The following is a 72,089-nucleotide window of genomic DNA, read 5'->3' as shown; positions in this document are numbered from 1 at the left end:
TACACCTTACATTTTCTTAAGTGATGCAAGATGTGAAAAGTATTCCAATGGTGCGAAGATATTTCGGCAATGTACAAGATTGCCGAATCCTTTCCGTACCTATCATGAATTTTTAACGATTACCTACAATATATTGACTCTAATCCAAAGTTTGGGCAGGCAAAGCCACAAGTTATCTATATGAAAACTTTCAATCACATTTGGTATTTGTAGCATAAAGATTTTTCATCTCTATAGTGGGGGAATTAAGAGAAACTTTAAAATTAGTAATGGTATTTTAGCTGAACGACGGTAAAAAACGGCGATATAAACTCCGACGATATTTTTGTAGCAGTCCAGGTAATTTATAGTTGGTTTTATTATTACGGTTGCACAAAATAAAGTAGTTCCTGATTGAACTCCATTCGAACCCACTGGCAATGCCGTTCAGTAGCAATTAAAACTTTCGCACTGATCAAACTTTAATAGTCACATCTTCAACGAACAATTTTGCCGATGTTTTGAGAACACGCGAAATTGTCACTAAAACTTTTTTTTTTTTTTTTTTTTTTTTTTTTCCCATGTTATCTGCCATCAGTCGCTAGACTATTATCAGATTTGTTCTGTTATTTTCACTGTTTTGAACTATACAGCCAGCACTGCATTGTCCATTAGTCTGTAAGTACATTCGCACGTTTCAGTCTTTTTATGTCCCAAGAGGATAGGAGGGAGTTGGCTAAAGGATTAGGATGGTGGACCAAGTGTTCCTTGTGTACTGCTTTACGCTGCTGTGCTTCTTCAGCGACAGTAGGCATTTCTAGGTAGCTGTGCAATTCATCCATTCTGGTGAACCAGGGTGAATTGCAAATTGTTTTAAATATGTTATTTTGTACACGTTGGATGCGTTGAATGTTGCTTTTGCTAGCAGTTGACCAAATTTCTATACCGTACAACCAGATAGGTTTTAGGATAGCACAGTAAATCATGACTTTGTTGCGAAGCGACAAGGTTGACTGTCTGCCAAGCAGCCAAAGCAAGTTCCGGAAACGGTTGTTAATGGTGTTTCTTTTATGAGTGATATGTTCACTCCAGGTCAGCCGTCGGTCGAGGTGGAATCCCAAGTATTTTACGCAGTTTGTCCGAGGGAGTGGTTCGTGACCTAACTTCACTAGTGGACAGTCACCTCTGCGGAGAGCGAATGTTATGTGGTGTGACTTAGAAGCACTAGCTTTAATTTTCCATTTTTTCAACCAAGCGGCGGTGGCATCCAGTTGGTTTTGGAGGTAATAGGAAGCTGTGCTTTTGTCTGGGTCGGTGCAGAGAAATGCCGCGTCGTCGGCGAATGTTGCAATGGTTACCCGAGGAGACTGCGGTAAGTCACATGTGAAAATGTTGTAGAGTAGAGGCCCTAGGACTGATCCTTGGGGCACCCCTGCGAGGCATTTATGGAGTCGTGATGTTGCATCTCCCTGTCTCACATAAAATATGCGGTTCATCAAATATGATTTCAGTATGGGAAACACTGAATGAGGTAAAAGAGTCCTTATCTTGTACAACAGACCCTTGTGCCAAACACGATCGAAAGCCTGTTGTACATCCAGGAATGCAGCTGAGCAGTACTCTTTCTTCTCAAAGCATTGTCGAATTTTCTGATAGACACGGTGAACCTGTTCTATAGTAGAATGCCGCTGCCTAAATCCAAACTGGTGGTTTGGGATGATCGGAGAGTCTTCCATGAGTACTTTCAGTCTCGACACGAACACTTTTTCCCACAGCTTTGATAGTACAGGTGTAAGACTAATAGGCCGATATGAAGCAGTTTCGTGAACTGGTTTTCCATCTTTATGGATCATGATAATCTCCGATACTTTCCAGAGCGCTGGGTAGTATCCCACTCTAAGCGTGGCATTGAGGAGAGTAGCAATAAAAACAAGACATTTCCTGGAGAGTTCTTTTAGTACCGTGGGAGTTATAAGGTCGAACCCTGGCGCCTTATTGGTTTTCATTTCAGATATTATCCCAGCTAGCTCTTTTGGTGAGACTGGTTTAAGGGGCAGACATAGCTGAAGATCTTGAGCAAGCACATCGTCTATTTCAACGTCCGAGTTATCGCCCTCAGTTGCATTTGGCTTGAAGACCGATGCCAGGTGGGTGGCAAAGGCCTCTGATTTTTCAGAGTCAGTTCTAGCATAGGTTGAACCAACTTTAAGCGGAGGGAATGATTGCTGTGGACATTTTTCGGATTTTGTGGCCTTCCACAGTGAATATTTGCCATTTCCGTTCAGTGACAACTGATTAATATGGGCTTTTGCTGTTTCATTTGCGGTTTCTTGAAGCAATTCCTTCAATTCCTTTATGGCGCGGTTAAGAGCTGTTTTGTCGTCAGGGTGGTGACTTTGCTGCCAGTTTCTTCTTAGCCTTCTTTTTTCTGATATTTTTCTTCTAACTTCTGAGGGTACATTGGATTTGGATGGGTTAGATGCGTTATATATTGGAGTATTAGTCCACAATGCGATTTGAATAAGATTAGTTAGGCAAACGCAGGCGTCATCTATTTCAGGCTCAGATTTTAGAGAAATGTTTAGGTTGAGATGTTTGTCGAGATAGTCACGAAAGGATGGCCAGTCTGTTCTTTTGTTGTATAAGCTCTCGCGAATGGGAGAACGATAAATGATTGATGATGAAATGCACAAGATGACGGGTGTGTGGTCTGATGAGCCATCTAGGCTTGGCTCGATGGACGTGTACATGTGGCAGATATGTTTTGTTACAAAAAAGTCGACTAAATCTGGTTTTCTTTCTGGATCTGTTGGCCAGTAGGTGGGACTGCCAGATGATATAGGTAGTAAACGATTTTTTTCCATACAAGATTTCAGAGCTCGGCCTCTTGTTGTAGTGATACGTGATCCCCAGTATGTATTCTTCGCGTTCCAGTCGCCTCCTGCTACGAAGCGGTTGCCGAGTGTATCAAAGAAATCCGAGAAAGCAGACTCAGTTATTTTGTGCTTTGGCGGGCAGTAAACAGCTGAGACATTAAAAGCAGCGGCTCGTTCCTCCACTCTAACTGTTGTAGCTTGGATGTGATCAGTTATGTATGATTCCAAGAGATGATGTTTAATGTTTTTCTTGATTATTATTGCAGAGCCAGCATGCGCTGTTCCATCTGGGTGAGGAGTGAGATAGACACAGAATCCAGTGATACGGACGCAGTTCGCCTTGGTAACATGTGATTCTGATATAAGTACAATGTCCAAATTGTTGTTAATTATAACTGATTCAAGTTCCAGTATATTGGGGGTAAGTCCGTTGATGTTCCACGCGGCTATACGTAGAGTAGTCATTTTACTAGTTTACTGACGAGAGTTGTTATAAGTCCCAAAAGGGTACCTATTTGTTGGATTAAGAGGTCTATTTTTTGACTTTGTTGTATGAGGACATCTTGCAAGTTGGTAATATTTAATTTCTGTTGGGATTGGTTTTGGTTGTCGTCACTAAAACTACCAAACGAATATTATCACGAAAAATAACAATATTTTTTCAGTCCCTACGTTTATATACGTAACGAGGTGATCAGGAAACTTCGAGTACTTTCTGTCTGCTTTTATTGAAGGCTTTACTCGAGTTTATACTTATTCGTTTACGGAAATTATGCCCTTGAATATGAAATACTTCACGTTAGCGATATACTAAGTTACTTAGTAGCGGAATTGTCGGTATAAAATAAAGGATCCGTTCCATGCATGGCTCGGGACATCATAATAATCTAAAGAATACAGTGTAGGTCAGTAAAAATAAAACTTAAATGGTTTCATGATGTAGCATGTCGTAGAAGTGCTGTACGTCAAAATAAAAAGAGATTTCATGTTTAATTATCTTAGACTAAGTACTTAATTTCAATTTCCAGATTTACATTTTTTTAATTTATCTTTGACCCAGTCGTCTATTATATTAAAATTCCTGGTAATATTTTACATACGATTACCATAAAAACACACATGTTTTTTCTACCTCAGTAAACATTTCGGGTGTGAGTTTATGTAGGAATGTTATGTAGTTGTCGGTATAAAATACACATAAGAAGTGTATTTGTTAAGACCCATTTTTGGTTGAGAAGCGTTTCTTTAATTAAAACTAGTTTTTGCTAAGTGCCAGAATTTTCCTAATTAAAACTATATAAAAGGTGAGGTATGCTATGTTAACAAATCGGTTGGGTTGGGGGGTTGGTTGGTTGGGTTGTGTCTTATAGGGAAGTCTACGAATTGGCCTTTGATAGACCGGAATGGAAAATGCTGCACCGACAAGAGCGTGGCTCTTAAATTGATGATGATGGGCTAGTATGGTGATAACAACAGCGCATCAACCGAGCGAGCGAAGCGAGAGTGCAACGGCAACGCAACGGCCGGGAGCCAGACCTATATTCTAATTTTAACAAAAGCATATATTATGGTAAAATCTAGTTTTGCTAAGAAAAACGCCTTTTTTTCTAATATCGGTTTATGTCTGTAGCATATTCATTGAATCTCAAACGCGGCGTATCATCTCCTACATGTTCGGTTTTATTGTTGCCGCTATTCTTCGAATGTCGTAACATTTGATGGCATTTTGCAAGAGAATTTCCTACATTGTATGTACAATTCCTGTAGTTTTACCAATATTTTTGGTTTGATGAATCTGTAATGAAATCTGTTACATAATATAGGTGATCAGTGATCATATTCACATTTAAATGTCTAGACATGACACGGAAATTCCAGCTTAGTGGAATATGTGTCACACTTGAGTTGATTGTTGGGTGTTGTAGGTTTGGAGCCCCTTGGTTGTTGACGCTAAACGAATTTTGTTAGCACGATGCATAACTTTTGTTATTAATTTGCTATAATTTGTGAAAAATGTATGGTGTACACATAGACTTGGATTTTTTTGGCGGACGCGCTGAAGATTCTCAAATACTTTAGAATTATTATGTATGTCGTTTCCATATGTCGGGACTATGGACTTCCGGACTTTTGGAAGGCGTGCATGGGGCCGAAGCCAACACCCCCTTAAGACAACTTAATCTAAATATGGTGTGACATTATTATTATTATCATTTTAAGATAGGTTAATAAATAAAATAGGTAGGTACTACATACATACCTTACCCTATGTATTTAGTTCTGGCAACATTGCCATTTGCCCGCTAAAATAACAGGCGGTCGTCTACCAACTGGAAGCAAATAACACGGTGAGTTAGGCCGTAGAATATTGAATTTACAGAGACAGCCATCTCTGATGCTTCTAAATATTGACCTACAAACCACATGTAATAGCATCATACGTGTATACGTGTTTATTTATTTTATTTTATTTCATTTTATTTTATATATATATATATATTAGGATATTAGGATAGGATTGTTTTTCCAACATACGTACCCAATTATGTCAAGTACTTATCAACGATTCTGAACAATATTTCTCAAGACTCTACAGATTAATTATATTATATTTTCTATAAAGAAATCACTACGTTGTTTTCAAGAAACTAGGACTGTAATTGAGTGATTTATTATTATTTAGTACGGAAATAGCCTGATATTTTATGGGGATGGAAGACACACTGAGTCACTTACCTTATAATAATATAACCTAAAAATATATCCTTTGAAATCAGTTTGGTTAGACAGGCTGGTCATCTAATTGTCCGAAAGTAAGATGATCCGTGCTTCGGAAGGCACGTTTTCTACTGCTAAAAGTAAGTAGTCGTTACATGAGTCATGTCAGGGGCCTTTGGCGGCTCAATAGTAACTCTGACACCAGGGTTGATGTATGTCCATCGAAGGCATCTTATTCTGTAAGTACTTACCATACCTTCCTTATTCCAGGTGACTGAAGTATAAATAGATATGAACTTTACCACAACTTTTACCTTTACAAATGTTTTATGCTCCGGCATGGCAAATAAATGGCACACGAGTAAGCCTTTTCCTTCTTTTACCTATGTTATTTATAGTTGTGACATTTTTGTCTCCTGTCTTAATATCCTTTTATTTTTTTCGAGATTTATGACACTTACGTATCGATGTAGATACATTCGCTGGACTAGGTAAGGCTTTTTGAGAGCTAATAGTCAATAGTTATTCGATTTATGAGTAAAAACACGACATTATTTTATTAAAATAGCAGAAATTGTGTGCTCATGTGACGATTACATACTTACTTACATAAGTAGTTACATTAGTACCTTCGGAAGCACGAATCATCTCACTTTCGGACAATCAGTTGATCAGTCTGTAATATCCAAACCAAACTAGAGATCATAAAGTGTTTTTTTTTTGTGATGTGTCCCCACTCGGGGCCTCCGGATCGTGAGCCCATCGCACGGCCAATGGACCACAGAGGCCGATATTCTGTGTATTGTATACCTGTGAGTGTATGTATGTATGTATGTATGTGTGTAGTAAGTTAAGGTGCAGAGACATGTGATCCGTCACTGGCTCCCGACGAGACTTACACGGATTTGATGAGACACCGCGTCCCCGACGGTGACTGATTATGTCGCCCGGCTTCCTCGCATCCCCATCATAAGCTCTCTCTTGCACGTTTATTATTTTCTAACTAATGGACCGTTATGCTCACTGTGATTTATTTAGTACTGACTGTAAAATACAACATCTTTAAATTATTAAGAAATTAATATAATTATTTATATTAATATAAACATAAAACTAGCTGGTCTTACAAAGCTCTGTGAGGTGTGGGTACTTAGTTCATCTTGCGATGGATATACCTGTGCCTACTCCAATTGGCATATAATAACTTGTTTTTCTGAGAATTTCAATCACGACGGAACAAGAAACCGAAAAACGAAATACCGGGCGAAACCAGAACCATGTCAACCCACTTGGTATTCAACTCGTAAATGTTTATAATACCACTAGCAGACTCAAAAGATAGAACGTTCTATTGACATAGAGGACGGAAATGAGGACAATATATTCACAGAATTAAGGTTTCCTAGGTCAAAGATAAATTATGTAACTCTGATTACTAAATAAAGACAGGCCAAAAGGTGACAAAAAAGATTTATTTTAGCTATTTCACTTTATAATTGTTTATGATGAAAAGTGTAATATTAAGTGCGACATTTTGTCACGTTTTTCTATGATGTTACAGGTTGCTTTTTTATACAAATTTCATAATAATTTCATGGTTTGACGTTAAGTAAAAAGTAACTAATTTGACTAGTTGGAAACTACCCTATTATGAACGCCCACATACATACATACATACTTACAATGTAAAAAAACAGTACGAAATTGAAAAAACAAATACCTAGTAAAATTATAATTTTGGTTTTCTTATATTAATAATTGTAGACCCACTTTAACTTTTTTGTCTCTGATAGTGGAATTCTAAAGCCGAGAGATTTTGTTTATGGTTTCATACAAAATCCCGCCCACACAAAGGCATTCTTCAGCTGCAAGTTACCGTTGTAATAATTATCAAGCGGCAAATTCCTCTCTCCTGACTCACTATTCTAAGGAGTATTCAGTTCATGGTGTAAGTTATCGGCAGTATCTCGAATATTGGTCTTAGATAAACTTAGTGTCCGACCGACGATGCATCTTGCCGCTCAAGAGATGCCACTGGTATCATCCATCACCCCGTCCGTGACCCAAATCATACGCGACATCCTGACAAAAAAATCTCTGCATATTGCTTGTAAGTACCAGAAAATGGAAGTTCATATGCGAGGATAAAAGTCATTTGTTACAATCAAGAGTACATAGAAGAAAGACAGCTGTCTTGCGTATTTATATTTGGAACGTAATACTAACTATGGATGTAAGTGGTCTTCAGACGATACTTGATATCATTTCTCTTTACGAAACGTCAAAACGAAAGTTCAGAGTTTGTATGGAAATACTGTCCTCTGAGGTCATCAATAAAAGCGGTCAAACTTCGTACTCATCGTTACTTAATCTATACTTATAATAAATCTGTAGAGAGGTCAATTCTGTACATTAAATATTTTTTCAAAATAACTATCAGGGGGTGATAAGTGGTCGATACTGATGCCAAAAATGCAATCAGTAAAATTTTTGTCTGTCTGTCTGTCTGTCTGTCTGTCTGTCTGTCTGTCTGTCTGTCTGTCTGTCTGTATGTTCCTTATAGAAACAAAAACTACTGGACGGATTTTAATGAAACTTGGTACAATTATTCTTCACACTCCTGGACAGGTTATAGTATACTTTTCATCACGCTACAATCAATAGGAGCAGAGTAGTGAAGGGAAATCCTTTTGTATGAAAAATCTAAACCGCTCAAGTTAGACGTTTGAAATTTGGCATGCAGGTACCTTAGATACCGTAGAGGTGCACTAAGAAAGGAATTCCCGAAATTCCTACGGGAACGGGAATTAGCGGGAAAATCCTTTTGTATGAAAAATCTAAACCACTCAAGTTAGACGTTTGAAATTTGGCATGCAGGTACCTTAGATACCGTAGAGGTACACTAAGAAAGGAATTCCCGAAATTCCCACGGGAACGGGAATTAGCGGGAAAATCCTTTTGTATGAAAAATCTAAACCATTCAAGTTAGACGTTTGAAATTTGGCATGCAGATACCTTAGATACCGTAGAGGTGCACTAAGAAAGGAATTCCCGAAATTCCCACGAGAACGGGAATTAGCGGGAAAATCCTTTTGTATGAAAAATCTAAACCACTCAAGTTAGACGTTTGAAATTTGTCATGCAGGTACCTTAGATACCGTAGAGGTGTACTAAGAAAGGAATTCCCGAAATTCCCACGTGAACGGCAATTAGCGGGAAAATCCTTTTGTATGAAAAATCTAAACCACTCAAGTTAGACGTTTGAAATTTGGCATGCAGGTACCATAGGTACCGTAGAGGTGCATTAAGAAAGGAATTCCCAAAATTCTCACGGGAACGGGAATTAACGGGAAAATCCTTTTGTATGAAAAATCTAAACCATTCAAGTTAGAAGTTTGAAATTTGGCTCGCAGGTACCTTAGATACCGTAGAGGTGCACTAAGAAAGGAATTCCCGAAATTCCCACGGGAACGGGAATTAGCGGGAAAATCCTTTTGTATGAAAAATCTAAACCATTCAAGTTAGACGTTTGAAATTTGTCATGCAGGTACCTTAAATACCGTAGAGGTACACTAAGAAAGGAATTCCCGAAATTCCCACGGGAACGGGAATTAGCGGGAAAATCCTTTTGTATGAAAAATCTAAACCACTCAAGTTAGACGTTTGAAATTTGGCATGCAGGTACCATAGGTACCGTACAGGTGCACTAAGAAAGGAATTCCCGAAATTCCCACGAGAACGGGAATTAGCGGGAAAATCCTTTTGTATGAAAAATCTAAACCACTCAAGTTAGACGTTTGAAATTTGTCATGCAGGTACCTTAGATGCCGTAGAGGTGTACTAAGAAAGGAATTCCCGAAATTCCCACGGAAACGGGAATTAGCGGGAAAATCCTTTTGTATGAAAAATCTAAACCACTCAAGTTAGACGTTTGAAATTTGGCATGCAGGTACCATAGGTACCGTAGAGGTGCACTAAGAAAGGAATTCCCGAAATTCCCACGGGAACGGGAATTAGCGGGAAAATCCTTTTGTATGAAAAATCTAAACCACTCAAGTTAGACGTTTGAAATTTGGCATGCAGGTACTTTAGTAAACTTAAAGCTTAGTTGCAACAGGATATTACAAAATTCCCACGGGAACGGTAGTTAGCGGGAAAAACATTTGTATGAAAAAATCAAATCTAAATAAAAGGAGAAACTGACTGACTCAGTGACTGACATATCAACGCATAGCCTGAACGGCTAAACGTAGGCATTTGAAATTTGGAAGGGACATAGCTTAGGTACCGTAGAGGTGCACTAAGAAAGGAATTCCCGGAATTCCCACGGAAACGGAAATTTGCGGGAAAATCCTTTTGTATGAAAAATCTAAACCGCTTAAGTTAGACGCTTGAAATTTGGCATGCAGGTACCTTAGTTAACTTAAAGCTTAGTTGCAACAGGATATTGCAAAATTCCCACGGAAACGGGAGTAAGCGGGAAAAAAACATTTGTATGAAAAAATCGAAACCGCGTAAGATAGATGTTTTCAATTCAATTCAATTAAATTATTTATTGCATTCCATGTAGTACAATGGGGTGTTACATAGGCATAGGAACTAAAACATGGACCCTGTAGGGCACAGCAACGTTGAAGGGAAGAGAGGAAGTGTGTATTAAAATTAAAACTCAATGAACAATCAATTAAAAAAAAAATCAATTCAATCAATTGATTCAATCTAGCATGCATGCATACCTTAGTAAATATAAAGTTTATTTTTGGCTGTATTTTGAAAAATGGGAGTTATTGGGAAAAAAAAATTATGAAAAAATCTAAACTGCATAAGTATGCACTCCCACACACACAAAGATCTCTCTCTTATATAACACGCCACGCGGACGAAGTCGCGGGCAAAAGCTAGTTCATAAATAAAATTCAAAGATACTTAAGTCGGAAAGTAAAAAAAGATTGATTTCTGATCATCTTACACTGGCTTCTATTTCTAGATTAGGTAGCATTTTATAATTTATCTTTGACCCAGTCCAATATCCTATTGTCATGTTTTGTAACGGATTTAACACTATGGCTAAAATTGACAGTCATATAATCATAATACTACTCATATGATAATAATTTATACATTCTAAGATGTTTGAAACGTTTCTGCGTATTTTTTTTGTAAACTAGCTGCAATGAACGCTTGAATATCTTTAATAAAAAATAATGGAAAATAACAAGAAATGCAATAACATCTTAAATGTTGAAAAATAAACATTTATACTTACTTGTTTTTGCTTGTACAATCACGTTTTTCTTGAGATTCAGGGTTTATTTCATTTTATTAGTGAGAAATAAATATTAAGACTTTTTATGTTGTTAATTACAATGACGCCAATTCTGCATCTTGGTAACCGTTTATCATAATCATTATACTCCTGGCCTTTTCTTTACGGCCTAATCTCGTTCACAATCTGCTATCTCGGCGATCTGACAGTCAGTAGCGTTCATTAATCCATTGCATGATCTCTCGTAAATCAATTCATCAAGAGTTGGAGCAATGTTTTGATCTTACGTCTCAGTTAGCGCTGCATCTAGCTAGTTAGATCCTAATAAGGCGGGCTGCATGCAATTTGCATCTCCCAGGATTGCAGTCACGAACTTCGGATTATTTGAATAAGATTTCGCGCAGCAATAAGGAAATTATTCGTGCTGCGAAGTGAAGTCTGATGAGTGAAGATGGAAGAAGTTACACTACTGTTGATGGAAGAGGTATCGTTATTCCGAGTGATGTACGCGTTATGTGTGCTGCGACACATTGTTTACATGCCGTGGGCAATATTTGTAGACACTTACTTTTTTTTACACGTAGTGAGGCATATACCTACGCCAGGCCGCTGCTACGACCTTTCATTACAGATGTAGACGTGTGTTGCGTACGCAAACACAACCATCTTAAGGTCAAGGACTTTTCACTACCTACTTGTAATTTTCTCCAAGAGTTGAATTACGTGTTTGCAATATTACTCATCCTTTCTTATTCGAGAATTAAATGGAGCATAATAAGGAATTACGAGTTTACGAGTGCGGTACGTTGTCGTAAATACGTCGTACACAACAATAATCGAGAAACGCTGGGAATTCCTTTCAAGGCGTGCGAGTTTCGCGTTGTTTTTCCTGAAAATCATGTTTTTTGTGAACTTTCCAAACTCTCGCAAGTTTGAGAGTTTGGGACTGAACTTTTGTTTACAAGATGAGGGTTGCTAATAGGAATGTACTTATACTTAAATGCAACCGCTCCTAAGATTGTACGCACGATCGTAAGAGAAAAATAAATGTATTATCATAAATGAAGAGGATTCCATAAAATAATATTGGCCTTTTTTATTATTTTATTTATATATTAGAGAACTATAAGAAAGGTAAGGACGTATGTAATAAATATAATCTTCGGGTGACATTGTGTGTTCTTTTTTCACTTAATATTTTTCCTGGTAAAGGTCCCCGGAGGCGATTACATAAACAGGATTCAACCACGACCTTAATGCGCCTAATAAAGTTTTACGAGGGACCCTTGGTAAAAACGTGAACGTTCCAAGGCGACAATGCTTTTATCTTGTCTGTTTTACTGATTGTTTTGGTCTTTGGGAATTAGGCTTAGAAGTTTATACCCGTATTCTAAGATTTTAACTCGACTCTTCCTCCACTCGACTCGGCCTGAGCTGAGCATATTGGTATTTAAGTTGACTTTGTCGTCCTCGACTTGAGGACGTTACTCACTGGAGTCGAGCAGATTACTATCACTATTACGAAATTAATGACGTCATGCCTTACTAGAGCAAACTTGAGTTAAGGTTGAGGCGCCGCGCCGTCTAAGAATACCTATTTTGAGGAGAGTTCGAGGACAACCTTGTCGCCTCAATTGAGGACGAAATTGGGGAAGATTGGAGTTAACATCTTAGAATACGAGTGTTAGTGTAATACGGCCCGCGGTGTAGAGCGTGTTCTGATTGCCGGCGGAGCATGCATCGTGCGCTCTCACGCCTACTTGTAGGTATGCGAGTATACATACAGCTCGCACTTGCACCTAACAACGCCATTACTCAATATTCGTCCGTCGAAATCCGCCATTATAATATTATAGAGGTACAGATAATTAAAAAAATAGTTTCCATTTCATTAACCAATCATGCTTTTTTACGAGTTTTACAGTACTTTTTATTTTACTCCACCGGTGCTTAATTTCATAACATTTAACGTATTTGCGCGTGTTATATACAACACAATTTCCGTATCAATTAGTCTGTATGAATTGATGGGTATGCCGGCAGTGACATGAAGCCGGTCAATCAGTGGGTTACAATTGCATTGACCGATCGATCGGCTCCCGGCGGCAGAGTTTACACCCCATTAAATTTAAATTACTCCCTAGTATCTGAAGCGTCATTGCTCGACATAAAAGCTTTACGTGAATCGTTCTTAAAATCGCTTAACATTCCTAAGCGTCCAGGTTCCTTTGGAAATCACTTCTCAGCTTCGGTACGGCCTGACGTTGATGTATGGTATTTCTTTCTCGACGGTTAATGTAATCGATTTTGTTTCGTGGAATTTGATATTTTGCCTTAGAGGTAAGCAATTTACCTTTTTTATAATCAAGCCACTTTTGCCTACGTTCTAATTACTTTTTCGACGACTGCTCTTCCTTTGAGATTTTATTTATTTATGTTAGACAACGGAAACGTTCCTTTTTCAGTTACAGCTTGGATCTTTTAAGTAAATTATTTTTGTTCATTTTCTGTTCTTAAAAGATAAGTGAATTATTATCCATTCTATTTACTGTAAATGGCGCCGCAACAAACACAACGTAAACAAATCATAGAAGCAACACTTGTTTCCAAATGATTATGGGCTGGGATCGTGGAATTAATGCTATAAATCAATGTCAGGACATGTTTACGAGCTAACAGAGTTAATTCCTCCCTGACATGACGTTTATATTCGTGAATAATTGTTGATTGCGCAAGCCGCGGTAATAAAGCCATTACACACAGAGGAGGTGCAATTTTCTTAATTGTTATAATTACTGTGGAAGCACTTACGGGTGTGAGGCGGTGGCAAAACTTGGACAGGTGGGGATTAGATTTTTTAAGGAATTTTTCAGCCTAAAATATACTGACAAATAAGAGTCATAATGAAATCGCGGTCCTGACTCTTGTAAGTAATTTATTTTTCTGTAGATAAATATAAGTCAAGAGGAAAACCTATTTTCCCCTAAATAGTAGCATGGAGAACGCTACACCAACAAGAGCGTGGCTCTTAAATTAGTGATAAAATCATCATCATCATCAATTCAAGAGCCACGCTCTTGTCGGTAAAAAAAAAAAAAAAAAAAAGAAAAAAAAAATAAAAGTAGTAGTAGTAGTAGTGATAAAATATGAAGTGAATTTTCACTAATAATATCCGAAGTCTCCGTACTAGCACAATTTTTGTCCAACTTCCGGCGGGCTTAATTAAAAAAGACTGTTTATTCTGAGATTGTAATTTCTCTTGCCCGAGACGTCTTTCCCGGAACAATTAACGGCGTCTATACATCTCTCTGCGTCTAAGGATACCATTTCCTTTTCCGCAATCAATAAGACCAAATGCTTAAGTTCGAGTTGGGTAATTAGACGTGTAAAAACTACGTAGTAATAAATACCAATTAGGTATAAAGTAAATCCAAAGACGGGGAACCTATTACGCAGAGTGAGGCAAGTTTGCAGATAATCCTGTTTCTAGGCGCTTCGTCTAATTCGTTTGTGGAAGTTTACGGAGCAGGCTTTGTTGAGATCAGGTGCTCAGGTAGAGCCTCTGAAGACAGCTTGCGTCACGATTGAGACTAAACTTTACCTTTAAAATTTAAATAAATATAGCTAGTATGTAAACATACCGAGCTATTCTTAAAAATAAGTTGCGGCGGTGATTAAGATTTAATCATAATTTATATAAGTCTACCTTGACGAAAGTTAATGTTTAGTGTAAAAACTTAACCCTTAGGTTAGGTAAGCGGACCCTGCGAAATACGGGTTTACGCTAGGAGGTAGAGAGTGTAAAAACTTAAATACTTTTGCTACTGCTGTCGCGCAGGTTGATCCTGGAAAATCGTAGTGTATAAATAAATAAATTTGTGTAATTTGCATTCGTCATGAGTTTGTAACAACTCAAAGTTGGTATGGAAACGAAAAACATGCTCGACCTCTATTACATAGGACTTAAACATAACTGGCGAGAAGGAGTATATTATATGCAGATAGATAGATACCTTTGCATCAGGTACGACCGGAGTGAGCATCACAACCGCTGAATGTATTTTGGTTATAAACATAAATGTAATCATTACAATTGTAAAGTCTACAGATAAAACGCAACATCCATCCGTAATTCACAATTTTATGACTTGCATACTTGTAGTTGAAACAAATCCATAATTGTAGCTACAATTTTAGACTTGTATCAGTTACGAGTGTACAATTGCCGATACTGTAATATTGAGGGTGGATACTAATTTATTAAATTGCGTTTAAAAAATGTCTTTTGGCTGTTATGCTAGTCTCATATGAAATTTTACTTCGAAAATTGGATCTACAAGAGAAAATGAAATTTGTAGTTAAATTTATGCGGTAATCAAAGACTCTCTCACCACCCCACCCCACCCCATCCCCACCCCACCCCATTGTGGCTCTGCCCACCCCATTAGGGATTACGGGCGTGAGTTTATGTATGTATGTATGTATTTATGCGGTCAAGTTCCTCTTCGTCACTACTATCACTAGTGCTAAAAATTATTTTAAATGATAACAACGGCCATTTACTTACGACGAAGACCCAGTGAGGTAAATCTAGCTATGAAATGGTACGGGCGGAGAGTTATCATTCTTTACTATTATTCTTTATTTTATCCAGTTGGCACAATTGCTCTGAATATGTTTAAAATGTTATCTATTTAGTTTTGAATAGTACCCTAATCAACCATAATTTACCCTGGAAATATACGAAAACATTCAGTCATAAATCCGTCTTACTAGACGGTATACTACTTGGTGTAGATTTAAATGTGACTCTAACGTGAGCACCAGAATGACAACGTAATCACGGTTTACATACATACACAAACATAAACTCACGCCTATTTCCCACTAAGATAAGCAGAGACTATGGAATTCAATTTGCTACGATCCTGACACTCTTCACTTGCTTCCTTCACATTTGCCAATGATTTCATACACGCATGCCGGTTCGGAGTAAATCGTAATAAAACTTTTCTAATGACATCTTCAATTTGGTCAATGTACGTACTTCTAGGTCTAAAATAGTTTACAATAACGGGAAAGTATTTTATAGCACGTTATTCGCTGTTTTGATCGAAGTTTGACAACAAATCTTGATTTACGATATTATGAACCGATTTCCAAACTCAGGTGTGCCATTAAAACAGATCAATGATTTTATTTCAGTAATAAAAAAGTTTATGTCGAAAATAATACCTATTTCGAACCATCGTTAATTTGCTGAATCTTCTCTGAAATTGGGACAGTAGGTAATTAAGAAATAAGCTTGTAAAAATAAGTCTCGCTAATTCCGAAAAGGAGGCGGTGTTACGGGCTTTTTCCCTAAAAATTTTTAATCGAATTTGTGTGAAGGCTTCTATAGTACTTAAGTAAGATTTAAGTTTTGGCTGGAGCACTATCAATTGTTGAAGATCGCAATTTCCAAAACCCAGCAATATTACAACTCAACCCGAAGAAGTTTCACTCAAAAAAGTATTTCTCTTCTCACGCTAGTCTCAAACTTCGGTGGCGCTGTACACGAGCATTTTCTCAATTTCAGTTTGCAACAAAATCAGTTTATTTTCCAACTGACAAATTGCATTGAAGAAACAAAGTACAATTTTCCTTTGAGAATAACCTGACAAAGTTTGGCGCTACACAATAAATAATAGAGGGTATGATAAGCAGATAGTCGTGTGCAGTAGGGCGAGTGGATTGGCCGAAAATTGTTTTTGAGAGTATTTAACCAGATTTCCGCAGTTCGCAATCGTTTTCCGCGCAGTGATTTAGTTGGGCGGCCGGTATGTTTCAATTAGAGAGGGGTGGCCGCCGGATGTCATTATTTCCTGCATGTGCGCCGTGCCTCGGCACCGGCACTCGGCTGCACATGCATACCTCTTTACAACTTTCCCGTCCGTTTAGTCATTCTTCAGACTTCAACTGCAAAATACCTCAAATATAAACTAGTTCCAATTTAACAATTTCGAGTTACTATGTCGCCCCGCGCGCGAATAAGAACCTGTTTGAGAGTTTTCGATAACGAACTAAAGTAAACTTTAACAGGTTTATGTTCTGTCGGGTTCGAGTGTATGTTGAAGGAAGTAGATATTTTTATTGCAATAAATCATTTGACATAGGTAGTACTTAAAAGTTCGCATTTCGAAAATACTGAGCAAATCTGATCAAAGCTTAACTTTTTACGTCGCTTTAGCTAAATTGCTGCTATTTACCGCGCCGGTGGGATATAAACTTGGCATTACTAGGTTTTCTTTTAAAATTGGTTCTAAAAAGGAAATTTAACAGGTTGACGTGAGGGCAGCGCCCGTGTGCGCCGGCCCGTTCCAATTACAGAGCGGCAGTCATTATTTCCGCTGCCATGCGATGCCTCCTACGCCGGCACTCGTCGTTGCTTCGCTGACCTCCCGAAATTCACCTACCACAGCCAGTATTACCTGAACCCTCCGACTATTCCTTTTGCCTTATAACCCAGCCTTACTCAGACCAATTCACTGACATCCGGCGGCTCAGTATACACTAGACGCTTTACATCTTACTAGCGAATATTGTGAGTTATTCGTTGGGAGTACCCTTTATCAATTTTACGGTGAGTTCTGTTATTCAATTCTAATTGTAATATTGAACTACTGATAAAATTTATGATCGCATTATATTTTTATAACTGGAAACGTATTTACTATTCTTAAACACGTTGAATAAGTTAAGCTCATAAATGGTAGCAATATCATTAGAGCGTTGCACAATAGGATCGTGAGATTGACCAATTCAGAATGATTAAGTGTACAGGCATACATAGCGCACTCATTAGAGAATGTTGCGGTGAAAAATTTATAATGACGGCGCTCGGCACACAACAAAAGAGCCACAATATGCGCCCACACACGGCATTGTTTCAGCTTTTATTGAAATCTGATGCTCATTAAAAACTTTAGTTCCTAAAATGACACTTTTATTTGGTACTTTATAAATAGTATAAATATGAATGTGGACTAATTGTAATAGGTCTCTTTGTTTCATTTAACGAAGCGTAAATTGTGCTTTGTTCAGTTTATAATCCGTTAGATCATGCTGTGCATATTTGAACTCATTTTATGAGAGAACTTTCAAAAATAAAACTTGCGATTAAAAAAATAGAGGTCAATTGCTCCACTCTTATACAGAGATGAGTACGGCACAAACGAGCATTTGTTCGCCAACACTTTTCTACTTCTTTGCGGTCGCTCATTAGACAAGAGCATTTGAACCGAGATCTAAGAAATTAGAAAATGCCTCGGCTCAGGCTTTTACAATAAACGTGACACGTTTGCGGTTTCAAAACATTTGCAATTAGACGGTTTATCACTGTATTAATGCCCATGAAGCGCGCCATTGAATGTAAAGCGCGGTCGTGTCGGGCGAGCGTCGTTCGTGCTCTGTGGCGCCGGCGAGGTGGCAAGTTTCGTGACGCGTCATCCACGCTTCTTTCGTAAGCTTGGTTGGTTGAAGAGTCCGTGTGCAGGGTAATTAGGGCGCTTGCTAACGCTTTACAATGTCACCTCGTGATGCGTCGCTCGCTCTTTCAAATTCTACAGCGGCGTGACATCACGTAATTAGCCTCCCCATCATTCAAACGGTTGCCAACATGTTGTTCTTATGCATATTCTAGTAAATTTATAATTAAATTCATTTGAAAGCACCAGCTCAGTCGTTTCGTGAAATATTTCAAAGTGACTTGCGAAAGGAAAATTAACGGTTCTTGGATTTACTGCAAAGCGTATTGATATAGAGTATGAATATTGCAGTAATGGGACACCGAATAGCCTAGATGAATTTCGAAGAACATCGAGCGATATTCGCTTTGAGTGCGAGAGGAGGGGCTTGTCATCGATATGAGCAATTAAACGAAGCGGAGCGTTATAGCTCCTTGGTCCGTTTCTATCGCTTGTATGGCTAACGAAGTAGAGGCGTATAAAGGGGCAGAATTTAATGACGGAGCCTTTTGGTACGGTAGACATGTGAGCTAAACACAGAGCGAGCTTTGTTCTTTGCGCTACGCTCGTTAAATATTTTAACTTTTGAACGCGAGCACTTGTTCCTCATGGACCTATTGCTCCGACCTGCCGGAAAAAGAAATGTGCAGTACAAAGCAAGTCATTCACGAGGGAAAGTTTACTGCTTTCCAAACAAACCCCTCTGAGTAAATATGTTTTACTTAATCGCAGTTCGAGACAGCGCTTTACAACAGACTGTTTGACTTTAAAAGATAAATAAGAAAACAAATCAACGCTAATCTTTGCAGGCGGAAAAGTGCATGTTGCATTCGGCTCTGCTGTAGAGAGCAGAGAAACATTAACTTGTCGAAACGGTACAGACATTGCATAATTTAATTAATATTAACATTTTCATTACAGTTTTTGTTTCTTATATAAAATTATGTTTGATTTATGTTTTCTGATAAATATATTATGTTTTGGACAATATACTGGCTTTAATCAGTTTCACAGCCGCTAGAGTCAATTATTTAAACATAAACTGTATTTTGTATTCTGAAACAACAAACCTTATAATATAACACAGTAAATTGGAGCACCTTAATTATAATAATATTTCAACCTTTCCAGCGTCATAAGCAATTTTCAGAAGATAATAGTGGTGGTGGTAGTAAGGTTATACTAAAATGTAAAATTATCTAGAAACGTAAATTAAAATATTAATTTACCACAATGTAAGACTAATTTGCGCTCGCTGCGCTTATCCAAGAGCGGGTTTGAGAAATTACTTGATCTTGTTGAAACGTCTGCAGATTCCAAGCATTCGACGATATTGCACTCTCCACCAGGAGATATTAAAATTTTCAAGAAATAATTACATTTTAGAAGGCGCATCATTATGAACCAATTTCAATGAAAATTCCATGAGCGACTTTGATAAAATCAGTGTGTTTAATTACTAATGAAAGACTTGAGAATTATGCAAACTGGGTCCTGAGCCTAAGACTGTTCTTGTCGGGGCGTGGGAAATTATACGAATATCTTGAAAATGTCATGAGTGAAGGATAAAAATTAAGAGGGGAATAATTAGGGAAGTGCTTAATGTTAATTTAGAACGGCGAGCAGCTGTAGTGAGCGCGGTGGCCGAAGTGGCAGGTCTGCCGGCGCGACGGCGGCCGCCCAAGCGTTTCCAGATTATCTTTTTCATCTCCGTGGCATTTCGTTACCCTTAATGAAATCCAGTCAAAGGAAAGAAAGAATTTAATTTAAGACGAATCAGAAAATATTCAGCTGCCGCTCGCTAGTTATAAATCATTTGAATGCTAATAAATTCGACTGGCCCTGGAGCCCCAGGTGGGAACAGAATTTCTTTCCGCTCCATCTTTGTTTTCAGGAAAAATTGAATAATATTCTGCTCTTTATTATTAAATTCTTTCATAAAGCCACCGGCGGCTTTGGGGATTTTCTTTAATATCGTAATGGAATTTCATTTGTCTCGCGGTTCATCGTAGATGAAGAAGAACATTACTAATTCCTCCATTTGTTCCGTGCTACAACCTACACGTTCCGTCCTAATTGCCTATTAACTGGTCGCTTGTTTCGAATGCAAAGTCTGTTCGAAATCAATTTCGGCTTAAACGAATGCGTTAAATCCTTTTCAATCTCTTGTATCTGATTGAAAAAGTTTTTGTCGTATAGAAGATAAAAGTTTTGAAATTGTTGAATTGAAATAACTGTTTTTGTAGGTGGAATTTTTACAAATCAGCAAAACGCGTAACGATGAGGCGTGTCCCGAGTTGGTATTGAGCAGAGTATTATGGATGTAATAAAAGATGCATAAGCAATGAAGGTTTGACGAAGAAGAACGACGGAGATGGTGGGAGATGCGATGCACCGCGCGGCGGGTGCAGCGTCCGCCGCCGGCAGTTGTTCTCGGGAGCTCGAGCCGTGTAGCAGACCCGTAGCACCGTAGCGCTCTCTACGCCGTAGCGTGTCTACGCACCCAAACCGCGAACTGTTCAAACTTCAAAATCGTGATTGACTTTGTTTTTTTTTTTCACAAAAACAAAATAATAGTACAGAGTGAATAAAAACTTTTTGGTTTTATTGTTGACTAAATTAATGTGCCGTTGGATCGTACTCGCATAGGGTAAGTTAATAAATAATTATATTGTTTCATAACCAATAATTTGAATACGTTGAATATTCCTTTAAATCCTTCAAAAAGAAAATTATGATTGTATATAATTCCTGCGTATTTCTATTTTAAAATTATTGATTATAAAATAATAAAATATAAAGTGAAAATAATTTCGTAATAAATAATGTATTATTTACATTTATCAGAGCACTCAGTAACAATTTGATAAAGAGCTTTATGAAATTCAATGGAAGCGTAGCGTACGGTACAAAATGTACATCGATAAGTGTATACCTACATTCATCGCTTCGTTATATTGTACTTTTAGGGTAATTTCGTTTACGAAGGACTCAATTCGGACTATTGTATAAAAATATTCATACGTAAGTATGAGACAATAGATAGTAAGTAAGGGAAGAAATTATACAATAACATAGTTATTATGCCATCTGCGGAAAATGTACAAAAAGCAATTCCATTTAGCATGGGAGAGAGGTGCCTAAATCCACTTAGACAAGATGCAATCGCTTTAACGCTATCGCTTAGCCGAACAAAAATGAATCGCCATATAGCTTATGAAATGTCACGTGATTCGCTTATGTCAATCTCACACATCCTCATTCGTTTAACTACTATTTTGTTCGGCTAAAGCTAAATTAAAGTCTTAGCATTCAAATCTTGGCTAGGCCCGTACATCCTCGAGGACGCTGCGCTTACCTGGTCTATGGTTAGTAACTGGACTGTTCCCAAATCTTCGCCCAAGTCGCGTGTCTGAACATTAGTCAATACATTAGTCAATCCCATACATTCTCCGTGTGATTCGGCTAAGCGTTGTGTCATATAAGCTTTAGTACTTATTAAAATCTTGACTAGGCACTCTGTACATTCTCGAGGGCGCTGCTTGCTTGGTCCATCGCCAGTAACAACTATAAATATTATTTAAAAGTGGGTTATATTATTTTAGAAGTGGGTTCATTTCATTTAAAATAGTTTTGCGGTTGACTACAGTCATCATCTCTCTAGCATTATCCCTTTTCTTACAGGGTCCGCTTACCTAAGCCAAAGATTTTAACAGGTCTGGATTTTTACAGAAGCGACTGCCTGAACTTCCAAGCCACGAAAGGAAAACCAGCCCAATACATTTTAGGTCACATACCTCCGAAAATATCTCGGGAATGTGGGTTTCCTGACGATGTTTTCCTTCATCGCTGAGCACGTGATAATCATTTATGGTCCGAACATGAATTCGAAAAAAAAAATTCGACAAATCATTGGTTTAAGCCTGTGCTGGATTCGAACCTTCGACTTCAAAGTGAGAGGCAAGCGTTTTACCAACTGGGCTACCACGGGTCACGGCGTTGTGGTTGACTAAAGTATTACATGATAATAAGGGAAGATGCGGCTTAAGGTGGCACATGCTTGTCTACTAACAACTTATTCACTCTAGTTTTGAAGAGTGAGCAGGGAGAAAGTAGTGCGGCGAGGTACTATCCAGTCCGCTCAGCAGTGTCGTGACTTATTGGGTTGTAGAGAATGAATACACTTATTCCTGATTTCTTCGGTCCTGATATCACCATGCGGGGTTTGCACGAAGAGATCTCTTTTAGAGATAAGTCCACCTTTTGTAAATCTTTTTGTTTTTTGTCATTAATCATGTACCTATTAATGTGTACAATAAAGAGTAACTGATTTATTAATATTTTAGACGGCCCTTTTTAACCGACTTCAAAAAAGGTGGACGTTCTCAATTCTTCGGGATCTTTTTTATGTATGTTCCCCGATTACTCGAAGACGCCTGGATTTGGGATATTCTTTTTATGCAGTACGATACTTTCTTCTACTGCACTGTTCGTATATGGTACAACTTCTATGGTACAAGATTCTTATTATTACAACTAATTAGGTTATAGCTTAACGATACATGTATGCTATTTCCTTTTTTTTTACACAATTGTTGTTCTAAATACTTTATGCAAAGGGCTGCCTCACACTATAGTGTGTAAACTAGGACACTGATTCGGCACACATGAGTCAGAACTGCCCGGATCTCTCTCCTCTAACAAAACTTTCAAACGTTAAAAGTAACACAGCCGGTACTTTATTGTATTGCACCATCCCGCGCTCTAATGCATTAACTTCTCCCACCCTAAGGTTGCCTGGCAGAAATTGCTGTTTAGTAATCAGGCCGCCTATTGTGCTTATTTTATTCGTCTGTACATGCCCTGTGTTTATGTTTTTGTGTAATAAAGAATTATTGATTGAATGAAGTAACGGTAATGACACCATTATAACTGTATGTCTTTTATTGAAATGACACACAGTAAAATGGGTCAAATGAACGGTTGTATCCATAAAATTTAACCGTTTCAGTATCACTGGTTATAGCTAGTGAGCACGCATAACCATCACAATATCGTTCTAGACAAGATAATTAGGTTGTTTGAGGTTTACACGGTTATTGTCATAATTTAAATACACCGGGTTCTTACCGCGTCAAAATCAGGAACATTTAGGGGCATTCCGACATCAAATGAAGAAATAAACGGCCAAGAAAGAGGATAGACAAATATGTTCTCCCTTAGAACATTATGGATATGCCTACTGCATCCCAATTTCATCAGTCATCCCGTGAACATGGCACTTGCAACAGTGTAGAAATATCCCTGATTTTAACATGGTATGGACCCGGTATTACGTGTAAATTAAGATAATTAGGTATCGATGTAACTGTACTGTTTTTGTTTATGCTCGTAATTGTTATAAGGGTAGGGAGAGTTAAGCCACCATGGGGTCTACCAATACCACACTAAAGCAATTCAGCAGAAAGATCAGTAATTTTACATTTTGCGCATATAACATTGTGTCCAATATCAACAAATATCAAATAGCAATTTTGCTTTTTAGATGAATTGCTTCAATGTGGCCTTGTAACTCCCCAAATTACAGCAAGCATCCACTTGGCGTGGGATTTCTTGATGTAAATAACCAGTATGCAATACAATATAAAACACTTTATTGCACACTTCTTCAATAGTGTGGGTTGTGAGACCAATGACCGACCACATTAACCCTAGAGGGTTATAATCGCATCACCGAATGCCCCTGACATGTGTCAAATACGACTACATAGGTAAATGGTAGCCTTCCGAAGTACGGATCATTTTACTTTCGGGCCATCAGCTTGCAATGTCTTAACTAGCGACCACAAAATATTTTTGTGATATATCCACCGGGATTCAAACCCGTGACCGATATAATACACACACATCATAAAGGACATGTATGGTGACAGGATACCAGCTTATCGCCCATACGGATAATCTATGATGTTGAAGACGACATACTCAATCCCTTAAGGCCCTATCTCATTAGGACAACCTGGTTGAGGTAAGAACTGGAAATTATTTAGTATTCGGTTGCCGGCAAGCTGGTTGCACCACCGGGTGAGGTACCCCTTTTTACAACTGTTTACATTTTGTTTACCGTGGCGCCACCATGGTGGCCGAGTGAGATAGGACCCATAGTCGACAGAAACTGAAATAATATTCTTCTTCTCTCGTGTGGGTTGTGAAGTGGATAACCAACCTCAGCAACCCGTGTCAGGGCAAAGGTGTCAGGATTATTATTGAATCGCCATAGGCCTCTGATACGACTCATGTAGTGGAGTCAATAAAGCGGAGCTTCCTAACTAACTTCTAATTTGCCAGGGACACGTCCGATTTTAATGTATTTTTCTTTTGTAGGTGTAGTTTTTTTATATCATTAAAAATCAAAAAATCTTGAGTTGGGCAAATAAATATTGGAAAGCCGTCTTTGTACAGAACTAGATGCTGGATGCGGGCAGCGCAGGACCGATCGTCGTGGAGATCCTTGGGGGAGGCCTATGCCCAGCAGTGGGCGTCATACGGCTGATGATGATGATGATGATGAATTCGCTGTATAATACCAATTGGTAACGTGTAGCACAGTCGCACAGTCTAGTCTCGATAGAGCTTAAAATCTTTTAAAGTTAAACATGCAATAGTTTTTTATTCTTATGGACTTGAAAATGATATTGAAATGAAATGATTTTCATTTATAAATACGTAATTTAATTTTAAACTGTAAAAGAATAGACGGTAGAATTAAATTTCACGTATTTTATAAATCGAATCCTTCCACAATGATATTCCATTAAAATAACGAAATAAGTGAAGAACTATTATATTTATTCTGAATTGTAGAAACTTTTTTGAATAATAATACTTAATAAGATTCTTCTTATTGTTGTTATACATACAGTGCAGTATTTATATACTAGCTATCCAGACGCCCTTTGTATAATCCTATAAAGCAATAATGTAAAGGTGCGCGTACCTAAAAAATGAAACAGATATGAATCTCAATAATGGAAAACGGTGAAATAACCGAATATGTTACAATATTAATGTTGGATACCTATGTACTCGGAACTGGTCATGCGATAAATCGAAACATTTTTTGGTCGCGGTCATTGTTGAAATAAAACTCGAAGTAGAAAGGCAATGGAAAATGGAATAAAATGAGAGGAAATGATAAAATTACATGTTAAAAGTAAACTTACTACTTACTGTCTCTTCCGTACTATTTTATCGCTACACTACAGGACTATGGTTTTCCCTTTCTATTTCAATTTATTCCTATCTTGAGTGATCTGTATTATCTTCTGAACGTATTTGGGTCATTCTTCCTATTCCAGTAAGTATAAATAAATGTAATAATAAAGCATAACATCGGCATTAACTTATATTTTATAGAATAAAATAATTTATTTTCAATGTTTGACTTTATGATTACATTGTACCATGTTAAAACTTAGTAATGTGTCAACAAAATGTGAATATTTTTTCATTAATCACAACATAGCATAGCGCCTGTATCCCCGAAGGGGTAGGCAGAGGTATTTTTCAAAACGTTTCATATTCTATAGGTACCCATGCCTACATAATACGTACCTATAAAGCATGCGGTTGAGTTTGAGAGCAATGACGCATCTAAATGGGTACGCGCAATGGAACTGCATTGAGTATGTTATTTATTCGATCCGAAACAAATTAAAGTTGCCACGAAATATGCCATATAACAATATTTTACGGGTTATCCGACAAATACTTATAAACATGAATTACCTATATACGTCCTCAAACAACCGCTGGTCGTGTACAGCATATTCCACGACACTGCTCCACTGTCGGTTGTTGGAGGTATTTAGGCTACTAGTCTTGGACCAACAGCTTATAGTGCCTTCCAAACCACGGGAATAATCTTACTTGTATGGATTATCACATGATTCAATCATGCAGTACTAACCAAACAAAAGACAGTTTCACAAAGTGAGTTCTATCTATAAACAATCAATGACATTGTTTTATCGTGCGATATAAAGAGTACAAATTAAAGAGAAGGCGAACGTCGTGTCTTATAAAGAAGTCAAAGACATGGCCTTAGATAGCCAACAATGGAAAATGCTACACTGACAAGAGCGTGGCTCTTAAGTTAATGATGATGAGTATGATATAAAACAAGAGCCTGAATGAAGAGTTTACCATGTAGTTGTTGAAACCTCATCAAGATTATCAATATGTTTCAACATGCGGACATTTTGTCAATCATTATACTTACTTAATTAGTACATCGATTAAGCATCCATCACATATGCGGTCGACAGAACTCACGTTCCCAAACATTCACGGATATAATGCAATCTGTAATAATGCGTAAAAATATCACCCACAAACATTATGGTACTTTATTTCAACTTCAACTTTATGGTTGTATGGCAACCGGTGGTACTTTATTTATTTATTTAGTAGATTGTTTTAGATTTAGAAGATATGAATGCATGGGATTAACTGTCTGAGAACTGATATTAAGCAGCTAAATTACTCAATTGTATACCAATATTTTATGTTTATTTTTATTTTTTTAAAGAACGTCTAGGGCCCTGTGCCGAGGTTTTTCTTGCAGCTTCTTTTCCCCGGCTATACAGATTGTGAGAAGCTGCAGTAGTTTTAGGCGGATGAGACGTTCGTTATGTAAAAATTGACGATTCAAAGAGTAACTATGTTACCTACTGAATAAAGATATTTTTGAATTTGAATTGGGAACGAAAGAATACATGTCATTCGTTCAAAGAAAAATAAAAAGTGCACCCCGATGCCCGTGATAAGTGCTCACAGACGCGTCATCAATCACAGTGCCTAAATTCAATAATGAATATGGATATGGATTTTGGTCTGAAATAAAAGTTATTATTATTATTATTAATAATAATACTTCAGTATCAATAACCAGAAAAGGGACACTGAATACTTCCTTCATTCCGTGGTTTTAAAAATCGAATGCGTTAAGTTGATTGCAGTTGTTTTAAAACGTTCTGGATTGAATGAGCATTCGGTGCATGCGGTTGACAGCGGTGGTATCACCACGTTGAGGAGCGTCGCACACGCTCAATGGATTTGTGGCATTAATGAAAACTACACACTTTAATTCGCACTGAAAAGCAAATATATAATATTGCTCGTTATTACCACTTGCGCGGTGTACTTAATTGAAATGCTTTCTCAGTTGAAAGAGGAAATTATTATTATCATTTTAAGTATGTACTTATATTTAAATCAATAAAAAATATCACCAGTTTATGAGTTATTGTTTTTTTTAATCTTTGTTATATTATTATTATATTTGGACTTTGAAATAACATTACGTCTAGATAATTATTATTCTGCTTGTGACGTCAAATATTTGTTGAATGGACTCGATACCAATACCTAATGTATAAATCTTGTCACACGATAGAACATGGTATTGATTTATTTTCTGAGACCGAATATAGCTAAACCCATTCAGCTGCTTATCTGAGGATGCCGTAAACACCGATTGAGGGAATGTGTTCTATCTGTTACGATACGGTTCATCATATTCATTTTGGGATATCGTATCAAAAGTAGCTGCATCTCCAGTGGCAGCCCTACCAAAATATTTAGGTGCTGCGAGACCTCAGTGGCGCCCCTCAAAATACAGTTTTTTTTTATTAGTTTATGGCCACCCATTAAATGTTTGAGTTTTATGTGGCCGCTAAGTGATAGTTAATCCCCTATAGATCAGGGGCTGCCAGAGTGGTCTCATCTTGGCTGATTTTGACGGGCCAATGTTCCAGTATCCCCTTTTGATTGAAAAAATAATAATTTAAAAAACGGCCATAATAACGTTGTACAGGTGCCAATTGTCTGAAATGACGTACCTATTATGATTCCCTACTACAATTTTATTTCGCTCGTGATAGAAATGGATCGAAATCATGGAAACATTGGAGTTACTTTAGGAATGTGCCTGCAAACTATAGAAATTAGTTTCCGGAAATAACGATTAATATATTGTTCGCACCGAGAACAATTATTAGCTATTTATTATGGTATTGCTTCATTTTTCTTTTAAACGGACTGATTTATAAAACCATAAGCTTGCATACTTACTAATCTTGCAAGGTTTAGCGAAAGTTATGGCAGCTTTAACAATTTAATTAAGTACACAATATAAACACCATACTTTGAACTATCTCCATCTCCTTTCAATAATCTACTAAAAGCAGCTTGCTCGTCCGTCGTACTTCACCTCTGCAATCACATGTTACTATTATAGTACAACAACCTCGCATCACATGCATGCCACTAAGCATCTGCTGACGAACCCCTGTCAATTTAGGCTCGTTTAGAGGTGCAAAGTGCATAAATAATAAAGTGAGAAATGACACGAGACGCAATAAGTGCGGATGATTGATTACGTTCCCACCGGCGCTGCGCAACAACAATATAAATTGATAAATCGTCGTAGGTGCAATTTTGCAATTCATTTCAACAATTGACTACAAGGGGACAGATCTGTGTCAAGAGAGTATCAACGCAACAATCACAAGTTAGGTGTCGGCCATTACGATGAATATTGAGCTGTTGATAATGTGTTCTGTGATGCCTGTGCTCTGAATGCACTCCTATTGTGTCATTTCCCTTTTGACACAGGTACCGCAACACTTAATACAACTTACCTTAACCGGTATTTACTGTGTTGATGGCATACCTATCGTTGGTTTATATTTATTTTCCGAATAAATTTAAATATTATGTACCTATAGGTAGTACGTGTATAAGCTAAACTAGACAAAAATATCAAAGGTTAGAAGTTCCAAAGGGTCTATAATAATCGTAGGTTCTATCCCTGAGGGAAACGGACGTTAGTTTATTATGTGTGGGATGATTACGTCATATATTTAACGCCTACTGACGTCACCTAACAGCCAAGACCAACGCTTTTACTCTTAATTACTTCAAGCTTCTTAAGGCTTTAAAGTCATTTTAATTAAGACTACCAATCCGCTGATTGATTATGCTTACTTAGGCTTTTATCTTTTCCAGACGTCCGATAGGTAATTACGTCAACGAATTGATTTGTTTTTGCCTTTCAACTCAAAGAAATTAAATTATTAGTCCTCTGAAAATTCGGTTAAACCCACTTTCAAAAGCAGCCAATTGGAATGAAATCTAATTGAACTGTCAACAAATAACAAGAACCAAAACACGGCGAAACGATTTTACTTTGAACGATGTATTCTACTAGACTTGGTTTTTTATTTATAAAGTCGAATAGTTTTACTATATCGAGCTTCAAGGGACGGACCTTTAAATATTTTTAATTTAATTTCCCATTACATACATACATACATAAACTCACGCCCGTAATCCCTAATGGGGTGGGCAGAGCCACAAGTAATCAAAGACAAAAGGTAATTTCCCATTAAATCAAAGTGTAACCGTTTTATTAGGTCTTACTTTGAAATCACGGGCCTACATAGACTCCTGCCTCCAATTATGCAGAGTAAATTACCTTCGCAGCGAAAACACCTTTTTTGATAGGAGTTCATTTTCATGTTACTTTTGAAGGTAAACTTTGTTACAGACATAATTAGGTATACATTGTTATTTGCGTTTAAACTGTGGTATTTACGTTTTTGAAACTAAGTATATTTCCCCTGGCAACAGTTGGGTGTGGGGCATTACGAAGTTAGTACTCGCCCGGTGCGGTTAGCGAACTAGAAAAAGATTTACAAAAACGCCAGTTTAATCTGTATCAACCCGGAACGGTTTTATTTTAGACCGTAAAAGCTGTAGCCGGTAACCGTTATTTTCTGGTCTTCTAAGTTGAAAATTGTTTATCGACATGTCGTTAGGCGATGAATTTCTATCGCGTATTTTCCTTTCATTTTTACCGCTCAGTTTTCATAGAGTAACACTTTTGACGTGTGCGTCGAATTTATTTGTGGCACCATGTCGGACATGTTTGAAGTTTGGTACGTGTCGGGAGTGAAGATAACCGAAGTTGCGAGAACTTGTAATAAAATAAAGTTGCGGCTGACAGCCGCATGCAGCTGGTTACCGCGCCATTTTGTTTAGGTAACACCACCATTTGTTAGAGGTGTTTCTTTGTTATATTTTTTGTGAGTTACGCATGGATTACGTATGAATTACGCGAAGAATTTTATTGGTAAATAGGGTTACGTAAGTTTAATATAAAATATATTTTTTCAAGTTTCAGTATCGCGCTAAAAGTTACTTCGTAGCTTTTTCGGTTTATAAGGTCATTATGTGACATTCTTCTCCTCCATGATTAAATTATATCACATATAAAATAATGTAAAGAAAATAAAATTCAAGACAGGTTAAATAATGAAAGAAAGCTTTCACTCGTTTAATACTCTTTTGAAAAACTAAATAAAAGACCAGTTTAATATAAAGCTAATCTAAATAACACTCACATACAAATACGAAACGTAAAACACTCGACATCAAGTAATATTTCACGTCCTGACGGGTGCCTTCCAAATCGCTGAGTTTAAAATGAAATGTCGCCGATTTTTCAAGAGTGTCGCCTATTCGGTGAAGTGCGAATGTTCGAATGAAACTCAATGCCAAACGCCAAGTGCCACGAATAGTGTCGGCTGGGAAACTAGAGTCGGTTTCATTGGGAAAAAATATTCAATTGAATCTCTCTGATTCTATTATTTTTATCTGATTTTTTACATACACTAATTGCTGCTTATGTTCCTAGGTTCAAACGATCAAATAAGAGATACCGGTGCTTCAAACATGTTATTAACGAATAAACAGATAATTTTCATTTTTTACAGTGTGACTGTTCGACGGAATTAGGGAGTTTTCAGGCTACGTATCTCAAAAACAATAGACATTGTCTTTCTTTTAACCTTCTAATTTCATGGAAAACAGACATGTACACGCATCTTTTATCTTTGTTTTTAGATATAAATGACCCTTTTTATTACATTCAGTCACAATTACATTTTCCACCCATTATTATTTTGATCAAATTAAGAGAAGCAATATAGGTAGCAACATAATTCTATACATAATGTGATACAAATTTGAAGTAACAATTATTTTTATATATGCTTGTACACCATTACATTGTATTTTGGAATAATTTGGGAATAAAGAGAAAATAGGTAATTATGACGATAAAGCTGTACAACACTATCTATATTGTTTTTGGTGAATGTAGCCTGGAAAATCCCTCATAGAGTCTGAAACCGTAATTATTTAACATCAGTGATTTTGCGTAGTTTTTACGTTACATAATTAGTACCTACATAATAGTCGACTAGATGTGAATTATATTACACTCTAGTAGAAAAAATCAATCAATGTAACATATCCCAATTGGGGTAGTCAGAGGTACATCTATTCAAGATGAACTAAGTACCCACGCCTCACCGAACTTTCTGTTTGACCAACGTGATAAATGGTGAGCCGTAACGCCGTCTATGACGGTCAAGCCAACTGTGCTAGTGAAAACTGCACATAAGATAAATTAATGAGATAAAAGTTGATAACGACTCATCATCATCATCACTGAATTAAGAGCCACGCTCTTGTCGGTGTAGCATTCTCCAAGCCACTGTTTAGGGAAAAACGTGCCTCGTGCCTTACGCCCGCAGTACTCTGTCTAACGCGAGTGGGATGGCGCTCAGAGTAGTCTATTTCAAAGCCGTACTAGGACTACTGTCCTCCGCCTAGTACTGGCAGTTACTGCTGCCCTCTGTCAGGTTCCAGGTTACCGTCCCTGTGACGCATCTCTTCCGTCCTGCATTGCCGTACCGATGGCTCCCATCTGCCTCTGCAACCGTTGAGGTCTTCACCCGTATCCCTGTTAACGTATAAATAGAGAATTTTGTGTACTTAAGTAATTTAATTTTGGTTTCCTCTTTTTAAATATATTGTCAATATTGTTAATGAATAATTTTAACATTGACCAAACATTTGAATATTTATGCGTATCCAAGATACAAAACTGTGTTGGAATGGTGTAATAAAGTATCTGTGGAGGTTGGTGGCGGGCAAGTATTGACGACGGTGAAGACAGGACATGGTCATAATTCACAAAGGGTTTACACAGACACATATTGAACCGAACAATTGTAACAGCTGCAAGAACATTGTTAGTGTCTACCAAGCCCGTATTTTGTACACGCAATATAGCTGCTAAAGCCGACTTTCAGGCGCTTTAGGCTTTCCTTACACATACAATACAATCCAAAAACTTTTTATAGCTGATTTCTAGTAGTGGTCGCCTGGAAGAAATTTCTTTAGAGCGATAATTCCGCCCATTTGTCCTGTAGCTATATGTTGAATATTTTATTTCACATACAGGCGGACGGTCTTTTCTGAGAAACAAGAGTAGTATGTACTACTCTTGTTATGTATTATTTCGATAATAGTAATAATAAATTGACACAGTTTTGACACAATTGAGATAGTTTCCTTAGTAACAATTTTGCTAATAGTTTAGTCATCTTCTCTCTTCTATCGTGTGGGTTATGAGGTGGATGACCAACATCATCAACCCTGGTGTCAGGGTTATTATTGAGCCGCCAAAGGCCCCTGACATGGCTCATGTACTTACTTACATCAGTAAATATTAACCGGGACCAACGGCTTCACGCGCCTTCCGAAACACGGATCATCTTACTTTCGGACAATCAGATGATCAGCCTGTAACGTCCTAACCAAACCATCGAACCCGGGACTACCGGATCGTAAACGCAACGCTCAACCACTGGACCACAAAGGCCGTTGCTTTTAGATTAGTCATGATTTACATTTTAAAAGGGTCCAATAAATCGTCATAATATAAGCTCACAACTGTATCCCCATCGGGGTAGTCAGAGGTACCTACATCCATCACAAGAAGAACTAAGTACTTACACCTTACCGAGTTTTTTGATAGACCACGTGATAGGTGGTGAGCCAACTGTGTTAACATAACATAACAAATACTTTATTGCACAAACAGGAAAAAACAAAAGAGAAATAGAATGAGTACAATAGGCGGCCTTATTGCTAAGTAGCAATCTCTTCCAGGCAACCTTTAAGTATAGGAGATATTGAATATTACGTAATATAGCGGGATAGTGCAGCACGGGAATACTTGTACGTATAAAAATAAATACACTTTCGACTACATAAACTACATAATAATAATACACACATAATTATAATTGTTATAATAAATAAATATCAGTAATAAATAAATAACAATTAATATATGTTAGTGATAATTGCACTTATTATAAATTAATAACTCATTGGTCCGCAAGTCCGGTATCGGGGATTCGATACCCCCCAAACGCCTAAGCAATCTAGGAACGCCTAAGAGCGCATCTTAGGCGTTCCTAGATTGGAGACTTGTCGCCATGGCCGAATGCGGCTGGAAGGATATATTATATCGAGGATTCGAACCGGCGGCAATTTGTTATTATTATTATTTAGGTCTGCTATCAAAAAACGACAAGAAGAAGAACTTAAAATACTATTTAAAAAAATCAAACAACATTTTCTACTTAAATGTGTTCATGCGGTAAAACAATGTTTTGAACAGCGCAAACTTCCACTAATCTAAGTGAGTTTAAACTTTAGCTTCTAGGCTCCTTAAATACTGTAGTATTATCGCAATGTGAATAATGAAACAGCCGAGATTTATTTAGTAGTGTGCTTATCTTTAAAAGACATTAAAGATTTTTACAAGATCCCTTAAAAGTACAATGGAATTTTTAAAATAAAATGAATTGGAGATATCCTTAGAAAAGGTTTAATACGATCTACTCTGAACCGGCGTGCGTGTATGAAGCGATTGATGAATGTGGAGGAAGCAAGAGAAGTGTGTCAGGATCGAAGCAAATGGAATTCTACAGTCTCTGCTTACCCCGGTGGGAAATAGGCGTATGTATGTTTGTAAAATGAATTGTCGTCATGTTTACCTTATACGAATTAATTGGCGTATGACAGACAAAATAAAAAAGCCAGTCAAATGGTCAAGCCAAACAAGCCGTTCGAAGGTTCCGTACATGTTATTTACTACGTATATCCATAAATTCGTATTCGGTTGTACATTATTGTTTATTATTTACTGCCGTAATTTAACAAAGATGATCTAAGAGAGGCTTTGACTGTGTCGTTGGAAAACTCTTGTGTCCATACATCGACTTAGGTAGTGATTAGTTTACCAACTGCAAATAAGTTTTGTAAATTTTTAATGGAGCAACATATTTACGATTTTTAGCTTTTTCCTTTACTTGTGCTGTGAGTAGGGAATACAATCCCGACTCAAGATCGCAAATTCGAGATCCCGCGGGATTGGATTTCCAATTTTTGATATTGATATTTGATTGATATTTATTGATATTGATATTTAATTTTTGATATTGATATACTTAGATATTTATAACGATTGATATTTATCAATCCTGATATCGGGATTGCATTGCCTAGCTGTGAGATCTTCCTTTTTGCAAAATTTAATAATTCTGGATGGGAAGTACTCCATAGGTTTTAATTCCCTTACGAATTGTTAGAAAATAAGGTTAAAAATGGCTGTAAAATTAGATTGCGTCCATTTTAACGCTCGAATTTTTTACTGTTTCAAGGGATCGCAGACATAATTGAATACAAACGGTATTGAATGTTAATTACAACTTGATACCTACTACCGACCTAGATGCAGAAAGTTTACACGTACATAATATGTTAGTTGGTTTAAGCCTGTCCACTACTATTTTAGTGGTAAGTAGGTATATTTTAACGACGCGTTGAACTTTTAAGTATGGATGTCACGCAATGCGCGTTTTATTCAATAGTCCAATCCAATCCAAATAAATCCAAACGTGTTAAACTCAAGTCACGCATTTTTAAATTTGTATTGCAAACTTAATATAGTTGGACATGTCTCGCAAACTACACGAATGTTTAAACTATTCCAATTTTATACAGACAAAATATTTTTATAATATTTTTTGATTGAGAGCTCCGTTTTAAAACAGCCCATATTATATGGTAAATTGCCGTGTAGCTTATATTTTTTGAGACAATTAATTGTACGAGAGTGAAACAGAATATCGTATCGAATGTGACTTGTGTTAACAGAACTTCGCAATAGACGTGGATTCGATTTATATCCGGAATAAGATTATTTGAAATAAATCGAGGTTTTGTTGAAGAAAATCTCATCAGAATGAGATTTCAATCTACCATATACAACATTGTGTTAATGGTGCTTTCAGAGTAGTCATACATGTATGACTTTAGAGTTTTATTTCAAAAAGGGAATGTGAAGCTGGCTGTTGTGTGCTTTATTTCGTGGAACGGTTTTAGAAATATCCGTTAGCAATTTGTTTAACAAGTTGTACCACTGTGCCTGCAAGTCATTGTACATTAGCGTTATTTGTTCCCGACCAACCCCATGGTTAGTATAAAGCAAGGCCTCCACGTCTCCCGCAGTTTATGTACAAACACGTACCATAAAGTGTAATTTTATTGTTGTACGTGAACACACTATTGAATGCGCTCGATAGGAAAAGTTTAGAACATGTACGTGTTAGCTGTTACCGCGAAACGGCGGGCTTCTCCTCTCAATGTATTAACTCCTTTACACAACTTTCAAAAGCCGTAACCCCGAGTTGGGATTCAGTACATTTACAGCCCGATCGAAGACCAACCGAAGCGGGTAGAGGTATGCTCTAGTCGCGTGGAAACTTACTACCCGTACTTTATTTCCTAACATTCTAAACTTACAAAAAAAAACTCAAAATAGTTGGGTTACCTTAAAAAAAAACTGTACTGTTGGGTAATTTCTAAATCCAAGCGAAACCCACAAAGATTTTTATTGAACTTCCTTTGTTGTGAAATAAACAATACGTACCCACAACAGAAATATTTAGCGGAATACGAACAAAGCTCACAAACGTCCTTTTGAATCAAAACACCAACATATTTGAACAATTTGGAACTAATAACTGAAATCCGTTGTTTATCAGTTCCAGTTGACAATGCTGCAGAAATGTCTCGTAGAGCCAACTCACATAAAGTAGCGGTGGCGGCGAGGCCGGGCCACGGCAATTAGTTAGACAGCTTGCCAAACAGGGCCCAGGCGATATTTGCCACCTCGCAATCCTGGCTTACGTGCCCGCCCATAACTCCCACAAATTTCATCAACATTAAATCTACTTCTCACAGCCTTATTAGTTACATTGTTATTGGTTATAAGCAGTGATCAGATATTCGATCGCTTATTTACCTATAAAGTCCGCTGGTTGACTAATACGGATAGCAATAAATAATCCCGCGAAACGAATCGGAGTTGACAAGAAGAAAAGTATTTAATTTGTTTTATGAAAACCTATATATTATTTTAAACCATCGTAATACTTGATTCGATCTTGAGATTTTTGTTAAAATACAGTATTATGAGAAGGCGCCTCCATACTTTCATAGCATTTCGTGTGATTTTATGAAGTTAAGGTAAATAAGCGCCGGAATATCCAAGCACTGGATATAAGAGTAGTTACTAGACCTTTTCGATTCTAATAGTCTATCAAACAGAACTTTTATTATACTACCTTCTTATATACATATAAGAACGTAGATGTAATTAGAAGAAGCACATAAAATTTCGAATGACATTCGTTTTATAGAAACGAAACCCAGTGAATTCCCATTCTCTGTTTAGCACAAAAATTGTTAAAGTAATAAAAAAGGCAAAAGTGGAAAGCCGTCCATTACTGAAAAACCACATGTCAAATCTAAAACAAACGTCAAACGTGTAGCGGAAGCTTAAGCGTGTTTCAATTCGCGTTTTAAACTGGAACACTGAAATAGCGAATAAAAAAGTTGCGAACCGAATAGATTAGCTAGGTTGGAGGGGCGCAGGCGGCCGACCATTTATTGAAAGTCGGGGGCCAGCGCGTGAAGCCATTAGTCCTCGCCCGCCTGAAAAAGTGTCGCTTTCGCTGAAACATTGCGCCAGGGCGAGCTATTCAATTGGCGAATGTATTTTATTCGGGCCCAATCGATCTCTAGACAACAAAACGCACGCCGTGAATGGAGTGTCTCGCGAGGCGATAAATCACCGGCGTCTTCGATACGTTTAATGAAAAGATCTTCTGTTCTCGCCCTGTTTTATTACTATTGAAGGAAGCGTTTGTTCGATTCTACAAACATTGCTATATATAAACCGCCAGCAGTGCTCGCGGGCCGTTCCGAAGTAAATAGGTATCTTGTGTCCGAATCTCCGCTGCACAAAGTTCCGTCCATTCCGGCTGTTCGATTTATAGTCCAGGCTAGATCGAGCCCAAGTTTTATCAATATAAACGATAGCTTTTAGATAATTGAACAGGGCCGAGGATTCAAGAAATTTTAGACTGAATGAAAAACTTTGTGAAAGCTAATATTTTATCCAACTTCATACGTGACTCCGTCTAGAATTTTTCACAAATCGTCTGTACCTACATACAGGACTGTACGCCGACGTAACTATTAGGTCATCGTAATATTTTTTTCTATGGCACGTTTAATGTTCCGCAAATCTTTGAAATACTTATTATTACGTACCGTTTTATAGTAATAGACATAAGATGTAAGATTATTGTATAGTAATAATGATTACTATTGTATTACCTCTTACACGTGCCGCCGCCTTGCTTTACTACGCGCAAGGCCCACTGGTTGCGAATAGATAATTCGTACTTAAGGTAGGCAAAACGGCACCACAATAGGCTCACTCAACCTCACAATACGAGGCTCTCTCTTGCTCGAAGATATTGTTCACCGTTGCCTCAGACTAGGAAACCCTCGATAGAAGGTCATAGCAGGACCTTACACAGTTCAGAGCTTAGGAACAGCCACAACTTTACTATACACAAAGTAGTTAAATAGTCGTTTTTATTCAGAACCAGCAAACCCCATAGCTTATTTATGTGCGGTCTACAGTTCCGTACAAATAGAACCTAATTACTTGCCAATGTCTTCAACGTCCATTTTAATGCAATTATCTTTGTTCCAGATACCCATGGTCACTTGAAGCGAGAGAAGATGCATAGTCACGATCCGCGCGTTCACTAGATAACTCAATTCCGTTATGACAGGGAGAAATCCAATATTTGGCGGGTCGGTTTAAAAATGAAGTGGGATGTAAGACGGCTCCCGAAACGTGGCGGATTGGTAACGTGACGGGGACGACGCGCGATAACATGCCGCCACGACTGCTTACCGTGCTGTTGTGGTTTGGTGGATGTAAGTAGCATTTATCATAAAAAGAATAATTAAAGTATTATTGTTTGATTGAATAATGCATCGACCCACTTCGGATCGATTCTATCTAACATAAACATCTCAGACAATGCCCTGAGTTCCGTGTTGTTTTATATTTTGTACCGGGTGACAGCCTACAGCATTTCCCATCTGTCCGAACAAGTATTAAATGTCATAAGGCAAATACATATTCTTCTCTCGTAAGGCTTGTGTGATTACGAATTACCAACTTCATCAACCCTGGTTTCAAGGTTACTATTGAGCCGCCAAAGGCCCCTGACATGACTCAAATAACGACTACTTACATCAGTAATTCAGTAATACACATTAAAGGTGGTATTAATGGTATTAATAAACTAATCTCAGCTTCGAGACTGCCCTCAAGAACATGTCAATGTGACAGTTCTTACATAAAAACAGGGACTTGAGCATCATCTTGAGGGCAGTCTCAACGGAGATTACTTTATTAATACCACCCTAAGTCACGTCATGAAATACCTAGTACAATAGCATTTAATCTAGGAGGGAGGGTATAAAAATGAAAGTGAATTATCGGTTGCTCCCGAGCCTCAATTGTAAGTAAGTACATTACATAAATAACAAAATAAATAGTTTAGACATGCTTTTAAATCTTCTTCTATAATTTGACACCAATTAGATAAGTTGGTTTGCGACTGAGCTGGCAAAAAATACGCCAAACAAATACCTTTACTACTTATATTTAATTCTAAATGTTTAACACAGTCTTCGAGTAGGTGTTAATTGGGCCTTGTAACTAAATTACAGGATGGTTCAGTTGAGCTTTTGAACGCATTGAAAGTGAGAAATGATTAGAATGCGTGGATGGAGCCTCGCTTTATATTTATTTCAATTAGTCACTTAATTCTACCGAAACATTTGAATACTACTTTTACTATCATCCACCTATACTATAAATCATTATAATGTATCAAATGGAAGTGCTTAGCATGGTAGGCAGGTCTCACCCCTTTGCATGCGCGTAAGAGTTGCAGATCACGATTTTTATGAATGATGCATTTGAAGACGTAATGGTTCTGAAAAGTAATGCTCCTATAAAATGATTGATGATAAGCCGAGTAGGGATTTGTGAATTCACAAATGTATGTTTACTACAGTTGGTAAATGTGCCGTGAGCACTGTTAATACATCAAAGGCCAAGAAATATCGGTATTATATCGGTAAGTAAATTTTTGGGAATAATATTCGGCCTTGTCAAGTCGGAAGAGGGGTGAATCGCTATGGATCATTTTGCGTCTAGACTTAGAAACTTTCTCGTAAGTATATTTAATGCCAGCTCAATATAGCGGACGTCAGTAGGCAAACTATATTTCTCTATTTCGGTCAAAAGTTTGCACCTCCAAGTTCCGACCTCACCGCACGTAAACACTTCTTTACGGTGACGTACGTTTTGGGGCTTATTGTTGCACCTTTCAGTACTTTCCGAAAATAATAGTTTAAAATCGTATTAAATAGATTTTAAGAGCATTTAATAAATAAATAATTTACCCAATTTTAATTTTCAAATCAACATAACGATATCTACCTTTAAGAAATAAAATATTTATTATTCTTTACCGTTTCGCAATTTGGGTCGAGACGAAATATTATAACGATCAGATCTTCTATCCATTTAATCCTGTAAAGTATTTTTATTTTAAAAAGCCTCTATCGTCAGGTCTTCTCGTAAGGCGGAATAAAATGTACAGAAGTGATGAATTATTAAAATCACTCCAGATACAATTGAGTTTCCGAATCCAATCCCTTAAGTAAAGCTGATTATCGGAATTCCTCTGAGAACTCGGCAGTTCTCGAAAAATTGTGTAAAGTGCCAATCTCTCTTCGGCAGGAGATCTAAAATTATTGGTTCGGAACACGCAGGACCATTCATTTATTATACATGACGTTCGCGGCTGCGGCCGACGCGTGCGCCGCCCTGTCGGGCCCCTTCGTCAATGTGAATCCTTCGCTAAAGTTTTAGTGAATTATTTGCCTTCTTGACATTTATGGCCAACTAAGAGAAATGTATTTGGAAATTAAGTAACCAGATTACGGCAGCGGTTTTGTTGATGACACGGGAAGCTCAGGCCCATAAACCTATTTTTGGGAGAAATTTATAGCTCAAAGGGTTGCCATTTGAATGAATTGAATGTCCAACTTCGTAATGTTTTATTCGTAGTTCTTATTACGTGAACGTATTCAAAGTCCTTGTTTACTTTTCTTTAGTGACTACAATAAAGAATCTGTATTATTACCTATATTCAAAACATTTTTAATAAACGAAACATTTCAAAACAAATTGAAATACTCAAAAACAATTTTTCATAATCTTAAATTATTCTCAGGTTACATTGTGCGTTGTCAGAATAAATAAATAAATCTTCTAGGTATTATTAAACACCTAAATTATCTAGCGATACGACATGTATTTGAGAATGATATAAAATTATTGTTATACTTACCTATAACCTACCTACATAATTAGGTTACCTAGGCATTCTGGGAACAAAATTCAGGCAAACACTAATGCAAACTAGCGTGTAACTTCAATAGTACAAAATTGCCCCATTTATTTGCATTAGGCTAAAACTTTCCGGAAACATACAACCGAAACATACATTTATTCTTATTTAAACATAGACCGGATGTGAAATGAATTCGTGTAATACGAATGAAATTCGCGGGGATGAAATATTATGATGTGGTTGAACCGTAAATTGAATTTGGTTACATTGTAATGAGTTTGTGTCGACGGGAATTGTGTATTGGCTTGATCTTGAATTCGATCACGTACAACTCACTTGATTTATGTATTCCGAGCTTAGAGTAACTGAAGGACTAAGATTTGATTACTTGGAGCCGAGTGCCAGCGACCTGGTAAAGGACTGACCGCAAAGTTACCTCCAAAATGTACGTGTCGGAGGTGTGCTTGGCAAACACATTCCTATTTATAAGTGTCGTATTTAAAGTGGTCACGGCGGCGGCGGGCCGGAAGCGGCGCCGCTTCATGGTGACCGCTCCGCCTTTGCGTTCACATTTGCGGTTCTCTTTTGAAATCCGCGCAATTTGAATACTTTTTCCATAATATTTTCCCCATAAGCTACTTCCATAACTGCATAATATAACATCGCAATAATAAACGGAAAAGACATGATACACCTTGATCCCTTTTTTAGTTATTATGGACGGTAATTTATGTTTATTTTTTGCGACATTTCATAAGAACCTTATTATATGAGTAATTGGAAATATGTAATAAAAAATCCCAACAAAAACATTTTCATGTAAAATGTTGGCGAGATCGCTATGTCAAAAAGTTATCAGATCTCATGTAGCTTCTAACTCTACACGTCCTAACTATACAAAATCTAACTTTACAAACTCTACATGTTAATTAAAATATGGGCCTTGTTCGTTTCGTTACTACAAGAACTGGCAATAAACAGTACAAAAATTTGTTGCTCATCATGACAGCATGAAATAGTTTTTCACGATACGCTCATATGATGGTAGCGAAACCACCAAGTTACATATTTTACCTAACATGCAGAGTTTACAAATTCTAAAAAATTAGGCCGCGTGCGGGGATACGCGGGGGTCACGCGGTGTGGTGCGCGGAGCGTTAAGCGTTTTATCCGTTCAGTTTCCATTCGGCGCGTCATGCAGCGCGTCAAGCGGCACGTCAAGCGGCGCCTCAACCGCTGCTCAGTAACATAGCGGTTCGTAGCGCGTCACCCGTCGCGACCCCTGCTGCATCGCTCGTCGCGTCACCTATGACACGTCTCGGACACGTCGCCCGCCATATCGCCAGTCATAAGTGATGATACTACAAATCTAAAAAAAAATCAACTGTGCTGTCTTCCTGCACTAACCGATGACATCAAGACCATCAAGACCGAAATTATGGATCTCAAAACATCGTGTGAATTTGCTCATGCTAGCATCGAGGAACAAGCAGCCAAAATTCAGGATTTGGGAGAGAGAGTCTCAGAAATCCAGGTGCTACGCGAGACCCTCGATACAGTCACCGAGGAGCTTGCTGCGATTAGGGCCGATGCGGCTGATAGAGAGCAACGCAATAGAATGAATAATGTTGAGATCAAAGGCATCCCGGTGAAGAAGTCAGAGAATCTGTTTATAATCTTCGAAGCTGTTTGTGAGGCGATTGGGTACAGCGTACCCAAATCGCAAATAAATTATATATCCAGAGTACCAACAAAAGACCCTAAACAAAAATCTATTATTGTCGCCATTAATAATCGCTACGTAAAGGACGACCTCATGGCAGTGGCTAGAGCCAAAGACAAAAAGGAGCTGAAGTTAGCTGATGTACCAGCTCTGAAGATGGATTGCCAGGATCGTATATATATAAATGATCATTTGACCCCGCACCGCAAAATTTTATTTAACAAAGTCAAGATAGCAGCTAAGGAGAAAAACTACCAATTCATCTGGGTTAAGCACTGCAAGATCCATGTTAGAAAAAACGATACTGCACCGGTGTTCATTATAGCTAGCGAGAGTGATTTAAACAAAATAAAGTAGTCTGCAGCCCGTTTGTTGATTTTCATAACATGTTTCCGTTTTCGTTAATTATTTACTGTCAAAATAATGTTACTTCGAAACACTTACTTATTTTGTTATTGATTTTGCTAAATCTGATTTGTTCGCATAAATGTTGTACAACCACTGGCATACCGGCCACACGCATCGTTCTCTTTTGTTATCGCACCTTGTCACTTCATAACCAGTTTACGAATCATACACTTGCAGCTAATCTATCTATCCTTTTTTTGCTAATTACGCTTAGCCTATATTGCCTGTTCGCTCGCGCTCATTTACTTATTTTGCTATGTCATATTGTATTCATACTTAATATGAATGATTTTATTGATTATTATCTCTTTGATAAAAGAGGCTTAAAATGCTTAGGGCGTTGTGTTTTGCTTTTATTAGGGTTTTGTCTTATATTTGTAACATAATGTATCCTCTCAACGATTTAACTATATTTTACCAAAACACTAGGGGTCTGAGAACTAAAACTTCAGTTTTTTATCGCAATGTTTGCCTATGTAATTATGATATCTTACTATTAACTGAGACCTGGTTATTGGACAGTATTGGAGATAGTGAGTTATTTAATGACCGTTACGTAGTACTGCGGAGAGATCGTGACTACGCAATGACACAGCAGAAATTTGGTGGAGGTGTTTTGATTGCGGTGCGTAAAGAATTAAGTGTTACATTTCAGCCATCATTTCAATCGAGTGCTGAAGATGCGTGGGTCAGCCTAAAGGTCAGAGGTTATGGTAAGATTCCCGTAACAGTTCATATTTGCGTTTTATACTTATGTGATCAGAAACTAGGTAATTCATTTTCATTACAGTTATCCAATTTTTTCGACAATCTTGATAAATTAATTAGTTTAAACCCGGAGGATAGTTTTCTTATAGTAGGGGATTTTAACCTTTCTAAAATAGCGTGGTCTATGAATGACAATGCATATTGTGATCCAATTTTTTTAAGAGTGTCACCGTTCCCAGACGAAAGACTTTTAGTGGATATGCTGAATTTTCTTAACCTAGGGCAATATAATTGTATAAAGAATGAGCATAATAGGATTTTGGACCTAGTGTTGGCCAGCGATAGTTTTGTAAAGGTAACTAATTGTGCTGATAACGTACTTGTTCCTGTTGATAAAAACCATGGAGCACTTTTACTTACCTTGGATTTTCAATCTTTTATCCCGCTTGAAAAAGTGTGTGCACCAATATTTTTGTATGACCTTGGTAACTATGACGCAATTAACGAAGATCTATCGAAAATCGAATGGGAGAGGTTATTTTTGGGACTGCCACTGGATGACGCGGTTGCGGAATTCTATAAAATTTGTGCAGATTTACGTGATAAATACATACCCCAAAAAACACCTCGCTGTGATAACTTCCCGAAGTGGTATACCAAGGCCTTGATAAAAGCCATTAGAGAAAAGTTCAAGTATTTTCGTAAATACAAAAAATACGGTAACCTAGCCGATCAGCTTTCTTTTCTTGCGCAGAGGGACAGAGTTCGCACTCTTGAGGCTAATTGCTATAAAAATTATATTAGGCTTGTTGAGGATTCTATAATTTGTAACCCGAAGTATTTTTGGACGTATATGAACTCTAAGTTGAAGTCACGGCATGGTGTACCGAAATGTGTTACATATAACGATCTTACTTACAGCGACGGGGACGAGATATCCACTGCTTTTTCTGATTATTTTCAATCTAACTTCTTAAATGACCCTGCTACTCTCACGAGCTATCGCTTTAATTCGCTTGAAGCTGATTCACTTGTACAGAGCGCTGCTTCAGATATAGCTTCTGTTTCTGTAGACGCCGAGACTGTTACTAAACTTCTATTAAGCCTGGATCCGAAAAAGTCCGCTGGACCTGACAAATTACCTGCTCGATTTCTAATAAGTTGTGCGAAGCTTTTATCTGTGCCTCTGTCTATTTTATTCAAGTGGTCTCTTGATAATGGCGTTGTGCCTTTATTGTGGAAACGAGCTCTTGTAACTCCTGTCCACAAAAAAGGTGTAAAGACTGACGTTGCGAATTATCGCCCTATTTCCAAGCTGTGCATTGTGTCTAAAGTCCTTGAGAAAATCGTCTATAATCAGGTATACCCCGCTGTAAAGCAGTCTGTAAGTCACTCTCAACACGGGTTTTTAAAAGGGCGCTCTACAGTGTCTAATCTGATTCTGTTGAATGACGCTGTTACAGAAGCCATGGACGATGGAGCGCAGGTTGATGTCATTTATACAGATTATAGTAAGGCGTTCGATAGAATACACCATGATTTATTACTTCAAAAGCTTTCTATGATTGGTATTAGAGGTAATCTTTTGAGATGGTTTTCGTCCTACATTGACAATCGCTCACAGGCCGTTGCCGTTAATAATTATATTTCCGGGTGGCTGTCAATACCTAGTGGGGTTCCTCAGGGATCGCTTTTGGGCCCCCTATTATTCATTATTTTTGTGAATGACATCAATCTCTGTCTTAAGTCCTCTCAACTCCTGTGTTTTGCAGATGACATGAAGTTATATGCACGAATAACTTGCTATGCTGATGCCGAAGCCTTGCAGCGTGACTTGGGTCGCTTGGAGGAATATTGTCAGGCTAACCTACTGGATCTGAACGCGTCAAAGTGCAGCGTTGTATCCTACCATCGTAAACGCTCTTCGATTACTTACCCTTACATGCTGAAAGGCGAGTGTCTGCAACGTGACTCTGTAATTCGTGATCTGGGTGTCTACCATGACTCGAAATTACTATTCGATAAGCACATAGAAATAATTACTGCTAAGGCTTATAAATCTCTAGGATTTATCCTACGCACCTCCAAGGACTTTGTAAAAGCTAAGACATTAAAAGTTTTGTACTGTAGCTATGTGCGCAGTAATCTGGAGTTTGCTTCGCAAGTATGGAACCCTAGGTATTCTAAGTACATTGATATGATTGAAAGCATCCAGCGCAAATTCGTGCGGCATTTGTGCTTTAAAATTAAGCAAATATACAGTTCTAGGAACTACCTTGGCATCTGTAAAAAGCACCACTTGCTTCCTTTGGTCGAGAGAAGGAAAGTAGCTGATCTCACTTATCTCTTGAAAATTGCATCGGGTGTTGTTGATTCTCCTGGCCTGCTGTCCAAAATATGTATAAGACCTCCGAAAAAGACTTTGCGTCATAACGCCTTAATACATCTCCCTCCGGCTTCCACCTATTACCGGCAAAATTCATTTATGTGGCGAGCGAGTAACAGCTTTAATACTCTTAGTCAAACACTTGACTTGGATTTATTTAATACTGGTTGTGAAGTGGCGAAAAGATTAATAAACCGACAATTCTTTGTCTCATAAGTAATGTTGTGCAACTTTATTTGTAAAATTAGTTTGTTTTTTTTTTGTTTTTTTGTTTTTTTTTTATTATTATTATTATTTTTTTATTATTGTTATTATTTTTTTTTTTTTTTTTTAATTTTTTAGGTTGTTCTAGTGATTAGGCTTCCACTGTAAGCGATGCGTGTGTATTTCTTTTTTCTTGGTTTTATATATATATTTTTTTTTTGTCTCACCTATTACTTCTATGCTATCAACTATTTGTGGGGATCTATAATTGGCTTTGTGTTACTAATTTAAGGATTAGACTGTAAGTGAATGCTGTTGATCTCCCTAATAATAAATAAATAAATAAATAAATAAATAAACAAACGTTTGTTTTCCCGACAGCTCGCGGCAGCCACGCCGCTTGACGCATCCTTAGTGTTTGTACAGTCAGGGCGTGTAGAGTTAGAAGCTTGGCTGTACATGAGACCTGATAACTTTTTGACATTGCGATCGATATGATCTCGTATTAGCAACATTTCAAATGAAGTTTTTTGCATATCAATAATAACATACATACATACATAAACTCACGCCCGTAATCCCAAATGGGGTGGGCAGAGCCACAAGTAATCAAAGACAACTTGCAGCCACTGTTGATACGAAGTCCTAAGATGGATATGATGAACCTTATGGTGATAAGGGATCAGCCTATCGCCCATAACATTAGTCCATCATGTGTGTGTCATCAATAATAAAATCTAAAGTATTTTGGTTGTCAGGTGTGCTAGGCCTGCGGGAGATTCAGCTGAGCGTACCCGAGGCAGTGGGCGTGGGTCTAACAGCCACGCTGGGCTGCCGCTGGGCGCTCGACACCGGCGAGACCCTCTACACCGTCAAGTGGTACCACGGCGCCCAGGAGTTCTTCCGCTTCGTGCCCAAGGAGCTGCCTAATACGCGCGTCTTCAGCCAGACCGGCATCAGTGTTGATGTAAGTTATTTAAATTTATTATTTTATATTTATTTATATTTACAATAACAACATTACAAATTCAGTCCGTTAAAGTCTTTGGTACCCCTTTCGATATTGTATATCCACTGCAAAGGTACCTATTTGTAACATTCACGCTTTGCCACACTGAATTAAAAATCAAGCACAAAGAACCACCCAGAGCATGAACCATGTCCTCTTTCCCTGAAGAGACTGGCCGACCTCGGCAATTATTAAATTCATTTTTCAAAAGAAATTAATTATTAAATCACCGTTAAGGAAAAAATAAGTCTACCTTGGAATCCATGGTTTTGGATACACGAGTCTTACTTAATGAAAATAAGCAGGAAACATACCAACAATAATATTAAAACATTTATCAAATTATTACAATAGGTAGAATTCAGGCATTTTTGAGTACTTTTTCAAGTGTCTTCTTACTCTTATAAGTAGACTTAACGAAATATTTAACATCAAGGAAAAATAACACTAAAAGCATAACAAAGACAAGTGGAACCTCCCTCATAAGAAAACTTTTACCTTAGTCATCTCGTTGTCGGACGAAAATGGGAGAATAAAAAGAAATAGAGATTCTTAGGCAAATGGCTCACTTACCGCGCAGCGATAAACAACGTCATAACTGTGATTATATACGGGTCAATGGCTCTGCGACATCTTGCTGGTAGTTCGTTAAACTGCCTTCCGAGTGCGCTGCAAAAAATCACTTAAGAATCTCGTCGGCGGGCACGTTAAACCTTTAGCTGTTGGCACGCCGCCACGCCCGGCTATAACATTGTGCCAAAATAATACATTAAAAACCCTTTCGCAATGTAACGACTACTCGGAGTTTGCATCGGCGCGGGTGTAAGTCAAAACGATCTCGAATGTGACGCAGCCCGGTCCTTGAAAATCGGGTCAGGCGTCTCTGGAGCGAGAGACGGGCATGATTTAGTTCGGCGGTTTCTCAAAGTGGACCGACTTTTCGTAAGATGGATCGAAGCTTTTAGCTCAATTTGAGTAGCTACCAGCTGCGTACGGTGGAGTGCACACGGCTCCCGACTCCTTGTAATGGGATTACAGACTGGCTAGCTTATAAATTACGCATGAGCGCGTCCCGCGACTGCTACCTGGGATCAATGATGGATTGATTTGAGGAAACCGTTTCTATTCGGGAAAAAGTCGCCCACGTGCGTACGAACTCTCGGTTGTAGACTTCCTATGCGAACATATCAGGCCTTGTTTCATAAACTTTACCGAAAATGCTTGGAAAGTTCATATCTGCTTACCCACTTGATATTTTGCTATAATAAAGTTATTTTCGCAAGGCGAATGGAAATTGTAGCTGAGGATTACTGGAGCAAAAGTCAATTTTCTAAAATGCTTCGTGCTGTATCATCATTACTTGATTGAATCTCGAAAACATTTTCTATAAAATAACACTGGCACAATTTCATAGCTCGACGTTTGCGCGCTATAAAGATGTTGTACAGCTTTGAACTGACATCAGTAATATTAAATAAAATTTTGTACTTACAATAAAACGTAGCAGTTAAAGGGAAAATACTATATACTTACCTAACGCAGACAAAAGACAGTTTATGTAGAGTAGGTATCCCTGTATTGCAGTAAGCAATTCTCAGAAAGCATTTTAAAAAGAGACAATCTTATCTAAGTTAATGTTATGGTCGGGATCTGTACACAAATACAGAACCCGACCACCACAAAGCTAAACACATGAAATCGAATACCCAAGGTAAACCCCACTTCGAACTAAGCCGCTCTAGCATAGATAATCCAGGTGTTTGTGCACACCCTAAGACCTGAGTGGAATGACGTCATACACCTACTACGTACTTGTATCTCTATACTACTTACGCTTTGAGAAATGCGAGCATTACCTCGGTTAAAACATTTTTTAATAAACAATTATTTTATTCTTATATTTAGGTACAATACAGATCTATTTTGTTGCAAATCCTGTAGAACCATAAGTCCGTCAATTATACTATGCGTTTCGGAGGTATGTAACCTAACATGTATTGGGCCTTTGCGGGTTAGAAGGTTAGAAAGGCAGTCGTTTATTTAAAAAACCGGACTTGTCAAATGTTCAGGTAAGCGGACCCTGTGAAAACTGAATACCGCTAGGGAGATGTTTTAATTTTTTTGTTTATATTTTTTCTTGTGCTGTATTTTTATATGGGAAATATTGTATAATTCTGTGCAGATATCTCGTTCGGGTGCTCAGCAAGTGGTGTTCCGCGGCGCGACCCGCAGCTTGAGCGGGCGCTACCGCTGCGAGGTGTCGGCTGACGCGCCCTTCTTCCATACCGTCTACAAGAGCGCTTACATGCGCGTTGTTGGTTAGTACAATGCATTTATATATAGAATGTTAGTTAGATCGTAACTAACATTCTATATTAATATCAAGTCTAATTTTCCATCGCAAAATTAATTACTTTTTTTACCTTCGATGGGTTTAAACTTTATTTTCATATTTTTGCGACGGTAAATTCCACTAAACATTTTTATAATAAAAAGATATCAATAAAAAAAAGTATTTATTTCAGGCGATGCCCATAAAAAGTCAATCAATGGCAATGTCGTGTTCATTCATAGTATTCACAGATTTTCACCCAAAACAGGATATCATTTGGACACATTTGATTGAACTGTAATTTGTTTGTTACATATTTAGCTATAATAGTCAAACGAGATACTTTTTACGAAACGTCAAAACGAAAGTTCTCTTTGGAATTCGTATGGAAATACTGTCCTGTTACTTAATGAAAGCGGTCAAACGTCGTACTCATTGTTCCTTAATTCATAAATGAAATTCGAATATAAGTCGAAAAGTAAAATGAAATTGATTTTTGATCATCATAGAATCATCATATACCCAATTATATATTAAATTTTATCGCTGTCAGTGAGTAAAGAACCTTATATTAGGAATAATATTCCATATTTTCGCCCGAGGCTATGATCGTGTATCAGAATATCAGAGATATTATAACATGTAGGTATCCAAATCATATCTCTTTTAGTCCAAACTAGTACTAACCAGACTTTATTTCAGACTAGCAACACTACATAACTCAACACCTATACTATACTTGCGATGGATGTAGGAATATGGTTGTGAGCTTGTGTTTATGTTTGGCTATTCATTTTAAGTTGATAATCAAATAAGTATGCGCTCACATACCTATTCATAATCATCGCCCTATCGTTATCTCCAGTCCACTTATATACTTACTGATAACAGAAAGTTCTTTTCTTGCCGTGTCGTAGTGTAGATTTATCGCAAATGGCATTAACTACTTGACCGGAAAAAATAGTAAGTACCAACCTAACTTGTTTATAAAATACCTATCTTGCGTAGATCTTTCAGGTACAGATACTTTGTGAACAATTATTTACCAGTTACCAAGCCACTGTAACAGGCTTGATTGCTATATAAAAGCACAACTTGACGAGGGAGTCCTGCGGGACTAAACCGAATTATAATATATTCAACTTGGTCGTCCGGAGCAAAATATAATAACACAATATTGTCCGGTGAATAAAGGGTTGTAACGTGCGTGAGACAGGACCTAAGATTTTTCTTCAGGAATGAGTCCAGGGTGTTTAGGGAGTTAACACACTAAAAGTCCCCACGTCTAGGAGGCGAGCCGGAGTAGGATGAGGGGGGAAAGGTTCCATTTTTGAGTTCCGGGTCCGTTCTCAAAACCGGTGCATCCTAGAGTTAATCCATTGAGTGAAGGCTCATACATTCTACGACATTGTCATTATACACTTTTCTGAATTCCCGCCCGTAAAAACCCCGACAATAAAAAAAACCCAAAAAGTAGGAGATTTTAGGGCGGGAATTCAGAATAGTGTGTAATGATATCATCTCAGGCCTTTACATCTTTATCAGATGATTCAAACAGCGTTTCTGTGGCAGCTTTTAAAATGGCTGTAAAGTCCAATGCGAGAGCGACAGTAGCGGCCGCACGACTGGCATTGTAGTTGAGGGTTACTAGATGGTACAGGTGGTAAATCGGCCCTCTCACTTCTGTGTCGCCTCTCGCGCTTGTCGGCTAGATTCTGGAACCAGGTTTTATCGTGTGCTTTGCACCCATCGGCCAAAGACGTCCTCCACTTATTCCGGTCACTGGCCAGGTCCTCCCATTTATCGGGGCTGATCTTAAAAGCAAGCATGTCACGCTTTGTGCAGTCTTTAAATCGCAACAACGGCCTTCCCACCTTTCTTTTTGCAAAGGCAACTTCGCTCAACAGGGTACGTCGTGGTAAGCGGGTGGCGTCCATTCGATGCACATGCCCCAGCCACCGCAATCTTCGCTGTTTAAGCATCGCGGTGATACTGGGAAGCTGTGCAATTTGCAACACTCTCTCGTTCGTAACCCTGTCTTGCCAAGTGATGTTTAATATGCTGCGAAGACAGCGCATATGGAAACCGTTCAACCGTCTTTCCTGCTTTGCATACGATGTCCAGGTTTCAGCTCCATACAAGAGTGTGCTTAAGACACAAGTTTGATAAACTAATATCTTGGTCTTCGTTGTAAGATGATTGTTACTCCACACTCGTGCATTAAGCCTCCCGAACGTCGTAGCCGCCCTTCCCAGTCGACTACCAATTTCCAAGTCCAGCGACAGATTGCTTGATATAGTCGAGCCGAGGTAACAGAATTGGTCGACTACATCAAGAGGCGCACCATCCAACATGATTGTCGGTTTCTGGTTGTAGCCCTGTGCCAGAACGACTGTCTTTTTGGCATTAATGGACATGGAAAAGAGGGAACAGGCACGCGCGAATTTGTCCATAAGAATCTGCAATTCTTGCGGAGTCTTGGCAATAAAAGCGGCATCGTCGGCAAAGAGCAGTGAGTCGATATGTAAGTCTTCGCGTTTAGTACGAGACCTTAGTAGGGAGGAGTTAAAAAGTTTCCCGTCTGCTCTCGTGTGTAGGTGTACTCCCTGGACTAAATCTCCAAAAGCAACTTTTAGAAGCAGGGAGAAAAAGATGCCAAAAAGTACGGAGCCCTCATCCGGTAGCCTAGTCTCTTGGAGCGCAGCAACACTAACATTAAGTCTGTCCAGTTCCAGATCTATAACTGATGTTTTGCGCAGGTCTTGTGCACACTGTGAGCTTCCACTGGTGTCCGGGAAGCCTGTCCGCATTGTCCGGACATTCCATGTCCCAAAACGCAGGGCAGTGTAAGCGTGTTCTTCGTTCTTGCTTTTCTTAGTGCCAGGTGTAACAAGCGCAGCATCAACATACAGGAAAAACCTGGTTGTTCCACACACCCTAAAGGAACAGTCAATGCCGAGGCGGACCAGTACCTAATTGGCCGGGGGCTGCCCAGCTGAAGCGGGCGGTAACTGGTCAGTGGGTCTGCGATGGACCCTCCCACTGTCGAGAGTGACCCCTGGCGTCCGCACTTACGCCTATACGTGCGGGCTTATAACCGGTCACTGCCACTCCCCGTGTTGTTTTCCACGCAGCTCAGCTGACGTGGGTGAAGTACCCTCTCCACAGACGCTGCATCGCCTGGGACGCAGTTTGATGACGCAGGGTTGCCCAGAACCTGCGCCATCCTCTCGACTTCACTGGCTGGATCCGCAGGAAAGGCAAGCCAATACGTGCGGAGCCAGGTCGGTTGCAGGTGACTGCCGCATATTTCAGGTTAGACCTTACTTACGCCTAACGGAGTCGCCAATTCCGGGTTTAATTTCGGAGTTTTCCTTCTCCTAGATGGTTGCAAACCAATGCTAGGAGGCCGTCTCCCCCGCTGATTGGTTGGGGACTGCTTATTTAATTCGCAGCTGACCTCTATATATAGAGGCCGCTCACTATCCACCACCTGTGACCCCGTCGGTAGCCTACAGCACGGCCCCGACGTGTAATGATAATAAATAATGTCGTGTAAATAAATAATGTCGTGTAATGATAATGTTGTAGAAAATTGTATGAGCCTTCACTCAATGGAATAACTTTTTTCTCTAGGATGCACCGGTTTTGTGAACGGACTTGGAACTCAAAAATGGGACCTTTCCCCGTCATCCCACTCCGGATCGCCTCTTAGACGTGGGGACTTTTAGTATGTTAACTCCCAAAAAACCCTGAACACATTCCTGAAGAAAACTCTTAGGATCCCTCTCACGTACTTTACACCTCCTTTTGAGGTATTTGTTGACCGAACTAATATCAAACCGTACGATATGTTGTGCTACATAATATTATTATTATTATTAGTTTTCCATAACAAGGTAAATACAATAGTAACCAATACTAATTAATGTTAACGAGATCTGTCTCTGTATAAGCACCTTATCATTTCTCCATAACCTCATCATATATAGCATTAATTAAGTAGATGTTTAATTAAACGGGAAATTGTATGTGCCCCTTCATCTTTGTGTCGTAGCTTACAATCTGGTTTAATAAGTTATGTCGCCTGGCTCCTTCAACTGTGCTATAAACTGTCCAAAGTTTGATATATATTACGTCACAGGGAGTATATTTAGTTAAAAAGAAAAAATATTAGTGGATACACGAGTTTTATTTTTTTATTTAGGATTTAAAAACACATTTGAACTTCTTTGCAAGCATCCTGTTTGAAAATTTATCTCTATGCGAACAAATCATTCTAGTTATGCATAAATTTAATAATAAACAAGGAAATAAGTAGGTGTACAAATGAAGTGGTGGGTGGCAATCTTCTGTTAAGTAATCTTCTGACGAGTTTATTTGACTATTCAATAGATTATATTATATGATGCATTTAGTATGAAACATAATTTAATGATAATCTTTGTATAAACAACGTTCTGCAATGAATATCTTATTAGTTTGACTTTCGAATAAACAGCAGAATCTGATACAATAATAAGTACTAACGTCAAATCTCTACGAAAGCAGTCTTGGTTTATCGCGTTAAGTTTGTATCGCAGGAAATTGAATTTGCATTCTCCAATTGTCCGGAGTGTTATCTGGGAGCCGATAGTTTGGCTCAATATTGATTTGCTGTTCAGTACGGAACTCTCCTTAACGACCGGGAGTGTTAATAACTAGCAATCAACATATAAATAATACAAACAATCCCTGAGAGCTCGCACAATCCGAAATCGTAAATCAGAACTATTGTTAGGCAATAAACGCGAATCGAACACAAGGGATGTTTGATTAAGGTTTATCTTGGTTAATTTACGGTTATTGTATTGGAACGCACTACGAGTCCTATTATGTTGATAGACTCAGGGTCAACCATAATTGTAACTTATTCGAAGATCAGCATATTGCTTGGTAACTTGAAATTAATTGGAATCGGTGAGGGAGTGAACAGTGATATTGCAGGTGTCTTAAAGTTATTACTTACATCTAATGTTATGTACATGCACATATTAAGATACTACTATATTATGTGACTATTACTAATATGTCATAGGTTACCTTTATATTTACTACTAAGAGTGCTTGGACCGACCACTATGACAAGCATTAGAAGAAGAAAAAAACGAAAAACACTATTTTCTGCCTTGAAGATCTGATGAACTAAATTTGTAAAAGGAAATCGTAGAAAACGTGTGGTGCTTATTGATCTGTTGGAATGAAAGCCCACGCGTTTGACATTTTACGGGGCTCTACTATCTTGAGGTCGCCTTCACTCTATGTCAGTTCCTGAAGAATAAGAACAGACATTTTTGTCGTCCGGAATTGTCAGGTTAAGTGTACGAACAATCTTTGTTTTCCGTTTTTATGTACTGCCATTTAGAGTTGTTTTTATCGTGTGCCATTGTTATTTTTCTCAAAAGTATAGTGATGCGGTTAGATTAACATAAATGGGATATTATGGCACACTTCACAGCCGCTCTGACTAGGCGCATTCGAGGGCGCTCGACGTGGCGCACTCGTGACGGGCATAATTTCCCATTTGTCAAATACACGTGCTAGTGTCACACTTGTTCACGATCATGAATAATAAAGTTTGGAGGGTCGTGGAACGCAGTTAGCAGGTGAAACGATATTGCTGCTCTCCGTCACTCAGCCGGACAAGACCTAATTACATTCAAACAAAATACAAGCAAGATTTAATTTTGTTGCTCTTGCCTCACCTGTGGTGGGACGCGACACGTGCGCGGATCTCCCCGATTCCCGCCAGAGGAATTCCACTTCCGACTTCGCTCGCTTTACTTGGAACAAGGTTAGATACATATCATTTCATTTCGTGTAAATTATCGACACGAAACACAGACCATTCCTGGCATTGCTTAAGTGCGAAGTTAATCTTTTGTTTTTTCGTAATAAGTATTTACTTCTCGATAAACTACGAACAACTTTTGCCGTAACAAGGCAAGTTTTTGGCAAGTCTTGTCGATTTGAATAAACACTAAAATACATCCAGACGGCCGAATTAAACGAGGTGCTGAAAACTCCCTGCGTCCCCATTAAGTAGAATTGGCAAAAAGCGACAGAACAGGAATGTAAACACTTAAAACTTTGCGCGGCACGGAGTTCCGCAGCTCCGTCGTAATAGAGGGCGCTGCTGGCAAACAAAAGCACGCCGAGTTTTAGTTTGGACCGCCATTTTGTCTGTTCGGCGTTTTAACCGCCTGTACGAAATTTGAGGAGAAAATAGAACGAGCGCGTATGAAAGATGAATATGCAACGCCGACGTCCGTCGCGCTCTGAAACGCGTGCTAGCTGCTGTAATTTATGACTATCAGTATTTTTCCATGGAATCGGCGCCTTGAAGCATTGTTTACACGTTCGGTTCACTTCTGATATTCGAAATTCGCTCGTTGTCGCAATTTAATTAGCTTGCAGCCACCGCGCATAAATCAGATAGTCGGGAATGGTTTATTGGACGTCTTACACGTTACCTGCAAGTTAATTAAAGAATGTTTGTCGTCGATAACGGTGGGTTGGAGCAGTGGGGGTGGGTGCACTGTGGTGTTTATGAATATGGTGTTTGTTAATAGAGTTGCCGGGGGCGGGTCCCAGCGTGCGCGCCTCCAAGAGCTGGTACTCCGCGGGCGACATGCTGCGAGCCAACTGCTCGGCGCCGCCCGCCGACCCGCCCGCCAATCTCACCTGGCTCCTCAACGGACAAGAGGTCAGCACCATTTTCATCAATATACTCGAAATAGACCTATTCCTTGCTAGGAACATGAACCTCCAGTCAACTTCTAATGCCGCAAACTAATAAAAGTCACATTACCAACACCCTATATAACACAACGTATAATAACACATTTAGTATTCTAGCCCCGTGACTGCGCGGATATTTGTAATAAAACTCATGCATATAAACATGCAATAATAAAAATCTTAATAATATCGCGTTGTTGTAGGTGAAAGGTCTCGACATCCCGGTTGAGACGGCGTACGCGCCGACGAGGAAACCTGTGATAAGTGACGCGTCGCTGGAAGATGCGAATAGGATTATATTCAGTCCATGGGACGCCGTGTCCGGGTATGAAGAGGCCGTGACCGACGTTATAGACATCCCCGGCAATATCGGCGCACTAGCCGTCCCCGGCGGCGGCAATAAGAACAACAAGACGGACAGCCGCTCCGGACCAGAGCAAATAGCGAATAAATTGAACATTAGTACCGAAGAAGAGAAATCTAATAAATCATCCTCGTTCAGCCAGCTTGTTATGAGAGTGCAGTCCGTACACTTCCACAAAGTAAGTAAACGTCTTTTAAATTGATCATGAATTTTTAGTTTCATCTTTAAGTTTAAAGATAGGAGAAATTGCGATCAGACTTCGGTTAAAAGAAAATGATGGCGCATGTTATCCGTATCTTTTAAATTCATATTGATTCAATACTTACCTTATTTTCTATACTTACCTTAAATAAATATATACATATGTGTATATAGTAAGTAAACACTATTTTACGAAGATGGGACACCAGGGTTGATGGGGTTGGTAATCCACCTCACAATCCACACGATAGAAGAAGAAGACGAAGATGGGAAAACTGTGTTAATACATAATATAATATGTTTGTAGTGTAGGTTACATAAAGTGAACTAAATAATAATATTTAATTAGTTATATAATATACTACATTTTTATTCTTCTGTGTTAGTTCCTGTATCGTATTTTACCTATTGACGTAACAAACGCGGGTTTTTCCTTATTCGGTCATTCTTTGCTCAAACACGTAATACAACACATTAATCGAATTCTTCATAAAGGAAATTGATGAAACCTCGTTCAGATTGCATCACCCAATACGTTAAAAAAGATTTCGCAATTTTACCGCACTCTGAACATTCCGTAACCTATCGTGTAACCTATATAGCTCAATGGAATACAACGAATTTCCAAACTATTATATGTGTTTTATTAGTTATGGCGTCATACATTAATCTTAATCCAATTTTGAGAGATTTCAAATTGCTCAACGTGTCAGATTTGAGTTTATTACCCCTGACGCATGTAGGGTAAGTCGTAAGCTATGATCGGCACGTGCTATTTACGAAGCATGGAAATTAGAATGAGAGTTATAAGTCGCTGTTTATAGACTCTGCCACCTTCGAGTGAAACAATAATTAAAGAAGAGTTTTAATGTTAGTTTCCAATCGATTAGTACCGCAAAGAAACATCACTAAATAACAAACAGCCGGAAAATAGTCTAGAAATTATTGGCATCTCTATTCCGTTATCCGTGTTCATTTTCAGACTGAAACGTGACTGAGGCTACGAGTGCGAAGCGTGAATAAGCTTGATACATACAGAGAGATTAATAGCGACCTGCTTACGGATTGTTATAGGACGCGACCCGTCGAACAACCGTTTTACCAGTTAATCCCAAATCAACCCAATCAGAATTCCATTTCGGCAATTATATTAATAATATCTCAATAAGGCTTTAATTCTCAACCTGTCGAGATTCAAGCTCCTTGTTTGCGAACGTAATTACTAATTCCGCGTAAGTAATTGATTTGAATAGCTGAACATATTTTCTTAATTCATTTTTGTGGCAATAAATAATTTTATAATTTGGTCTACTGCCTAAGTAAATAACCTAAGTTTAAGTTCTAAAAACGCCCCGTTACGATTAACTCCAAACACAAATTACTGTGACGAACGTTACGTTTCTTACTCATTGTATTGAGTTATGCTGACCGTCGTTGGACATAGACTAAACTACACCACCATATTTTTTTTTGTAATATTCGGAATTGTGTTTTTGTGAGGCGCGACGAGGGGTATACATTACAAAGTTCCGTTTTCGTACTAAAACATTACACAACATAAACAGACTATATACATCCCACTGCTGGGCACAGGCCTCTCCTCGATCAACAAGAGGGGATATGGAGCATATTCCAGCACGATACTCCACTGCGGGATGTTGAGGTATTTGGGCTAGTATCCCGGGACCAACCGCTTAACGTGCCTTTCGAATCACGGAATCATACTTTTTCGGACAACCAGGTGATTCGGCCTGCAATGTCCTGGTCACCCCAGTGGGAAATAAGCGTGAGTTTATGTACGTATGACCTAGCCAGACAAATTAATCGGGAATCGAACCCGGACCTCCAGATCGTGAGCCCAACGCTCCAACTACTAGACCACAGAGGCCGTTAAAAATTCGCTTCACTTATTATCAGGTGATATTGTGCGGTGTGGTATTTAGTTAACTATTTCGTGATAAATCTCGTTAGTGGTGAACCAAGCCTCAAACAACTTTGGTCAACCTCTTTAGTAATTAAAACCCTATGTGTTCCCAGGGTCGTCTGAACGTGACATGCGTGGCGCGTGTGCTGTCCGTGTGGTCAGCCAGCGGGGTCCTCCTATTGGACGAGGAGCGACCACAGATCGCACCCGTCATGGGTAGTCGAGACTCCAACTCAGGTACGCAAGAAACCCATGGGTGATGTTGTTCATAATTGTGGACAAGACAAGGTTGATAATTTCTATTTTGTTCTGCTTTAACTGTCAATTTCCTACATAAACTTGTGATCGTTTTTCTTTTGTTATTCTAAGGGTGATTTTGTAAATAATTCCACTAATACTACGCAATTACAGTTAGTATGGTCTTCGTAGTAAAACCAAAATATGCCGCCGAAAATAGATATCTACATAAAAAGGCACTTACAAAAATTCAGTGTCATAATATCTACAAGAGAAATCAACAATCTCAGTTTGAATAACTGAAGGAAGCGTCGAAACTAAACTCCAAATTATAGTCAGATAGCTATTTAATATTAATCATACATCATTATATAATAACTACTAGGTATGTACTATGTGCAGTGAGTATAGCATAGATTAACCCTGTCAATTAGAGATATCAGTGTGGCGGTGTTGGTAATTGAGATCTATGTAGCAAGCATAGTTCACTTGCTTGTCAAATATATCGTATCGTAAGTACAAAGTAAGGCAACATACCTGCGTTTTTGATTATTGAGTGAGCGCCCTCAGCGTCATACCTAATAGCAATGACCAGAAACAAAATAAAAAACATCGCGTAAAAATAACACTTAAGTATATAAAGGAATTAAACAAAAAGAAGCCTGCACGTTGCCTTAAACTTTCTCTCTACTAAAGGGCCAAGAATATTTCTTCACAAATTATTTAAACAAACTTCCAAAGTTGGTCTTTTAAACTCTGCATTTGAGTGGTTTCTATACTTACTGTTAGAAGCAGTTATGCTAATATAACATAACAAATTATATTTTAAAATGTTTGAATTGACCACCGCGTCCAACTTATACTTAAATAGGCATAGAAGTTATAACACCTTTTCAGAGTCTTCACAAATCGATAACAAGAACGTGCTTCATTTCATGTTTACAAGGGGCGAAATCAGAAGGTCATATCACCTAGTTTACCTAACTTTTCCAGTTTGCTTTTACGATGTTATGGAGGAAGCCACACCTCATTATAGGCAGAACTATATTATCAGAACTCCGAGCCTTCGTGGCATTGTGAACTAAGTCTTGAATATAAAAGGAAAGCTTATAATAACATCGCTAGAGCTACAGCCCGCTTAGGATAACGACTACTCGGCATTAATTTTAAGGGTAATTGCTTAAAAGGAAAGAAAATCTTCGCAGCTTTTTGTGAGTAGACAAGTTGACGGCAACGGCTCAAGAATTTAGCTTAGAGAGCGTGATTTTTGTTGGATAAAGAAGTGCCTCGAATATACCAAATGACTTATAATGTACGTAGTTTGAGTATATATTAAATTTCGCTTTAGGTACAAGGTATAATTGATATATAATGTAAACGCTAGTTACGTAATGTACAAGATATGTTTAATATACAGTTAGTTTACTATAACTACATCTATCTACCGATAGTAATAACAAGGTATATCTAAGTATGTACTATCGATATATATTGAACTTTTCCCTCGCTCTTATCCGTTATTTGTTAGTGCAAATAATAGAATAAACAATCCATTATTTTACAGGTTTTCGACACCCCGGGTCGCTCGCTGGCGCGATAACGCTGTTCAATTGTTTATTGTTTACACAATGGTGAGTTTTTTTAAATAAGTAATATAAATAACCGTTCATCCATCAATGTTAGTAAATAAAAACTTAAGCCTATAAACAACGACTGAAATTCAATTATCGTTATTGTTTTAATGTTGTAATTGATTTTTGGGAGTCGTAGTAGACCAGTTGTAGGTAGAACGCTTGCATCTCACTTTGATGTCGCAGATTCGACTCCAGCACAGGCATAAACCAATGATTGGCGAATTTGGATCATAAATGATCACGTGCTCAGCGGTGCAGGAAAACACCGTGAGAAAATATATATGCCCGAGAAATGCATTTTCGGAAGTATGTGACCTAACCTGAATTGGGTTAGGTAAGCAGACCCTGTGATAAACGGGACAATGCTAGGGAGATGATACTGTTGTATTTGATACATAGATTTATTACATTGAATTATGTTACCATTAGTTTTACGTAGTGTATTAATTATTCCATTACATTAGAAACTATTTTAGTTTTACCGCACTATTCATAATTGGTTTAATAAAAAGATATCAAAATTTAAAATTAAAATAAATTTTAGAGATGACAAAAAGCAATCTACTGTCTATAAACTTTTTTCAGACAAATCTTTTTCTTTCAATTCGGTAGGTATTTTTTTTGACCTTCTGAAACAATTTCACTAAAACAAACGCAATTAAAACTTTCTTTTACAATAAACCATTTATTATTTCTTTTGTTTGCAGGTTACTACGATGATCAGAGGACTAAGAACAATCGATTCTTGACATTTCCCCATCTCAAATCAGTGTTAGACTTACGAAGTTTAGTGAAAGAAAATTAATTGAAAACTATGCAGGTACATAAAGGAATTTTATCAAAAAACGTGAGTTGGACGTAGTGGATTTTATACTTGTAAATAATTAGATTTATATATAATAGGAATTCTAAGGAGAAATAGTGAAGTTTTGCTTGACGAACTTTATGTACGTAACTGTTATTTCAAACATAAGAAACGTAAAATAAAGGAATCCCTGTTTTTAAAGCTGTGTTTTCATTTCGCATACTTTATCAAATACCAGTTTATTCAAGAACAGAACATAATATTCATTTTAACATATACAAACATTGTTTTATATCAATATTTCCTCAAAATAACAGTGAATATTTTTTTATGATTTTTATTTTTAAGCTTTACAGAAGGTTATAATAGTATTTATTTTGTGGTATCACTTTTAGCAGTATTATTATTATTACTACAGACGACGATACGGCTCACCACGTATCACGTTGATCTAACAGAAAGCTCGGTGAGGTGTGGGTACTTAGTTCATCTTACGATGGATGTAGCTCTGGCTACCCTATTGGGATATAGTTATGTTAATCATTATTATTAGGTTAGTCTTGTCCATATTTTGGGACTATGGACTCCCAGACTTCATTATTATATGTTTTTCTTTTATCTTTTTCACCACGGCTTTTAATTAACCGTTACCCTGGGAGTCACTGGCATTGGTCTGATGATGAGACCAAGTGATGATTATCTCCGGTGATAGTACGTTGATCGTTCTTCATTATTAGTATGATGATGAGATGATGATGAGAACCTTGTGATGTTAGATTATCATCATGATTCTTTCTAAAAGCGAGTGAACCGGTATCGGGCGTTTTCCGAAAGCCAAGTTCCAATTATCATATTATCGGTTCTAAGCTCCTTTTTCTGTACCTCCGGTGGGTTCGTTCGGCTTCGGTCGTGATTTGAAAGTCAATCGCGTTAAAAATACCAGCTCGAGTCACAAAGGAACCGTCCCGCTAATCTTAGCATTTGGGTTTGTTGCAAAAAGCCAAACTGGGAATTTTAGCCAATGCTTAAAATCTTTATAACATTAACCCCGTACCACTATATCCCAATTAGCTCAGTCAGAGGTACAACTATCGCAAGATGAACTACTTAATTACCAACATGTCACCGAACTTTCTGTTAGACAAACGTGATAGGTGGCCTATCGCTGTCTAATGGTCGAGCCAACTGTATTAGTGAAAATTTATGTATCATGTATGTTACTATGTAAGTATTCACAACTAAAAAAATACGAACTAAAAAAATAGGTAAATAAAATAAATTTTCTCTTGGAACGTTATACTAAAATTGTAAATATTAGATAAATATTAGGTAAATATTAGACCCACTTATTCCAGTGAGGGCTTTTATTTTTAAGCATCAATTAGGTAAACGTCTACAATGCCTACCTATCTGCACCTATACCAATCTATACGCATATACCTACGTCAGCGTTTCATCGTGTACCACACATTTCTAACAATAATCTGGGAATTTTGCATTTCGCAAAACAAACAACAACAACAATTTACGAGTTGCTGTAATTGTCCGTCTTTGATTTATCTGTAAGTACCTACGTTTAATTGTCATTTATGTCGGATTAGGATTACTGAGCCTTACAGTAGCAATCTAAACACATCCTTAACGAAAATGTTTTACTTATAATCCCTCTTTCAAACATATGAAGGTCAAATAATAAAACCGCTAAAAGAAAAGAAAACCAAAACATGTTTTGAGTAGAGCCTTTCTTATGATACTAGTTCAAATAATGTTGTGTTTTAATACAATCTAACCAAAGTGAAACCTATTTCTTATTCAAATGAAAATTCAGTTTGTTTTTTTCGAATGACCGATTTATTTCAGGTCTTTGACAACTTATTAATTATAAAATAAGTTTAACAATTCATTTCTCATTAAACCATTTTCTAAGTTTTGAGAACAGCTAGTTGTTACCTGAGTTCCGGAGAACTCATCGGTATTAGTGAAGATTGAAGTCTTTAGTTCTACAACGCGCTGTTACTTGCAGTTATACGTATAATTGTACAGTCGTACTTGTAAACTTAGGTACTTTAGAAGCAATTTGCGATACCATGTTTGACTCACGATCCGTCATTTCTGTTCTCTTCTCTCTTCCTTTGTTTCTGATACGACTCATCCTAGTAATTTATTACTCTGACTTGAACATCATAATAATTTAGGTCAGACAGTGCTAGTCACGCCGGCTACACCCTGTGTTCAGTATTTGGATGACTGCTGGCGGGTAGCGATTTGTCGACGCGGTTAATCTTTAGTCAGATATGTATCATTTTCTCAATCCGATCGTCGCTATGGCGTCACCAAGATGCGTATCATGACCCCTAGTGTGGATGCGGTCTCCATTACGCTGTAGATACAGTACGATGGTATGATGTGGGGATAGGATACGCCTCAATTAAAAGTACATTAACCTAATGTATGTGTAGTCAGCTTTTGAAGTTCGTCACTTATCCGCATGACAGGAAATAATACCCACCACAGATAATGAGCACAATGTTGAAAAAGATCAGTAATACCCATACTTGTTAAGGTGGTTACTGACTAGTGTTACGAGGCGTAATATAATGTGTTACACAGCGAGCGTCGGTTCTGAAAGTACAGGAATTAAGGTGCTCGTAGCGATCATCAACACTGATTTTAACGTAACATAGTATGCTCAATGCGAATGGTACAATACGCCTTTAGAGCCATACCTGACTATTTCACAAAAAAAAAACATGGAAGCGCCACCACACGGTCGAGCCACAAAAATGAAGAAAATACTTGAAATAAGAACTTAGTGAACATTCATTGAAATAATATTTACAAAAATCACAATAATCAACACGAAAGAATAAGAAAGTACATTACGAACATACATACATAAACTCACGCCTATTTCCGACCCAAGTAAGCAAAAATTCTATGGCATTTCTTTTGCTTCGATCCTGACACATTTCTCTTGCTTCCTCCACATTCATCAATCGTTTTACACACGCACATTGTACGAACATTAGTCAAAAATCTTTGATAATCATTTTTATTGTACATTTCCAACTTCAAAACAGTATTTTTCTTCAAAATAATCTAATTACTAGAGATGTGCCGAGTATAGTTTTGGCCGACTAATCAGCCAGTCGACTGATTACTCTCTATTCTATTCTATTGAGTCTCTATTTATTAGATATCGCTAACAGTGGGACAGAAGCATCATGTAGGTATATGTAGTACGTGTCAGTTAAGTTCGTTGCCCGCTACAACTTACTACATCACCGTTGAAAGGTACACAAATACAATTTTCTCACTTCCAGCCTTCACGATGTCACTAACACTCTCTATATAGGAAACTGTATTTATTTATTCATATCCTCATCGACAGTACAAATCAAATAAATACAAATTAATTAATTAGCAATGGCTTTGCTTTTCCTTAAAATACTTACCGTGAAGCTTTATTGTCGCAATAAGTAATCATAAGAATTAAATTAAGTACTCATAATTTAACTTTTAAATGAAGACCGTTTTGTAGGAAAAATAAATTACACGGGCGAACGGTCTCTTTAGAAATTCATGACGTATTTAACGAATATTTCTATCGATTTAACTGTTCAAGACTCGAGGGCTTCTTAGATACAAATGATTCGCCTCTTGACACGCATTTCCATTAAGTACGACATTTTTTCCAAGGCTGTTCAATAATCGCTGCCGAGTCGCCAAACGTTATTTTTGACCGTTTGGGATCAGGTTTATCTGAGACAGCTAAAATGAGTTCTACCATTTATTTATAGAAATTGGTGCAACTACCGACATAAGTACCTATACTCACACACGCACCTTCACATGCACACACACTACACATGGGTTGTTCTTCTTTTTTATCGACAATGATCTGTCCTTCGTTCTGCTTCTGATAAGTTATGTTTTAGAATTTTATTTCATGTTTTGATTGTCCACAAATATAGTTATCTTATTATACTCAAAATACAAGCAAAATACTAATCGGTTCCTCAATTAGTTATTAACGTAGCTTGATCGTTTTTCACAAAATTATGTGATAGAGTGGTAAATTGAAATGCTGTCTCCGATGAAAAGGGCCACTCTGTCACAATATTTTTTGGAATGCGCCTGCAAAGAAAAGTATGTTACCAAGATAAAGAGAACCACGAAATAGTCCTCTACAGACACATCTTTATATGATGTTTTAAAATATTTATTGCCGTTATAATTTTAAAGATGTTAAATCCGATAAATCGAGAAAATGTCTTTTTATTGTCGATAAAAAAGAAGAACGACCCACATACACACACACGCTTTCACACAACACACCCAATTTTATGTTACCGCTGTTTAATTAGTTCATAAGTACAAAGATTGGGAAGGCACTGTCTCCCAAGACAAAAATTCGCTTAGTTTCGGAGACAGGGTTTCAACGCATAATGCATAAACTTATTTCAATAATTATTATTACTTCTTCTTTGCGAGTCGATACTTATTTATAATAATTGTTATATTATTATTATTATAGAGACGACCTCCGTGGTCCAGTGGTTGAGCGTCGGGCTCACGATCTGGAGGGTTCGAGTCCCGGTGGGGACATATCACAAAAATTACTTTGTAGTCCCTAGTTCGGTTAGGACATTACAGGCTGATCACCTGATTGTCCGAAAGTAAGATAATCCGTGCTTCGGAAGGCACGTTAAGCCGTTGGTCCCGGTTACTACTTACTGATGTAAGTAAGTAGTCGTTACATGAGCCATGTCAGGGGCCTTTGGCGACTCAATAGTAACCCTGACACCAGGGTAATGAGATTGGTACTCCACCTCACAACCCACACGATAGAAGACGAAGATTATTGTAGAAATACCTAAAGGATAAAACATCGGAGACTGGATTATGAAATCAACCATGCGACGAACACTGGACTGCATGAATAACGGTAGTTCCTGACAGCGTTATAATCCAATTGTCAGTGTTTCATTTGTTTGGTTAGACCGGGAGAGAGCCGTAATTTATTGATAGAAATGTTTTTGTCAGCACCACTTACCCAACAGGCGGAAAACACACTGGCGTTTCATTCGCTAAAAGCAAATATTTACCGTCATTTAATGAAAAGGCAAACGCCCAACAACGCTGCGGACATAATTACTTACAGTTGCTCTAAAATGGAATGCATATAGAGATGTAGTTAAAAATTCAACAGGACTGTTAATTAAACAAGTAGCGGTGGGATCCTGGGGACTGGAGACACGTCGGCTGGAGGTGAGTGAAGGCTTATTCTGGCCGCCACCTCAAGACTAAGTGGTCAACTGCACTTTCACAATCCTCAACTCAAGATGCGTTTACGGTCGTGGTAAGTAAGTGCGACATTTAAGGACGTGGATTTGAAAAAATACAATTTTAACTACTATTTATTAGTCTAATTTTATTTAGATAAAAAGTAAAGCATCATTTTTTATGAACCGAGTCAAACCAAAAATTCAAGAGATTTTATCCTAAATTTATTTATTTATTTGGAGAACAAACAGATATAGACTTAAAAGCTAGATACAATTATTTGCGTTGTAATGTTTAGAGTATGAAGCCTACATCCTTAACATTCTCACTGAGACACTTATAATCGAATATAACAACTGCTCCTCAATTTACGGACGGACCACTTGGTGACAGGCCATTAGCCTATCGCTCAAGCACCCAATAAAAGAAAAAAAAATAAAATAAAAATAAAGTAATAGAGTATAAACTAAAATTTTGCTGATATGTGTGTGTGTGTGTGTGTGCGCGCATATGTGTGCATTGGTGCGGCTGTCAGCCCTGCGATGAAACAGCATCTTGGGAATCTTGGGATCGGAAACTGCCGCCCCGTGACGGTAGACGGTAATAATAAATGTTTTATGTAAATAATTATGTATCTATCTATCTCTGCCTACCAAACTCTTTACAAAACAAAATCTATCGAATCGATTTCTATTTGCTCACTATTTTTGGTTTTCCTACTAGGAACATTTTTTAAGCTGACTCATACAACATACGCTCCATGCAACATTAATAAATTCAATTAGCTGTCAAAACTTCGCGTATATATTTTCCAAGAAGTAAAAGTTTATTCGAAATAAGTTCAAATCAAATTACGTCTCAAATGTCATTGGCGTATAAAACAAAATTTCTTGTTACCCTCTTGCGAGAATACCAAAAGTTATACGCGGGCGAGTTTTATATTTTAGTAATGATTGTGCACATCAAAAGCGGGAGAATTTGTTATCAAACGAAAGAAACGTTTATCTTTTAAAATTATTCTTCAATAGAAATGAGAATAACAAAGTTTATTGGCCTCCATATAAAAAGGAGTGAATATATATTATGAACTTAATATTATTCAGAATAAATATCAGCGTATAAAATAAACCACGTAGCTTGCTCTCAGAGGAAGGCTTTATCGAAATTAAATTCTGGGTCGCTTGAAAATTACGGATTTACGACCTCGAGTACACTAAATATTAAATATTAATCTTAAGCCGGTCTCATGCTGGTAACTGTGTTTAATTTGAATTATATTACGGTATTGATTTGTTTGGAGTGGCATAATATTCAGGATCCGTTTTGGAATGCGGCGATAAGCAGTATACTTGAGTATATGGTAATGAGTCGAGATCGCATGCGGCGTGTAGAATACACAGTCTGACGTGGTTTGAACTCTGTTTGTACCGTTTCCCACCACGGAACTATGTGTGACTGGATTCGGCCACAGATTACACATATACCTAACAATTCACATAGACAGGTTTGATTAATTTGAATATGCGTACGAACTTAATGAATTACGTACCAATAAATCTTAGATTACTATTGGCAATTAAGCTACGTAGCTGCGTAGCATTGTCTACAGATGGTGTAGCCCTTTCGAAGCATAAGGTCAAAAGAGCGAAATGTCAAGTGGTAGCAAATTGTCAAAAGAGCAGAATGTCAAAAGCGCATATTGTCAAAAGCGCACAATGTCAAAGGCGCAGAATGACAAAAGCGCATAATGTCAAAAATTCTACTTAAACGGATTAACTGCTTAGATATCGATTTTAACTTTTTTTGGTCAGTCTGACTGAGTCATGGCGGGGGAAAAAAATAAAACATGCATATTTTTTGGAATAATATTTATTTTTGTAATCAAATCAATCAAACGACCCCTGTGGCGCAATGGTAACAACACCGGTCCGTCAATCGGGGGTTGCGGGTTCGAATCCCGCCCGGGGCGAATGTTAGCAAAACTAAAATTCGCCTCGTGTCTGGTCGTTTATATTATGTATAATATGTATTTATTTACAAAAAAAGTATTTAAGTAGTATATCAGTTACCTAGTACCCATAATACAAGCTTCGAGCTTAGTTTGGGGCTAGATGGCTCTGTGTCAATTGTCCAAGTATATCATTATTATCATTATTTTTAAAAATCAACAATAACTACCTATAATCATCATCAACAACTTCACTACTTTGATTACAAAAATAAATATTATTCCAAAAAATATGCATGTTTTATTTTTTTCCCCCGCCATGACTCAGTCAGACTGACCAAAAAAAGTTAAAATCGATATCTAAGCAGTTAATCCGTTTAAGTAGAATTTTTGACATTATGCGCTTTTGTCATTCTGCGCCTTTGACATTGTGCGCTTTTGACAATATGCGCTTTTGACATTCTGCTCTTTTGACAATTTGCTACCACTTGACATTTCGCTCTTTTGACCTTATGCTTCAAAACGGTTCGAAATACGAATGTTTTGCTACACGTATTCAAGTGCAAAAACACTTGTGGTCACTATTACGTTACGGTACGGATACGTTAGAACGTATCTAAGTCCGTAGACCTCTCGCATTTTTCTACATAGGTGCCCGTTGTATTCAGGTACAGGCATCGCAACCCTCAATCAACGTCCACTTGTCATGTCGGTACAGACAGCTAGCTATACACGCCAGTGCATTATTCAAAAATACACGGCGCGTTGACTATGTTTTCATCAACCATCTTTTCAATTTACGAGAACTGTGTGGAAGTGGTGCAAAATGTGCAAATTCCTGCCTGGAACGAGATCAGATATAGGCAGGTTATATCCGCAGAAAGGAAGGTAGAGGTAGGGAACTAAACATATTGTAAGTCGGTATATAAAATGTGATGTAAGTACTTAATAATAAAAATTTAAGAAACGAATGAGAAAATATATTGAGTTTTTCTATCAAGAGTATGGAATGTAATAATAACGAAGGAGGTCCGTGTTGTTATAGAGCACATTTGTTATTATTACCATAAGGTAAATAACGGATTTTTTTTTGAGTTTTATTTTAGATAAGTATTTACTAAACATGATTATAACGTTTCATACTTACATACAGGGTGTTAGTGACATCGTAACGAATACTGAGTGGGGTGGTTCAGACCATGATTCTGAGTTAATATCAAGTTCGAGAAGGAAAATTCGACTTGATATTAACTCAGAATCATGGTCTGAATCATCCCTCAAAGTTTTCGTTATGATGTCACTAACACTCTGTATAATGTGAAAGTGGTACTTCATTTGTTACGTGCAATGATTAACATGTTATTCTTTCGTTTTGAAGTTTTAGAAGCCAACTAAAACCTGTTGTATAAGGTTCAGGCTATTTTTAAAAGCCAGCTCTCAATATATTTCTATAGAAATCCTTGGCTTAATTCCAAATATTTTTTACATAGCAAAGTGCAATTTAATTAAATTTGCGTAAAGAAGATTAAGTGCAGAGTTAATCCAACGAGATATAATGGAGGTGTATTCAAATGGAGGCTTTTAAAGGAAGCTGCATTTGATTAAGTTCTTTTCTGTGCAAAAACTATATTAGCTTACAAAATCAGAGATTCATGAAAACTCAGTGGGTTGCTTATACAGAGAATAAGTAATATTAATGTACTTGTGGTGTTTAGTTTCTTCGTATCTTTACCTATATACAGGGTGTTAGTGACATCGTAACGAAAACTTTGATGGATTATTCTGACCATGATTTTGAGTTGACATCAAGTGGAATTTTTCGTCGGAAAAGTATAGAATTGAAAATAATATAAAAAAATTAAAAAACTCATAAATTTTACACCAAAAAATTCCACTATTATGACAACCTTGGAAATAAGTTTGACATAATATGAGACTGTCCGGACAGTCTCAGCTTAGCCGACCCTCTTTACCTATTTGGATATTCTTCACGTAACCTTAATCATAAATATGTATTTTATGATACATAGAAACCAGATTAACATTCGATCCGTATTGAAAACTTTTTATATAAAACACAACATAAAATCTTCTAGGAAATTGTTTATAAGAGGATGTTTACTTGGCCACAACTTTAAATTTAAAAGTATTTTCCGAGAAACAGTAATCTATTCAGCGGATATAAATAAACTTCTTATTGACCTTTCCCCAATCGAGCACATTCAACCGCGGTATCGCCCAACGAGTTTTCAGGACAATTTATGTCAATAATCAGTTTTTCTGGACGTTTTTACATTCGTACATGTATAAGACCATGCCAATTTATTTATCTCCCACTGGGGTAGGCAGAAACCACGGAATTCCACTTACTATGATTCTCGCACACAACTTTCGCTTCTTCCATATTCATCAAACATGCATGCTCGCTCGTTTAGAGCACTTTTGATCAAGCCTTTTTTAAGTTTTGATCATATTGTTTTCATTTAGTCAGTAGGTACGGTCACGAGCATTAATATGGTACCATCAACTTTTTTGACAAATTGAACTGTAAGTCTCACTAAATGTCAAATTTGTTAGTGCGACAGAGTCCTAAAGTGGGTACATTATATTGCTCATGACTGTACTGTGCTTTTTGATATGTTTTGCTAACTTCAGGATGTCTAACTTCCAGTCATAATACTAGCACTCCAAGCTACCGAGTCTACTTTAGTTTGAGTGACAATCAGATAACACTAATGAATTCTCATCCTGGTTTCATAAGCCAAGGCGCCGGTATCGAGGTTACACTCTCCACTAGCGTTGGTTGTATCTGTATTCTCAGTCTATGTATCCAGTCAATATATACAGGTATCCGAATACTGTGTATGTTCCTGCTGATTGTACTGGGTGCTTCGAATAGCAACGTTAATTGTAAAGGAGGTCACGATATAGCTTCACGCCTTGTCTACTTATGAGGTAGATTGGGGCTAAATTGCTCGTACCTATATATCACAGATTCATCGCTAA

The 72,089-nt window shown here is 37.8% G+C and overlaps 1 protein-coding gene and 1 long non-coding RNA gene across 2 annotated transcripts; both read left to right on the top strand.

The window, feature by feature from the left end:
* Positions 1–8,228: 8,228 nt before the first annotated feature.
* LOC126367192 (uncharacterized) lies at positions 8,229–9,966 on the top strand. The gene is made up of 3 exons (XR_007566448.1): positions 8,229–8,336; positions 9,007–9,254; positions 9,657–9,966. It is a non-coding gene; the product is annotated as an uncharacterized LOC126367192 (long non-coding RNA).
* Positions 9,967–20,803: 10,837 nt separating this feature from the next.
* Positions 20,804–61,990, top strand: LOC126367169 (uncharacterized). The gene is made up of 9 exons (XM_050010583.1): positions 20,804–20,994; positions 38,404–38,633; positions 47,322–47,530; positions 49,755–49,890; positions 56,516–56,649; positions 56,888–57,226; positions 59,287–59,410; positions 60,975–61,041; positions 61,752–61,990. Exons 2-9 carry the CDS (start codon positions 38,591–38,593, stop codon positions 61,762–61,764), a joined length of 1,065 nt encoding a protein of 354 aa, XP_049866540.1. The 5' UTR covers positions 20,804–20,994; positions 38,404–38,590; the 3' UTR covers positions 61,765–61,990.
* Positions 61,991–72,089: the final 10,099 nt, after the last annotated feature.

This window comes from Pectinophora gossypiella, chromosome 5 (genome assembly GCF_024362695.1).
Source record: "Pectinophora gossypiella chromosome 5, ilPecGoss1.1, whole genome shotgun sequence".
NCBI classification, from domain to species: domain Eukaryota; kingdom Metazoa; phylum Arthropoda; class Insecta; order Lepidoptera; family Gelechiidae; genus Pectinophora; species Pectinophora gossypiella.
Note: the sequence above shows the minus strand (reverse complement) of the source record. Positions and strands in the feature narration are given on the sequence as shown.

Excerpts from the sequence above, each read along its gene's own strand:
- LOC126367169 (XM_050010583.1), top strand. The coding sequence starts at position 38,591 with ATGCCGCCACGACTGCTTACCGTGCTGTTGTGGTTTGGTGGAT. Across the intron at positions 38,634-47,321 it reads GCTGTTGTGGTTTGGTGGAT|GTGTGCTAGGCCTGCGGGAG; the intron begins GTAAGTAGCATT and ends TTTGGTTGTCAG. Across the intron at positions 47,531-49,754 it reads AGACCGGCATCAGTGTTGAT|ATATCTCGTTCGGGTGCTCA; the intron begins GTAAGTTATTTA and ends AATTCTGTGCAG.